Source organism: Lactuca virosa, chromosome 9 (genome assembly GCF_052849685.1).
Source record: "Lactuca virosa cultivar CGN04683 chromosome 9, Lactuca_virosa_CGN04683_v6, whole genome shotgun sequence".
In the NCBI taxonomy this organism is placed as follows: domain Eukaryota; kingdom Viridiplantae; phylum Streptophyta; class Magnoliopsida; order Asterales; family Asteraceae; genus Lactuca; species Lactuca virosa.
This window is the reverse complement of record NC_136434.1, coordinates 79,141,041-79,213,129: the sequence shown is the minus strand read 5'-3', so window position 1 is coordinate 79,213,129 and position 72,089 is coordinate 79,141,041. Positions and strand designations below refer to the sequence as shown.

Sequence of the window (72,089 nt, the reverse complement as noted above, 5' to 3'; positions counted from 1 at the left end):
TCAAGTTTGGAACTTGGTTGACAATGTACCAGGTCGTAAGACGGTCGGATGCAAATGGATATTCAAGAAGAAGACCGATATGGACGGGAAAGTACACACTTATAAGGTGCGATTGGTTGCGAAGGGCTTTACTCAAACTCCTGGAGTTGACTATGACGAGACCTTCTCACCAATGGCCAAAATCAAGTCTATAAGGGTTATTCTAGCCATAGCTGCATTTCATGATTATGAAATATGGCAAATGGATGTTAAAATCGCTTTCCTTAATGGGAAGTTGGTTGAAGATGTTTACATGAATCAGCCAGAGGGTTTTGTCGATGCCAAGTACCCTAATAGAGTGTGTAAGCTTGAGAAATCCATCTATGGATTGAAACAAGCATCTCGCAGATGGAATCTTTATTTTGATGAGAAAGTCAAAGAGTTTGGATTTTCGAGAAGCAAAGATGAGTCCTGCGTATATGTCAAAGCTAGTGGGAGTATAGTTAGCTTTCTGATATTGTATGTGGATGACATACTGCTCATAGGAAACGGCATCCCAACCTTGCAAGAGGTTAAGTCTTGGCTTGGGAAGTGTTTCGCTATGAAGGACCTTGGGGAAGCTGCTTACATTCTAGGGAGAAGGATATTGAGAAACAGGAGTAAAAGGCTAATATGACTTAGTCAAAGTACCTACTTGGATAAGGTGTTGAAACGTTTCAACATGGAGAATTCCAAGAAAGGTGAATTGCCCATCCAGAGCAATACCAAACTGAGCAAGGCTCGGAGTCCGAGAACTGATGAAAAGATAGCGGATATGAGTCAAGTGCCATATGCCTCCGCTGTTGGATCAATCATGTATGATATGACGTGTACTCGCCCTGATGTGGCTTTTGCTTTGAGCATGGTTAGTCGATATCAAGGGAACCCTAGTAGAGCTCACTGGACTGCAGTAAAGAACATTCTTACGTACCTGCGGAGGACTAAGGACTGGGTCCTTACCCTCGGTGAGAGTGATGACTTGAGAGTAACAGGGTATAGTGACGCCAGTTTTCATACCGACAGAGATAATTTTCGCTCTCAGTCGGGCTGGATATTTACCCTAAATGGAGGAGCAGTAACTTTGAAAAGTTCCAAGCAGGAGACTGTAGCTAATTCAACGTGCGAATCAGAGTACATAGCAGCAAGTGAAGCATCAAAGGAGGCGATATGGTTGAAAAACTTCATCGGAGACCTTGGAGTTGTACCATCCATAAAGGAGCCTATGGAGATTTTCTGCGATAACGAAGGAGCGGTCGCCTTAACCAAGGAACCGAGGGATCATGGAAGATCCAGACATATCGACAGAAAATACCACTTCATAAGACATCCAGTAGAAGAAGGACTCCTCGTAGTGAAGAGGGTATCGTCAGAGGAGAACCCAGCAGATCCCCTTACGAAGGGACATAGTAGGGTTATGCACTTGCAGTATGCTAGGAGTATCGGGCTGAAGGACGATATTAGTTTTAGTGATTAGATAGCTGTTTAGAAACTTGTAATAGATAAAAATGTAATTGACATTTGATGATTGAATAAAAGGAGTTTTATTTATAAGTAAAGTTACTATCTTGTGTCAATTATTTACTATTGTTTCACTTTTGCATGTTTTGACTTCCAGAATAATAAGATTATTCAAACTATCCATAGTCGATCATACTTTGGAAGTAGGTTATGAGGCCAGACTGTCATGAAATGGCTAGTAGATTGTCTAAGGTGTCTAGACATAGCAAAAGTTTGCTACAACATTCATGAGTGCTCTTGAAATAACATTTGAGTATTGGATTAAACCCACGCTCACATGAATCACCATGGAATTTATAACGAGTGATTGTGAGGCGATAATATCATATAGTCTTCAAACCTAGATATATGAGTTATTGACTACGAGTTGGCTGTGCATTGATAGTATGAAACCGCATCAATAACTTGCTGTTATAAAACGTATTGTTGTGTATGATTTAACGAGTAGTTAGTACAAGCATATAAGTCGAAGTTTATCTGTTCCTTTTATCCTAAGAGGATCAAAAGCGATATCTTGGGCCCCTCGATGATTTTGTTTTGACTTATGTGCCAGGCCCGGTCAGGACTCAATTGATGTGTTCAATTAAGTTCTATGTCAAACGAAACAGAAATCGGGAAACAAATAGCTGGACAATGAGTATGACCTTATTCCATGTCTTTGTGCACACGATATCTTGTAGAACAGAGGATTATATGATCCCTTATCTAAAGGACGCGTCACTGACTAGGTCAGAGTTTAACAACGGCTTTTAAGAGCTACGATTGCTAATTGGATTTTGAAAGTGCATTGGCAATTATAGTTATTAGACTTATCCAAGTGGGAGACCGTTGGATTAAGTGTCTAAGCTCATAACTATAATTGATATGTACTTGACCCGATAGTAACATGGTCCTTTTGGGTTGCCTTCACCAGAGCAATTTGATAGGATGGACTTTTGAGAAAGAGATTGTTTGTGATTTATTAATATATTATATGAATAATATATTAATTGAGAAATCATATTATTTAATTAGTATTGATCAAGAATTAATTTGGAATTAATTTAGTGATCAAAAGAGACTGATTAAATTTACGGGGACTTATTAAGTAAATCAGTAATACTTATAGTTTGGACTAATGATCCATGTTGATTAGGGATGGGCTAAAACTATATGATAGTCCATGAAGGTTAACCCAAAGGGCCTAAGAAATATGAAGGGTCATGGTGAATTAGGGTTTGCATGGAAGAAACCCTAGGATTTCCACACTATAAAAGTAACCCCTTAACCCCCCCAAAATCGGCTATTGCATTCTAAAGGTGAACCATAACCGATTTGGTGCTTCCTAGCCTCTTCCTCATAAGCATCCTCTTGCGTTTGGTGTTTGTAACACATTAGATGCATCACATTTGAGGTGATAAAGCTTTTAAAGGCCAAGAACTACAAGCTACACTAAGAGGTATTCATTTAACTAGTTTTTATGTTGTATATCTCCAATTGCATGCTAGCTAGGGTGTATGCTTTGGAAAAATGAAATTGCATGTATAATTAGAGAAAACTTAGATCCAAAGCATCTAGGGTTGTATGTGCACCATGGGAGTGTTATAGTGCTCAAAATTCAACTTACTTGAGCTCGACTGATTGCATGCACCACACCCTTTTTCTCTTTTAGAAATCCTTTTTATAAAAAATGTTTTTCTTTTGAAAATTTCTACCAAGTTTTAGTTTGAGTTCAGACACACCCGAGAGTGTGCCCAAATCCCTCAAACCAAGGCTCTGATACCAACTTGTAACATCCAAAAATATGGTCCCAAAAATTTCATTTTTTATTAATAGATAAAATAGTGTTTTCCAATATCATCCAAACATTCAATTAAAAACCAATGTATCAATTGCCATAAAATCAGAGTAAAACATCATATGCGGAATCCCAATTGTGTGTGCGATGCAGTCATCCTGAGCTCTTCCCTTTACAACCGGAAGTACCTGAAACATAAACTGAAAATCGTAAGCACAAAGCTTAGTGAGTTCCCTCAAACTACCACATACCATACATATCATGCAATAATGAGATACATCCCCGTCCACACTCAGATAATAGTGAGATACGGGCCCAGCCAATGAGATACGGGCCCCGCCCACACTCGGATAACGTGCCCTGCCCAATAGACATACATATATAAGCACATACAAGTATCACACAGACAACAAATATAATAACATAACCAAATGAGGGTCGGCCTTGGTGCCTTAGACCCACTCAACCCGGTGAGGAAACTCACCTCGAATATAGAACTATAGCTAAACAGGTCCCGACTCCGAATATCGGCTCTACTCAACTCCTCAACAGAAATAATTCCTTAAATACAACTCAAAATGCCCAAAGCCCCTGATAGGTTAAATTTGGTCAAATACTAAAGTCAAAACTCAAAGTCAACGGCCCGAGTTGACCTAACACGCCGAGTTGTCCTGCAACTCGCCGTGTTTCTCCATTAACTGCAAGGTCGGGAAGAAATCGATCCAACTCGCTGTGTTTATCAATAAACACGCCGAGTTCGTCATAAAGCCAACATCTTAATACATTAAGCTGACATTAACGAATCTATCAGCTTCAAAACTCAGATCTCAACTAAAATGGCATCTAGAAGGGTAAAGTTTCCAACTTTACCCTTAGGAACCACCAAAATGGGTTCAAAACCCAAACCCTAGGCTCAAAAGGGTGAGGGCTTAATCATTAAGTACTTAATCACCAAAGACATAGCCCCAAAATGCAGATATGGTCCTTTAAAGCTGAATGGCCACGTAAAGTTTCCAACTTTACGCTCATGCATGACTAGGAGAGGCTCCATTGCTCAAAAGAGGCCAAAAGAAGGACTTAATGAATGCATGAAGTCCTTAAGACCATAAAGTTGGCACCTTTATTCCAATAGAGTTCATGTAGATCTTAGATCTGAAAGAATAAACATTTGGGACGTCTTACTCCCCCATCATCCACCCAACCATGGCTAAAAGCATACAATCTAACACAAGAAGAGATCTAAGCAACTAGTAAGCAAGGTGGGAACTTGATACCTCAAAAACTTAGCAAATGAGATAGTGATTCTGGATCCAAGACTTCTTCTTCAAGCCAAGAAACTCCTCATTCCTTAACTCCTTCAAAAGGCACCAAAAATGAACAATCAAGGCTCTCTACAAGCTCACACACTCAACAATGGAAGATGATGCTTGATTTTAGGGTTTCTGGACAGATGCGGCTGGTAAGGAGGCCAACCAAGGGACTTAAGGCCTTTAAATAGGGTGCAACACCCTAAAAATTAGGGTTTCCTTCCCAGCTATCAACACGCCGAGTTGAGGCACCTCGACTCGCCGTGTTGGTTCATTAATCTCCGCAGCCAAAGTCATCATGACACGCCGTGTTGAAGCTTCCAACATGCCGAGTTCAAAAAGGAGATTAAACAATTGGAAAGATAAGTTCATACCATAAACCAGGTGTTACACATTCAATGATTTAAGCCCTGGCTGCTTGATATCATGACTAGAAAATCGGTACCACAGCTTTGTCCACATTCAATTTCGAAGAAATGATTTGGTAGAAATCGATTCCCATCTAGGCATGCATTTGCGATCCACAAGCTGAATCACTTTTTTCGATTAAGGGTGAAATATTTATGGTTGATGGAGAAGGGAGGGAGGATGGATGATCTTCGATGGAGAGAATGGTAGGCCAATGTAGTAGTGTTCTTCGACGGGGAGGCTGGAGGATCTCTCTCAATCTCTTGTCGATGCCTTCATAGGCGGAGGCACCACCATCGTGGAGACAGAATAATGACGATGAAGACGTCTTTGTGTCTGTGTGTGAACGAGAGAGAGAGAGAGAGAGAGAGAGAGAGAGAGAGAGAGAGAGAGAAAGAGAGAGATAGAGAGATAGATAGATATATATATATATATAGAGAGAGAGAGAGAAGGTAAGAATCGGTGTTGAATAAAAAAAATAGTTTCCTAAATTAATTAAAATAACTATTAGAGAATTACATTTTTCATGTCCAATATACCCTTATGATTTTATTTTTAAAGTCTAAGTTACCATTGAAGTTGTTCTTAAATAAAAATATGTCATCTATGATCTAGGTTATTAAAAATTTTGATATAACGTTCCATTTTTAGTTATTGAGTTCTCACGAAACTATGAGTTCTCAAATGATCATACCCTTCTCTCTCTCTCCCCCCTCCCCTCTCTCTCTAAACACACAGACACACACTCACACACACACACACATATATATATATATATATATATATATATATATATATATATATATATATACAGAGAGAGAGAGAGGGAGAGAGAGAGAGTAAAGTTCAAATAGGATCAAAAGTATTTTAGGATTTTTATGATCACTTTTTTAACCCTCATTTTAAAGCTTATCTTATATCGAAAAAAATATCTAAAAATATGTAAACTCATCATTTTCAACCTCTTTCCATATTGGTATTCGAAAATAATAAAAAAAAATTATTTTTTTTCAACGAATCACCTTCAATATTAACATATTAGACAATTAAGACATTTTGAAAAAAAAATAGAAAAGGTTAAAAAAAATGGCATATATGTACAAACTCAAATGTGTATGATTTTTCAACCATTGTTTTAGAGTTTATCTTATATCGAAAAAAAACTAGAAATATGTAAATTCATCATTTATGAAGCTCTTTCCATATTGATAATCGGAAAAAAAAATTTACGTAAAATATGCACCATGTGCACATATACACAAAATAAAAATATGCATATATACACATTAATGTACAGATAAAAAAACATCTTAATAAGTTAGGACACTGTTTTAGAAAATGATTTTTTGAAAAAACAGAAATTCAGAACAAACGTTTTTCTACTTACGTGCACATATGTGCATAGGGTGCACATTTTACATTATATGCAATTTTTTTGGAATATAAGTATAAGTAGAGGTTAAAAAATGATGAATTTAAATATTTTTAGATATTTTTTTCGTTAGAAATTAAGCTTTAAATTTTTTTTACAAATAATGTGCATGTGATGCACATGTTACAATTTTTTTTCGAATGTTAATATACAAAGAGGTTAAAAAATGATGAATTTACATATTTTTGTTTATTTTTTTCGATATAAGATAAGCTCTAAAATGAAAGTTGAAAAAGTGATCCTACGATCCTAAAAAAGTTAGTGATCCTTAGGTCATTAGGTATGGCGAATGTTTTGACGCGTAAAGGCTGAGTTGGAAGGGTTGTTCATGCGTGAACACCGCCCCTAGCCTGTAAATGTGATGTTGATTGGTACCGGCCACGCGTTCTTACGACCAATAGAAAAACAATCCCACAAATGGTCAAAAATTGACACGTTAACCAATTTTATAAATAAAAATTACTTTCTAACTTTAAATTAAACCATATAAATACCAAAACTTTTATACCATTTCACACCTCAAAACCACTCAAATCTCTTTCTTTTTTCTCATCATTTTCTCAAAGTATGGATCAAAATGAAAATACCCTAACCACTCCAAACACCCCAACAACCCCAAACACTCCAAATGATCAGTATCAACATCTTAACTACATGAAAATGTTAACATCCTCAATCCAACAACAACCTCTATTTACCAACATTCCATATCAGTCAAACTACTTCCAACAACAAAGACAACAACAATTCAATTAATCACAATTCCAAGCTTTTCAGCAATTTCAACCTCAATAATTACAAACACAACCATCTCAAGTCTCATTATGTCAATCCCAAACTATAAACCTCGAGAATGACGACGACGAATGGGTCCAAGAAACAAAAGCATCTATAAGAAGGCAATCAAAAGGAAAAGCTACAAAAAAAATGAGGAACGACTTGGAACGAAGATGATGTAATGCCCAAGTTGCCAGGTATTTCCTTTTGTTGCTTAATTGAGATAAAAAGATAGATAGATAGATAGAGAGAGAAGGTAAGAATTGGTGTTGAATAAAAAAATAGTTTCCTAAATTAATTAAAACAACTATTAGAGAATTATATTTTTCATGTCCAATATACCCTTATGATTTTATTTTTAAAGTCTAAGTTACCATTGAAGTTGTTCTTAAATAAAAATATGTCATCTATGATCTTGGTTATTAAAATTTTTGATATAACGTTACATCCTTAGTTATTGGGTTCTCACGAAACTATGAGTTCTCAAATGATCATACCCTTATCTCTCTCTCCCCCCTCCCCTCTCTCTCTAAACATATATATATATATATATTGAGAGAGAGAGAGAGAGAGGGAGAGAGAGAGAGAGAGAGAGTAAAATTCAAATAGGATCAAAAGTATTTTAGGATTTTTATGATCACTTTTTTAACCCTCATTTTAAAGCTTATCTTATATCGAAAAAAATATCTAAAAATATGTAAACTCATCATTTTCAATCTCTTTCCATATTGGTATTCGAAAAGAATAAAAAAAAATATTTTTTTTCAACGAATCACCTTCAATATTAACATATTAGACAATTAAGACATTTTGAAAAAAAAATAGAAAAGGTTAAAAAAAATGGCATATATGTACAAACTCAAATGTGTATGATTTTTCAACCATTGTTTTAGAGTTTATCTTATATCGAAAAAAAACTAAAAATATGTAAATTCATCATTTATGAAGCTCTTTCCATATTGATAATCGGAAAAAAAATTTACGTAAAATATGCACCATGTGCACATATACACAAAATAAAAATATGCATATATACACATTAATGTACAGAAAAAAAAACATCTTAATAAGTTAGGACACTGTTTTAGAAAATGATTTTTTGAAAAAACAGAAATTCAGAACAAACGTTTTTCTACTTACGTGCACATATGTGCATAGGGTGCACATTTTACATTAAATGCAATTTTTTTTGGAATATAAGTATAAGTAGAGGTTAAAAAATGATGAATTTAAATATTTTTAGATATTTTTTTCGTTAGAAATTAAGCTTTAAATTTTTTTTACAAATAATGTGTATGTGATGCACATGTTACAATTTTTTTTCGAATGTTAATATACAAAGAGGTTAAAAAATGATGATTTTACATATTTTTGTTTATTTTTTTCGATATAAGATAAGCTCTAAAATGAAAGTTGAAAAAGTGATCCTACGATCCTAAAAAAGTTAGTGATCCTTAGGCCATTAGGTATGGCGAATGTTTTGACGCGTAAAGGCTGAGTTGGAAGGGTTGTTCATGCGTGAACACCGCCCCTAGCCTGTAAATGTGATGTTGATTGGTACCGGCCACGCGTTCTTACGACCAATAGAAAAGCAATCCCACAAATGGTCAAAAATTGACACGTTAACCAATTTTATAAATAAAAATTACTTTCTAGCTTTAAATTAAACCATATAAATACCAAAAATTTTACACCATTTCACACCTCAAAACCACTCAAATCTCTTTCTTTTTTCTCATCCTTTTCTCAAAGTATGGATCAAAATGAAAATACCCTAACCACTCCAAACACCCCAACAACCCCAAACACTCCAAATGATCAGTATCAACATCTTAACTACATGAAAATGTTAACATCCTCAATCCAACAACAACCTCTATTTACCAACATTCCATATCAGTCAAACTACTTCCAAAAACAAAGACCACAACAATTCAATTAATCACAATTCCAAGCTTTTCAGCAATTTCAACCTCAATAATTCCAAACACAACCATCTCAAGTCTCATTATCTCAATCTCAAACTATAAACCTCGAGAATGACGACGACGAACGGGTCCAAGAAACAAAAGCATCTAGAAGAAGGCAATCAAAAGGAAAAGCTACAAAAAAATGAGGAACGACTTGGAACGAAGATGATGTAATGCCAAGTTGCTAGGTATTTCCTTTTGTTGCTTAATTGAGATAGAGAGATAGATAGATAGATAGATAGAGAGAGAGAATGTAAGAATCGGTGTTGAATAAAAAAAAATTAGTTTCCTAAATTAATTAAAACAACTATTAGAGAATTATATTTTTCATGTCCAATATACCCTTATGATTTTATTTTTAAAGTCTAAGTTACCATTGAAGTTGTTCTTAAATAAAAATATGTCATCTATGATCTAGATTATTAAAATTTTTGATATAACGTTCCATCCTTAGTTATTGGGTTCTCACGAAACTATGAGTTCTCAAATGATCATACCCTTCTCTCTCTCTCCCCCCTCCCCTCTCTCTCTAAACATATATATATATATATATATATATATATATATATATATATATATATATATTGAGAGAGAGAGAGGGAGAGAGAGAGAGAGAGAGAGTAAAATTCAAATAGGATCAAAAGTATTTTAGGATTTTTATGATCACTTTTTTAACCCTCATTTTAAAGCTTATCTTATATCGAAAAAAATATCTAAAAATATGTAAACTCATCATTTTCAATCTCTTTCCATATTGGTATTCGAAAAGAATAAAAAAAAAATATTTTTTTTCAACGAATCACCTTCAATATTAACATATTAGACAATTAAGACATTTTGAAAAAAAATAGAAAAAGTAAAAAAAAATGGCATATATGTACAAACTCAAATGTGTATGATTTTTCAACCATTGTTTTAGAGTTTATCTTATATCGAAAAAAAATAAAAAATATGTAAATTCATCATTTATGAAGCTCTTTCCATATTGATAATCGGAAAAAAAAAATTACGTAAAATATGCACCATGTGCACATATACACAAAATAAAAATATGCATATATAAACATTAATGTACAGATAAAAAAACATCTTAATAAGTTAGGACACTGTTTTAGAAAATGGTTTTTTGAAAAAACAGAAATTCAGAACAAACGTTTTTCTACTTACGTGCACATATGTGCATAGGGAGCACATTTTACGTTATATGCAATTTTTTGGAATAGAAGTATAAGTAGAGGTTAGAAAATGATGAATTTAAATATTTTTAGATATTTTTTTTCGTTAGAAATTAAGCTTTAAATTTTTTTACAAATAATGTGCATGTGATGCACATGTTACAATTTTTTTTTCGAATGTTAATATACAAATAGGTTAAAAAATGATGAATTTACATATTTTTGTTTATTTTTTTCGATATAAGATAAGCTCTAAAATGAAAGTTGAAAAAGTGATCCTACTATCCTAAAAAAGTTAGTGATCCTTAGGTCATTAGGTATGGCGATGTTTTGACGCGTAAAGGCTGAGTTGGAAGGGTTGTTCATGCGTGAACACCGCCCCTAGCCCGTAAATGTGATGTTGATTGGTACTGGCCACGCGTTCTTACGACCAATAGAAAAGCAATCCCACAAATGGTCAAAAATTGACCCGTTAACCAATTTTATAAATAAAAATTACTTTCTAACTTTAAATTAAACTATATAAATACCAAAACTTTTATACCATTTCACACCTCAAAACCACTCAAATCTCTTTCTTTTTTCTCATCCTTTTCTCAAAGTATGGAATAAAATCAAAATACCCTAACCACTCCAAACACCCCAACAACCCCAAATACTCCAAATGATCAGTATCAACATCTTAACTACATGAAAATGTTAACATCCTCAATCCAACAACAACCTCTATTTACCAATATTCCATATCAGTCAAACTACTTCCAACAACAAACACCACAACAATTCAATTAATCACAATTCCAAGCTTTTCAGCAATTTCAACCTCAATAATTCCAAACACAACCATCTCAAGTCTCATTATCTCAATCCCAAACTATAAACCTCGAGAATGACGACGACGAACGGTTCCAAGAAACAAAAGCATCTAGAAGAAGGCAATCAAAAGGAAAAGCTACAACAAAAATGAGGAACGACTTGGAACAAAGATGATGTAATGCCCAAGTTGCCAGGTATTTCCTTTTGTTGCTTAATTGAGATAGAGAGATAGATAGATAGATAGATAGATAGAGAAGGTAAGAATTGGTGTTGAATAAAAAAAATAGTTTCCTAAATTAATTAAAATAACTATTAGAGAATTATATTTTTCATGTCCAATATACCCTTATGATTTTATTTTTAAAGTCTAAGTTACCATTGAAGTTGTTCTTAAATAAAAATATGTCATCTATGATCTAGGTTATTAAAAATTTTAATATAACGTTCCATTCTTAGTTATTGGGTTCTCACGAAACTATGAGTTCTCAAATGATCATACCATTCTCTCTCTCCCCCTCCCCCTTCTCTCTAATCATATATATATATATATATATATATATATATATATATATATATATATATATATATATTGAGAGAGAGAGAGAGAGAGTAAAGTTCAAATAGCATCAAAACTATTTTAGGATTTTTATGATCACTTTTTTAACCCTCATTTTAAAGCTTATCTTATATCGAAAAAAATATCTAAAAATATGTAAACTCATCATTTTCAATATCTTTCCATATTGGTATTCGAAAAGAATAATTTTTTTTTCAAAGAATCACCTTCAATATTAACATATTAGACAATTAAGACATTTTGAAAAAAAAAAATAGAAAAAGTTAAAAAAATGGCATATATGTACAAACTCAAATGTGTATGATTTTTCAACTATTGTTTTAGAGTTTATCTTATATCGAAAAAAAACAAAAAATATGTAAATTCTTCATTTATGAAGCTCTTTCCATATTGATAATCGCAAAAAAAATAAATTACGTAAAATATGCCCCATGTGCACATATACACAAAATAAAAATATGCGTATATACACATTAATGTACAGATAAAAAAACATCTTAATAAGTTTGGACACTGTTTTAGAAAATGATTTTTTGAAAAAACAGAAATTCAGAACAAACGTTTTTTTTACTTACGTGCACATATGTGCATAGGGTGCACATTTTACGTTATATGCAATTTTTTTAGAATATAAGTATAAGTAGAGGTTAAAAAATGATGAATTTAAATATTTTTAGATATTTTGTTCGTTAGAAATTAAGCTTTAAATTTTTTTTTTTACAAATAATGTGCATGTGATGCACATGTTACAATTTTTTTTTCGAATGTTAATATACAAAGAGGTTAAAAAATGATGAATTTACATATTTTTGTTTATTTTTTTCGATATAAGATAAGCTCTAAAATGAAAGTTGAAAAAGTGATCCTACTATCCTAAAAAAGTTAGTGATCCTTAGGTCATTAGGTATGGCGATGTTTTGACGCGTAAAGGCTGAGTTGGAAGGGTTGTTCATGCGTGAACACCGCCCCTAGCCCGTAAATGTGATGTTGATTGGTACTGGCCACGCGTTCTTACGACCAATAGAAAAACAATCCCACAAATGGTCAAAAATTGACCCGTTAACCAATTTTATAAATAAAAATTACTTTCTAACTTTAAATTAAACCATATAAATACCAAAACTTATATACCATTTCACACCTCAAAACCACTCAAATCTCTTTCTTTTTTCTCATCCTTTTCTCAAAGTATGGATCAAAATGAAAATACCCTAACCACTCCAAACACCCCAACAACCCCAAACACTCCAAATGATCAGTATCAACATCTTAACTACATGAAAATGTTAACATCCTCAATCCAACAACAACCTCTATTTACCAACATTCCATATCAGTCAAACTACTTCCAACAACAAAGACCACAACAATTCAATTAATCACAATTCCAAGCTTTTCAGCAATTTCAACCTCAATAATTCCAAACACAACCATCTCAAGTCTCATTATCTCAATCCCAAACTATAAACCTCGAGAATGACGACGACGAACGGGTCAAAGAAACAAAAGCATCTAGAAGAAGGCAATCAAAAGGAAAAGCTACAAAAAAATGAGGAACGAGTTGGAACGAAGATGATGTAATGCCTAAGTTGCGAGGTATTTCCTTTTGTTGCTTAATTGAGATAGAGAGATAGATAGATAGAGAGAGAGAAGGTAAGAATCGGTGTTGAATAAAAAAAATAGTTTCCTAAATTAATTAAAATAACTATTAAAGAATTATATTTTTCATGTCCAATATACCATTATGATTTTATTTTTAAAGTCTAAGTTTTGAAGTTGTTCTTAAATAAAAATATGTCATCTATGATCTAGGTTATTAAAAATTTTGATATAACGTTCCATTTTTAGTTATTGGGTTCTCACGAAATTATGAGTTCTCAAATGATCATACCCTTCTCTATCTCTCTCTCTCTCTCCCCCCCTTCCCCTCTCTCTCTAAACATATATATATATATATATATATATATATATATATATATATATATATATATATATATATATATATATATATATAGAGAGAGAGAGAGAGAGAGGGAGAGGGAGAGAGAGAGAGAGAGTAAAGTTCAAATAAGATCAAAAGTATTTTAGGATTTTTATGATCACTTTTTTAATCCTCATTTTAAAACTTATCTTATATCGAAAAAAATATCTAAAAATATGTAAACTCATCATTTTCAACCTCTTTCCATATTGGTATTCGAAAAGAATAAAAAAAATTGGTTTTTTTCAACGAATTACCTTCAATATTAACATATTAGACAATTAAGACATTTTGAAAAAAAAATAGAAAAAGTTAAAAACAAATGGCATATATGTACAAACTCAAATGTGTATGATTTTTCAACCATTGTTCTAGAGTTTATCTTATATAAAAAAAAAACTAAAAATATGTAAATTCATCATTTATGAAGCTCTTTCCATATTGATAATCGGAAAAAAAATTTACGTAAAATATGCACCATGTGCACATATACACAAAATAAAAATACGCATATATACACATTAATGTACAGATAAAAAAACATATTAATAAGTTAGGACACTGTTTTAGAAAATGATTTTGTGAAAAAACACAAATTCAGAACAAACGTTTTTTTACTTACGTGCACACATGTGCATAGCGTGCACATTTTACGTTATATGCAATTTTTTTGGAATATAAGTATAAGTAGAGGTTAAAAAATGATGAATTTAAATATTTTGAGATATTTTTTTCTTTAGAAATTAAGCTTTAAATTTTTTTACAAATAATGTGCATGTGATGCACATGTTACAATTTTTTTTTTCCGAATGTTAATATACAAAGATGTTAAAAAATGATGAATTTACATATTTTTGTTTATTTTTTTCGATATAAGATAAGCTCTAAAATGAAAGTTGAAAAAGTGATCCTACGATCCTAAAAAAGTTAGTGATCCTTAGTTCATTAGGTATGGCGAATGTTTTGACGCGTAAAGGCTGAGTTGGAAGGGCTGTTCATGCGTGAACACCGCCCCTAGCCCGTAAATGTGATGTTGATTGGTACCGACCACGCGTTCTTACGACCAATAGAAAAGCAATCCCACAAATGGTCAAAAATTGACCCGTTAACAAATTTTATAAATAAAAATTACCTTTTAACTTTAAATTAAACCATATAAATACCAAAACTTTTATACCATTTCACACTTCAAAACCACTCAAATCTCTTTCTTTTTTCTCATCCTTTTCTCAAAGTATGGATCAAAATGAAAATACCCTAACCACTCCAAACACCCCAACAACCCCAAACACTCCAAATGATCAGTATCAACATCTTAACTACATAGAAATGTTAACATCCTCAATCCAACAACAACCTCTATTTACCAATATTCCATATCAGACAAACTACTTCAAACAACAAAGACCACAACAATTTAATTAATCACAATTCCAAGCTTTTCAGCAATTTCAACCTCAATAATTCCAAACACAACCATCTCAAGTCTCATTATCTCAATCCCAAACTATAAACCTCGAGAATGAAGACGACGAACGGGTCCAAGAAACAAAAGCATCTAGAAGAAGGCAATCAAAAGGAAAAGCTACAAAAAAAATGAGGAACGACTTGGAACGAAGATGATGTAATGCCCAAGTTGCCAGGTATTTCCTTTTGTTGCTTAACTGAGTAACAATATTATAGTTTTGGGAGGTGGGTCCTACGCTGGGCGTACATAGTGTACACACGACGTACAAAGGTGAGGCGCGAAGCGGGGAAGCTCATGCGTACGCTGGGCATAAGCTGGCCAGATGCAAACCCTAAATTTTAGGGTTTGAACCTTATATAAATACCTGAAGTTCGTCCCAACCTTCATTCCCTCATCCTCCACTGTCCCTAAAGTGTTAAACTGAACCCTAAGCCTCTTGCATGCATCTTGAGCTAATCTTGAGCATTTTTGGTGATATTTGGTGATTTTGAAGAAGAAGGAGTTTGAAGGAGTAAGAACATGAAGAGGACTTGTAGATCCATAAGTTTGGCATCATTTCTGACTCATTTGAGGTATAAAGCTTTAACCTTGACCATTTCATTCTTAGATCTAGTTTTAGGGTGTTTTATGTTGCATTTTGGCTCCATAGCTGAGGTTTCTTGAGTTTTAGAATTCCAATCCATATGAGCTGTCCTTTTAGGCTCTTGGAAGTGTTTGGAGCCATAAAAATCGGGCCTTGATGGTTTAGCCTCAACCATGCAAGTGTTAGATGGCCACAAAGTGTGTTTATGGACTTAAATCATGTCTTAATCCTCATCCATGCATGCAAAAACATAAATTTTATAACTTTATGGTTTAGGACGTCTTTAAGTGCCTGGATCTTTGTTCTAGACGTTAGGACTTAACTGATTAAGTCACAATGAAGCTTCTATGGTGGATGGCCAGTACGCTGCACGTACTAGCTCAACTTCCCGTAACTGGTCAAGGCCAACGTACGTCGGGCGTACATGCCAAGTATGAGTTTGTGGTGATGTCTTTTGGGCTCACGAATGCCCCAGCCGCATTCATGGACCTCATGAACCGCGTATGCAGACCGATGTTGGATCAGTCGGTGATAGTACTTATTGATGATATCCTGGTCTATTCTAAGACCTAGGAGCAGCATCAAGAGCATCTGCGAGAGGTGTTGGATACCCTTAGGAGGGCGACATTGTACGCGAAGTTCTCCTAGTGCGAGTTCTGGTTGCGCGAGGTTCAGTTTCTGGGGCACCTTGTCAACCACGATAATATTCTGGTCGATCCGGCCGAAGTGGAGGCCGTGAAGAGATGGGAGGTCCCGAAGTTTCCATCTGAGATTCAGAGCTTCCTTGGGCTAGCTGGATATTATCGGAGATTTATCCAGGACTTCTCCAAGATAGCAGTACCCCTGACCCGATTGACGAAGAAGACTGCTATTTTCTGCCGGGGGCCTGAGCAGCAGGCAACATTTGAGACTTTGAGGCAGAAGTTATGCGAGGCACCGATTTTGACTATGTCTAAGGGTGTCAAGGATTTCGTAGTCTCTTCTGACGCGACTATTTCGGGATTGGGTGTGGTCTTGATGCAGAGGGGGTATGTCATCGCGTACGCCTCGAGGTAGTTGAAGCCTCACGAGGCAAATTACCCGAAACATGATTTAGAGTTGGTGGCAGTGGTTTTCGCCCTCAATATTTGGAGACACTACCTTTATGGGGTCAATTGTACTATTTACACGGATCACAAGAGTCTGAGGTACCTGATGGATCAGCCAAATCTGAACATGAGGCAGCGTCGGTGGTTGGATGTGGTAAAGGACTATGATTGTGAGATACTTTACCACCCAGGGAAGGCTAATGTGATGGCCGATTCTCCTAGCCGCAAGGCAGTAGCGGCTCTGATCAGGGATATCTGTTTGAGGAAGAGAGTGGTGACTTTGCTTCTGGAGCGGATTCGGGAGTCTCAGCTGGTGGCTATGAAAGAGGAGCACCGGAAGAATGAGCGCATTGTGGGTCAGATTTCCTCCTTCGATTATGATAGCCACGGGTTATTGACACTCCATCGTAGAGTCTGGGTTCCGTACTAAGGCGGCGTGCGCCAAATCCTGATGGATGAGGCGCACAAATCTAGATTTTCCATCCATCCCAGGGCAACAAAGATGTATAGAGATCTTCATCCTGATTATTGGTGGCCCTGCATGAAGCGGGATGTAGCCTGGTACATCGAGAGGTGCTTGACCTGTAGGAAGGTCAAGGACGAGCACCAGAGACCTCATGACAAGATGCAGCCGTTGGACATCCCCGTGTGGAAGTGGGAGGAGATTACCATGGATTTCATCACTAAGTTTCCGCGGACGGCGCGAGGAGTTGATGTGATATGGGTCATCGTGGATCGGTTGACCAAGAGCGCCCACTTCATTCCGATCCAGGAGAGCATTTCTGCCGAGAAGCTGGCAGATATATATATATATATATATATATATATATATATATATATATATATATATATATATATATATATATTAGGGAGGTTGTGGCTCGGCACGGGGTGCCGGTTTTTGTGATTTCCAACAGAGACGTGCGGTTCACTTCCAGATTCTTGAAGAAATTTCATGACGAGCTGGGTACTCGTCTGCACTTCAGCACAGCCTTCCACCCGCAGACGGATGGTCAGAGCGAGCAGACCATCCAGACATTGGAGGATATGTTGCGGGCTTGTGTTCTGGATTTCGGTGGTAGCTGGGATACATATCTCCCATTGGCTGAGTTGTCTTATAAAAATAGCTACCACGCCAGCATCGACCGGCCTCCCTTTGAGATGCTTTATGGGAGGAAGTGTAGAACCCCGATATGTTGGGGTGAGGTCGGTCAGCGGGTCATGGGGAGTACCGAGGTGGTGCTCAAGACGACTGAGATGATCCAGCAAGTCCGGAGTAGACTCCAGACAGCTCAGAGTCAGCAGAAGAGCTACGCCAACAGACGTCGATCGGACCTCGAGTTTCAGGTCGGGGATATGGTCCTCTTGAAGGTGTCACCTTGGAAATGTGTCATTCACTTCAGGAAGCGGGGCAAGTTGGGCCGCAGGTATATCGGACCCTTCAGGATTATAGCCCGGGTGGGAAAGGTGGTGTACCGACTTGACCTTCCGTAGGAGCTCAGATAGACCCACAACACTTTCCATCTCTCGTAGTTGCGGAAGTGTTTGGTTGATGATTCCGCGGTGATTCCTATGGAGGAAATTCAGGTGGACAACCGTCTGAACTACATAGAGAGGCCAATAGTAATTCTCGACAGGAAGACGAAGGATCTGAGGAAAAAAAGGGTTGAGATGGTGAAGGTGCAATGGCAGCATCGTAAGGGCTCATAATGGATGTGGGAGCCAGAGGACAAGATGAGGGAGCATTACCCGGAGCTATTTCCAGCAGTAGCAGCAGACTTTGAGGACGAAGTCTAATTCAAGTGGGGGAGATTTGTAATGCCCAAGTTTCCAGGTATTTCCTTTTGTTGCTTAATTCAGTAATAATATTATAGTTTTGAGAGGAGGGTCGTACGTTGGGCATACATAGTGTACCCACGATGTACAAAGGTGAGGCGCGAAACGGGGAAGCCCATGTGTACGTTGGGCGTAAGCTGGCCAGATGCAAACCCTAAATTTTAGGGTTTGCACCTTATATATACACCTTAAGTTTGTCCCAACCTTCATTCCCTCAACCTCCACTGTCCCTAAAGTGCTAAACTCGAACCCTAAGCCTCTTGCATTCATCTTGATCTAATATTGAGCATTTTTGGTGATATTTGGTGATTTCGAAGAAGAAGGAGTTTGAAGAAGGAGTAAGAACGTGAAGAGGACTTGTAGTTCCATAAGTTTGGCATCATTTCTGACTCATTTGAGGTATAAAGCTTTAACCTTGACCATTGCATGCTTAGGTCTAGTTTTGGGTTGTTTTATGTTGCATTTTGGCTCCATAGTTGAGGTTTCTTGAGTTTTAGAGTTCCAGTCCATATGAGTTGTCCTTTTAGGCTCTTGGAAATGTTTGGAGCCATAAAATTCTGGCTTTGATGGTTTAGCCTCAACCATGCAAGTGTTATATGGCCACAAAGTGTGTTTATGGATTTAAATCATGTCTTAATCCCCATCCATGCATGCAAAAACATAAAGTTTATAACTTTATGGTTTACAACGTCTTTAAGGGTCTGGATCTTTATTCTGGACGTTAGGACTTAACTGATTAAGTCACAATGAAGCTTCTAAGGTGGCTGGCTAGTACGTTAGGCATACTCCAGGTACACTGCGCGTACTGGGTCAACTTCCCGTAATTGGTCAAGGCCAGCGTACGGTGGGCGTACATGCCAAGCACGTCGTGTGTATGCATGCAGTGGGTCAAATGCGGTTTTTGGGCCTTAGGACTTTGGGCTTGGATTTGTTGGGCCTCAAGCCCACCTGTGGATTAAGGCCTCTGGGCCTAGGCCTAGTATTTATGGTATTGGGCCTTAAATCTTAGTTGGATATTCTTGGACATTTTAATTTGAAAGTTGGGCCTTCGAAGGAAGAGGCCTATTAGGGCAAGAATTAGCGAACCTTTGCCTTATGTCATGAATCAGGGTTTGGGCCTTGGGGACAGGTTTAGATCCAATGTCTAATTAGGAGGTTTGTTGTGCTATAGGGAGAGGAGTTTCGAGTCGTCCAAGGAGTACGATTTGACATTCGCAGTTGAGGTGAGTCTCCCTTCGTGAATGTTACGAGTCGAAGGCACCAAGGTCGGCCCTTTATTTATTGTATTGTATGATGGTTGTCTGTGTGATAGTTATCATGGTTCATGTTTTGCTCGATGATTATGTGATTTATGTATGTTATTATGTGCTAGTGGTGGGTGCGAAATAGACCCCATAACCGGTTGAAATAAACCGGAGGGTAGGTCTGGCACCCAAATATACCTAGCAGGGTAGGTCGGGCACCCAGATATGCCTGACAAGGTAGGTCGAGCACCCAGATATGCTCGGAGGGTAGGTCGGGCACCCAGATATGCCTGAAAGTATGTTTGTGTTATATGTGGTATGGTGGGGGAATCTCACTAAGCTTTGTGCTTATTGTTTTAGTTTGTGTTTTAGGTACTTCCAGCTCAAAGGGGAAGGGGCCGACTTGATCGCGACACATCACAATATGATTTTTCTGCAGTAGGGATTTTAGGACTTATGCTCTGATAATGTTTTTCCACGAATTGTCTTGATTATACACTATAACTATTTGAAGGGTTTTTGTTGCATAAAAAAGAGAGTTTTTCACAAAAAACGGCAACGGAAGCTTTTAAAATTTTTATAAATTTCAAGTGAAGCAACAAAACAAACGATCAAAGATCCATTTAAAGAGGTTAGAATGATGTTACAACAACCATAGGGTGTTTAGAAAATACAACCTTTGTAGCCTTTGGACCATCTTGAATTTGGGGTGTTGAAGTAGATGGCAAGAACAAGGAGCTTGATCTTCTCTACAAGTAATCCACCAACAAGAATAAGGTACGAAAATTGCTAGATTTCTTCTTGTATAATCTTTTTGTCTTTAAGCCTTAAGAAATTAACTAATAAGTGTAAAAGGAAGACACAAAATATGAACTCTAAAAACCCAAGAACTAACTTCAAGTGAGAGAGAGGGAGAGGGAAAGAGAACCTACAGTTCTATGCATAAAACAACTAGCCTTATATAATATGATCATGTTGTGTATTACATGCAAGGTAATGAACAAACATGGGATATAATCTAAGCATGGGGGGATAATAATGTTGGAGGTTGACTTTCAACCTCCTAGCCTTGATAACCCACGGGTTTAAGGACTAAAATGGTCCATTGGATTTGCTAGTTTGTTGTTTAGTCACTTAATTAACTAGCTAGTTTTTCAATCTTTGGGGAACGTGTCCAAAACTTTGTACATGATTTATATATCATACCATATGATATATATATATATATATATATATATATATATATATATATATATATATATATATATAAGCTAGTTAGTCTTTCATTTATTATTATTTTCATAAAACAATAATTTTTCTCTAATTAAATACAAGAGTTGAATTTTTTTTATTAATTTTCAAATACTTAATAAATATTCAATAAGTACCAAATTGATTAATGTGTGACCCTATAGGATCATATGTTATTAGCAATGTCACTCAATAATGATTCTTGGGCATATAGATCCAACAATCTTCCACTTGCATAAGATTCAATTAAAGACTGGCATAGACAGTAGCTGACCTCTAGCAACAGGCTACTGCTCCTAATAACATACGAAGGGGTGCCATCAATCAACATCCAATTCCAGGAGCTCACTAGCTACAATTGAAGTATAATGTAAGTGTATCAATATCGTCTTTGTTACAGACATCATGTTGGATATGAGACATGGAACGTGATCATTCTCATTTTCCATCGAACTTTTAAGAAAGGCGCCTTACATGTCTAACTCTCAACACATAAGAGGAACAAATCTCATCTTGACTACATACACACTCTCATATAGATCATGTTGTACCCAATGAAGGCTTTTATAACTGCACAGTTACGAACAACGTTTAACCATGTCAAAGTATAACAATCACCATACTTGAGTTCTACAATATGCATTTCAAGTCGAAAGACATAAAGATATTTACCTGTGACCAAGATTCACTTATGATATCGATCCATGAAGTGACTCTTGATGCGGGTCATTTCCAATAGTTGTTCTCAAACAAGTACATATGAATTTGGATGCAACACTTTGCTATTTCACCTCTTGAAATCAACAAAGCCGATTCATATTAGTCTTCATTCACAGTTGCTCCCGCAACAGTGACTGACTATGGACAAATTTTGAATAATTACATTATTCAAGGATTGAATAACATGCTAATAAAGAAAACAATAATATTCAACACAAAAGCGTTGTCTCATATTCATAGGAGATAACATATCATTGCTACATAGTTCTGAATATCCAGATATTAGTCAAGTATAAATTTAAATCCAATCACTAGCTAATCGTAGACCGATTACTTTTGCATGATTCTCAAACTTGCTTTGAGGTAGAGCCTTTGTGAACGGATCTGCTAGATTATCATCTTTATGAATCTTTTCAATGTGTATATTTCCCAATTCTAATTCTTGAAGAATGAAATTGAATTTTCGTTGAATGTGTCTAGTCTTGTTGGTAACCATCGGGTTTCTTGCGATAGCGATGACACTAGTGTTGTCACAAAGCATCTCAATGGAATTTTTGATGCTTGGAACCACATCCAGATCACCGATGAATTTCTTCATCCAATCAACTTCTTGAGCCGCTTCGAATCCAACTATGTACTCTGATTCTGTTGTAGAGAGTGCAACCACTTCTTGCTTTGAACTCTTCCAGGCAATGGCTCCTCCATTAAGTGTGAACACATATCCCGACTGTGATCCTGAGTTATCTCGATCAATGTTGAAACCAGCGCCAATGTAACATCTTACAGTGAGCTCTTCTTCAACTCCTCCATAGACTAGAAACATATCTTTAGTTCTTTTTAAGTACTTAAGTATGTTCTTAATAGCCACCCAATGCTTTTCGCCAGGATTAGCTTGATATCTACTAGTTATACTAATAACATAAGCTACATCTGGCCTTGTACATGTCATAGCATACATAATTGAACCCACTGCTGAAGCATATGATATGCGTTTCATTCTTTTGATCTCATCTTCAGTACTAGGGATGTCAACCTAAGAAAGAATGGTACCAGGCAGTACGGGAATAATTCCTCATTTTGAGTTATCCAGTGAAAAACGTTTCAAGATTTTGTCAATGTATGTACTCTGGCTCAAACCAATGAGTCTTTGGGATCTTTCTCTATAGATCCTAATACCGAGTATGTATGCAACATCCCCTAGATCTTCATTTGAAAGGACTTGCTAAGGTAGGCCTTAGTCTCCTTCAATGTCGGGATATCTTTCCCGATCAGTAATATGTCATCAACATATAGAATTAGAAAAACAATATGGCTCCCACTCGCTTTGATTTATACACATGGTTTATCGGGACTTTATGAAAAACCAAACCTTTTGATGTTTTCATCAAAACGATGATACCAGGCCCTAGATGCTTGTTTTAATCCATAAATCAGTTTACACACCTTTTTTAGGTTATCCGGCATGACAAAACCTTCAGGTTGTTCCATATAAACATTTTCCTCAAGATATCCATTAAGGAAAACGGTTTTGACATCCATTTGCCATATCTCATAGTTAAAATATGCAGCTATGGCCAAGATAATCCTAATAGATTTAATCATAGCAACTGGCGAGAAGGTATCTTCATAGTCAACACCTTGAATTTGAGTATATCCTTTCGTCACAAGTCGTGCTTTGAAAGTTTGTACATTTCCGTCCATGTCGATCTTCTTCTTGAATATCCACTTGCTTCCAACAGCCCTGCTGTTAGGAGGTAAGTCAACCAAGTCCCATACTTGATTGTCATTCATGGATTGAATTTCAGTTCTCATGTATTCAAGCCATTTGTCAGACTCTGGGTCCGCAGTAGCATCCTTGTAGTTGATGGGCTCCAATTGATCCATCAAGAAGACTTCCTCTTTAGGAATGACAAATCCAAATCTGTCAGGTTCCTGACGAGTTCTACTGGAGCGTCGTATAGTTGGTGTGGTTTCCGGCATCTGAACGATAATTTCAGGTTCAACAGTGGTTTGTTGATTATCATACTTAACTAAAGGTTGTGTCTCTCGAATTTCTTCGAGGTCAATGGGGCTCCCACTTACTTTATACGAGATAAAGTCAGTTTCACGAAACATTGCTTTACGGGCTATGAACACCCAATTCTCATCTTTCCGAAAGAAGTAATAACCCATGGTTTCTTTGGGCATCCCACAAAGATACACTTATGAGATCTAGGGTCAAGCTTGTCAGAAGTTTCACTTTTAATATATGCTTCACACCCCATATCTTTAAGAAAGACATTGATGGAACCTTTCCATGCCATAACTCGTAGGGAGTCTTACTAACCTTTTTAGTTGGGACCATGTTTACAATTCGGCCTGCGGTTTCAAAGGCATAACCCTAAAATGAATGAGGAAGGGAAGTATGACTCGTCATTGATCGCACCATATCAAGTAGAGTACGATTTCTCCTTTCCGAGACACCATTATGCTGAGGTGTTCCAGGTGGAGTGAGTTGTGATACTATGGCACAAATCTTCAGATGTTCATCAAACTCATAGCTCAAATATTCACCACCACGATCTGATCGTATGGCTTTAATATTTTTACCAAGTTGATTATGTACTTCATTTTGGAAAACCTTGAAGACATCGAATGCTTCATATTTGTGTTTCATGAGATACACATATCCAAATCTACTGTAATCATTAGTAAATGTAATGAAGTATCTTTCACCGCTTCTAGTCATTGTTCTAAAAGGTCCACATACATCAGTATGTATGAGTCCTAATAGATCCGAAACGCTTTCACCAACACCGGTAAAAGGAGCTTTGGCCATATTACCACATAGACATGATTCACATACATCAAAAGACCCTGAGTCTGTTGACTCTAAGATCCCATCCTTTTGGAGCTTAGCAATGCGAGTTTTACTTATGTTCCCAAGTCGACAATGCCATATATAAGTTTTATTTGAGTCTAACTTTGTTTTCTTATTTAAGTTGAACATTGAATTATCCTTTGTGTATGAACCATTTAAATCGATTTCATATATTCCATTTTTGGGACTAGTCTCAAAATAGAACACATTATCTTTAAACACATAAATGTTTTCAGAATCAAAGTCAAACTTATAACGAAAACCTTATTCATACAAGCGAGAAGTAGAGATAATATTCCTAGTCATACTAGGTACATAACAACAATTGTTCAAAATAAGATTAAGGCCATTTGGAAGCAAAAGATGATATTGTCCTATGGCTTTGACAACTACCTGATTGACATTGCTAACATGAAGTTCCAAATCGCCATCTCTTAGTTCTCTAACATTCCTTAGTCCCTACAAATCATTGCAAATGTTAGTACCACTTCTAGTATCGAATACCCAAGAGTTAGTATAGAATTCATGTAATTCAATCACATATATACTTGAGGTGCCAACCTGGTTGGCTTTGATCTTCTTAAGTTCCTCTAGGTATTTGGGACAATTGCGCTTCCAGTGTCCCTTTTCATTACAGTGAAAGAAATCAGCGTCAACAGCAGGCTTGGGTTTAGGAGTTGGGTTAGTGGAAGGAGGCTTCCCTTTACCCATTCCATTGCCCTTTCCTTTCTTGGCAGCTTTGCCTTTCCCCTTACCGGTATAATTATCGGTTTTCTTCTTGGAGATTTGACCCTCACGGATCATCAACACTTGATTGTTCCTATACTTCTTGATGTTTGCCTCAACAGTTTTGAGCATGTTATGAAGCTCATTAATGCTCCTATCCCAGTCATTCATTGTGAAGTGCATCACAAATTGATTGAATGACTTAGGCAATGAGGCTAAGATCACATAGGTCGCTAGCTCATCCCCAAATGGGAATCCGAGGAGGGCAAGTTGCTCAACATAAGCTTTAATTTTGAGTACATGGGCACTCACAGAAGATCCTTCGACCATCTTGCAACCAATGAAAGCATTCAAGGTCTCAAACCTCTCTTGCTTAGCCTGAATTTGAAACATGACTCTCAGTTGTTCAATCATTTCAAACGCTTCATGAAACTCGAAAGTTTTTTGAAGTTCGGGAGTCATAGTTGCAAGCATGATGCAAGCCACTTCGGTCGAATCATCAACATGTTTCGCCCGAGCATATTTCGATGCTTTGGGAGCATTAGCGGGGAGCTCTTCTAGGATAGGTTCATCAAGGACATAGTCCTTTTTCTCAAGATTGAGGACAATTCTCAGTTGTCTGAACCAATCAAAAAAGTTGGGTCCACTTAGTTTTTATTTTTCGAGGATGAATCAGATGGTGAGTGATGAGGTGGTTACAGTTGGGGTAGTCATCTACAAAATAATAAGATTCATTTTAATATCTTTGATATGAAGTCTTTTAAAAAATAATTACCCTTCAAATTAAATTTTGAAAAGCTAAGATCCACATCACCCAAAATAACTTGAGGAGGCGACCCACTACTCAAGTGACTTTGTTGATCGGTAGGTTACGATAATCAATTACAACTCTTATGTAATTCTTAGATTTATGGGATCCAAAAACATTACTTTGTTTTTATATGGCATGTTCATCCCATCTATGCCTCAAAAGTCTTATGCTTAGGTGACCTTTATCACATAAGAAATTGATCAAACCATCCATTTAAAAAACATGTGAGTTTTATTTCACAAATGGTTAGGTGACCTTTATCCCACAAGCAAATAGAAAAACACTTTGACTGTAACACCCATAAATTTTTTTTCCAAATTTAACTTTAAAACTCATTCCAAATTCATCAAACATTACACACTGGTTTTCAAAATGTATAATATCAGAGTTTTCCCAGAAACATAAACAAAACATGAGGAGCTGTACGATCACATCTTTGCCTTGCCGCGATCCCCTGATGTATCTGAAACAATAAATTGAAACTGTAAGCTCGAGAGCTTAGTGAGTTCCCCCCAAAATACTGATACACTGCACATAACACATATATAAACAACAACATGTACTGGGTCCACAACTTTACAGACTATATTACCCCCCCTGGGCCCACAGTGTGAGTCTGGATTGCCTTACGGGCCCACAGCTCACATCTGGCTTGCCATCGAGCCCACAGTACGAGTCTCCCTCAGCTCGTAACTGGAATGCTCTCGAGCCCACAATACGAGTCTCCCTTAGCTCGCATCTGGAATGCTCCCGAGTTTGTTGGTTACCGCACGGAGCAATATCACCTCAACCCATCCCACATAACATGTCCACATATAAACATAACCACTGTGCATGCAAATAATCATATAACAACGTCGGTAACTCTACAGATCTACCAAACTGGCATAACCACTAGCATGCAATCACTAATCCACACTCAACATAATAACACTACTTGGATAACATATTCAATGGGCCGGCCTTGGTGCCTTAGACCCCTTAGTATAGTGAGGATAACTCACCTCGCAACTGTCGTCTGAAACTAGAAAGCTCAACTCCCGGATCACCACCACAAACTCCACCACCTATATCCGACACATCACAAAGTTCATAGGTTCCCAAGATACTTCCAGAAGTCCAATAGTCAACCCTTGCCCAAAGTCCAAGTTAACTTTCAAGGTCAACAGTCCATGTTGGCATCAACTCGTCGAGTACCCTTAGCTACTTGCCGAGTTCCTGGCATGACTCGCCAACTCGCCGAGTCACTCGAGTGGCTCGTCGAGTTCCTAGTGTCAGTGGTCGTAACCCCCATGGCCAACCCGCCGAGTTTTCCCTTTACAACTCGCCGAGTTCATACGTGTCCGAAGGTTGGGAAAACCCTAACCGACTCGCCGAGTCATTCTACTGACTCGCCGGGTCTACACCAATCTTCAACGAACTCGCTGAGTTGTTCATCCAACTCGTCGAGTATAGGACCATCTTCATGTGGCTCGCCGAGTTGACTATGCAACTCGCCGAGTCCCTTCAGACCTTCATCCATACATGTACTTTTTACGCCATGCAACGGCTCCATATTGCAGATCTAAGCTCCTAGGGCATGCTTATCACGTAAAGTTGCAAACTTTACGTGCATGCAAGGCCCTAGAGACTCTAAATGACAAATCTAAGCTTCCAATGGAGCTTTACACCTTAGGAGAGTCTCATTCTTGCGAAAACTGGAAACTTTATGGACTTAGAGACCCAAGAGAGTTCATATCTGAGGTTGCAACCTCAGATCTTAGCTCAACACAAGAAAGGCTTCTTAATATGCTATAAAAGCCCTAAAATTTACCCAAAAGGGATCTAGAAATGAAATAAGGTCAAGATAGTGATTTGATACCTTCCAGAAGATGCCAACTAAGAGAGATTTCAGATCCCACACATTCCTTGCTTCTGGATACTTGCTCTCCAAGCTCTTTTCTCCAAAATCCTATTCCAAAGCTTAAGAATACACAAATGGGAGCACACTCACACGAATTAGGGTTTCTGGATTATCAAGAGGCTGTAAGGGGAGGCTGAGAAGGCCAATGATCCTTTAAATAGGGTGCAATACCCCGGGATTTAGGGTTTCATCTGCAAGCTCCTACTCGTCGAGTCCCTTCTCGGACTCGGCAAGTAGGTCACTAAAACACGCGGACCAACCCGCTGCTACTCGACGAGTGGGGCAGCCAACTCGTCGAGTAGACCTTGAAACCAAGGAATTCTTACATGAACCAATACCTGAGAATCGGGGCGTTACATTGACTATTTTTGACAACTCAAATGAATAAGGTGACCCTAAAATCTACATAAATTGCACAAAAATCAAAAGTGATTTTTAAATGGATTGCATAGATTTGAAGTTTTGTAAACAATAACTTTTATCAATGTTTTATTATTCTAGCATTTTAAAACATTTTGTATCATGAATATTTCATGCATAAAATATTCCATGGTACATATAAAGTGTTCCAAAAATTATAAACTTGAATTTATTTCATATAAAATTTTATCGGTTAGAATTTATATTCAATATTAATTCGACGTTATACGGATTGGAACCGGTTTCTAACTTTGTTAATAAAACAACCTTTTATTATTGAGTTATGGAGTTTAGATTAAGTTTAAAAAATATTTTAAACCTTTTATATCTTTAAAAGTTTGGCTACTTTAGAGTTTTTTATTTAAATATTCAGAAACTCTTTTTAACAAAAAAACTCAATTTTGATATCTTATGTTGAAAATTTTATATAAAACTCTAAACCTCAAGTTTGATGTTAATTTTTGTAAAAATGTTTTAGCATGGAAAACATATTTTCAACATTTTATAAAAAAAAATAAACATCACAAGCATGCATTTTAAAATGTATAAACAAAGCCATTTTCTAGTAATATTTATTGTGAGCCATCAAAACAAATATTAAGTCATTTCCTAAAGGACTTATTAGGACACTTCAAGGTCTTCAAAAGGCTCCATGTCTTCATAAGAACTTCAAGCTCCATCTTGTTACATTTTATAAAAAAAAATATACAACTAGTCTAAAACTAATTTATAACATATAAAATGAACAAATGAAATAATACCTATTTATCTATTACATCATCATATGAATAAATAAATACCAACCACAAATGTCCTAATGGATTGTTTATACATAACAAACATATCAAACAAAACAACTCTTTGGTTTTTCTAAGACAACTTTTATATAACCAAAATGCATGAAAAATGGTTATATAAAAAATAAACACTTTTAACAACAAGTTGCCAAAGAAAACAAATATGGACATTTCTTTAGCCAAAAAGAAATCAATGCTTTTTTTCCAAAAACCAAAGATTATTATAACATACAAAACATTCTAACATTTAAAAGATGGCTCTGATACCACTGAAGGGTTTTTGTTGCATAAAAAGATAGTTTTTCACAAAAAACGGCAACAAAAGCTTTTAAAATTTTTATAAATTTCAAGTGAAGCAACAAAACAAACCATCAATGATCCTTTTAAAGAGGTTAGAATGATGTTACAACAACCATATGATGTTTAGAAAATACAACCTTTGTATCCTTTGGACCTTCTTGGATTTGGGGTGTTAAAGTAGATGGCAAGAACAAGGAGTTTGATCTTCTCTACAAGTAATCCACCAACAAGAATAAGGTACCAAAATTGCTAGATTTCTTCTTGTATAATCTTTTTGTCTTTAAGCCTTAATCACTTAACTAATAAGTCTAAAAGAAAGACACAAAATATTAACTCTAACAACCCAAGAACTAACTTCAAGTGAGATAGAGAGAGGGAGAGGGCAAGAGAACCTACAGTGCTATGCATGAAAGAGTGAATGATTTTTTCTTCAAGTCCTTTAGTGATAAAACAACCAGCCTTATATAATATGATCATGTTGTGTATTACATGCAAGGTAATGAACAAACATGGGACATAATCTAAGCATGGGGGACAAGAATGTTGGAGGTTGACTTTCAACCTCCTAGCCTTGATAACCCACAATTTTAAAGACTAAAATGGTCCATTGGATTTGCTAGTTTGTTGTTTAGTCACTTAATTAACTAGCTTGTTTGTCAATCTTTGGTGAAAGTGTCCAAAACTTTGTACATGACTTATATATCATACCATATGATATATATATATATATATATATATATATATATATATATATAGATATATATTTATAAGCTAGTTAGTCTTTCATTTATTATTATTTTCATAAAACAATAATTTTCTGTAATTAAATACAAGAGTTGAATTTTTTTTATTAATTATCAAATACTTAATAAATATTCAATAAGTACCAACTTGATTAAGGTGTGACCCTACATGATCATATGTTATTAGCAATGTCACTCAATAATAATTCTTGGGCATATAGAACCAACACTATTTTCTGTTTTTGTGATCTTGGAATCAATGAAGTTTTATGTTTGTTATATGGTAAACCTGAAAATGAAATTTTCGAGTCGTATTTTTGGGATGTTACAAATGAAGAGGGAACTTTATCTAAAGCTTGGATTTTTATATCGTGTGACTGGAGGATGGGCAACACGCAAACGGGAAACAGTTTTTGGCATTGTGTTTTAGACCACATTCACTCGCTTTTGGGAAGGCAAACAGATCGAACGTACGACGCAGTCAATGGAAAATGGCGTGAACTACGAGCCGCTTGCACCAAGTTTAACGGCATATAAAAAAATCTGAAAAATATGCATAAAGGTGGTAGCAACGATTTCAATATTTTATCAACCGCTTGCCAACAATACAAGGTAACCAATGACGGTAAAGCATTCGCCCACCAAAACGCATGGTAAATTTTTCGTAAGGGTCCAAAATGGGTCCTTAAACTAGAGACTTCACATTCGGAATCGAACACCGGCTCCAACAAAAGGCCAAGAACTTCCGAGTCGGATATGGGTTTGGTGTCGACCTCAATAACGACTTTGACGGCACCGAAGGGGAGGGTCCACCAGAAGTCCAACTTCGATGACCACCGGGAAGGGACAAAGGGAAAAAGGCGGCGTCTTCAAGCGGAAAAGCAAGTAGTAAAGACGTACTTGCGAAAAAATTTGACAAAATTCTAATTTTTTTATTAAAAAAAATGAAACAACGGAAGAAGCTCGTCGCTGGAAACTAGCACTTACCGAACTTCAAATTTTAAACACAAAGCCACAATCAGATATTGACCCGGAAAATCTAGCCGCGTTTCTGAAAATCCAACAACAAGTTCGTGACAAGTATTGAAATTAGGTTTTAAGGTTTTGAATTTTTATGTTTAATTTTCCATGATTTTTAAGTCATTTATGTTTAAATTTCTATTCGTTTATGTTTTTTTTAGTAATTTAGGTTTGAAATTTTATGTTTTTATGGTTTTTTAGTAATTTAAGTTATGTAATGTATTTTTATGTAATATGAAATATTTATTTATGTTTATTAATTATGTTTTTTATTTAATCTAATTACAAAAAAATAAAAAATAAATAAAAATATAAACAATGTGCAGTGGTAACCATTTCGAAGGACTAGTGAACATGTAGTGACTGTACCCCATAGCCTAACGGATCCAACCTCTCTCTCTCTCTCTCTATATATATATATATATATATATATATATATATATATATATATATATATATATATATATATATATATATATATATATATGTATATATATATATATATATATATATATATATATATATATATATATATATATATAGAACTAGGTTCAAATGTGGATTGACATATATTTTGCGGACGTGTGGATAGTGCTATTCTGTGAGATTGACAAATAAAATATGTTGTTTGATAATGTAAATATGTACAATCTTACATAACTATTGTTATTATCACACATTCTCACTAATTAAATCGTCTATAATGTTATTATAGACTTTTTATTATTATTTTCATTCTGTTGGAATATTGTCAGAATGTTTATTGGGTCGTATTTTGTAAGAATAAATTGAGTGAAAAACGATGAATGAGAGCAAAAATGAATAAAAATTAGTAAGAATGCATGAAAATGACGATAATTGTGTGAGGTTGAACGTATTCACATTACTAAACAACATATTCTCTTAGTAATTCTCATAGAATAGCATTGTCCACACGTCCACACAATAGTTGTCCATCCACAATATAACTTAGCCCTATATATATATATATATATATATATATATATATATTGATAGGTGCATTTTATGCACCTATTTTGCATGTTTAATTCCATCCTTTCATAGCATTTTACTTCATAATTCTTACATTTAGTCAATTATTTGGGCAACTGCATATTTCATTAAGAATGTCTGGTACTTCACTATTTTTGATTTATTTTGCAGAAATTATGGAGCGTGGAGCTTGGAGCTTGGAAGCATGGAGCATGGAGCATAGAGCTTTGGAGCATGAAAAGAAGATGGACTGGTCATGCCATGGAAGAAAACATGAATACATAACCCGAGTCATTGTTGCATTGTCATCATAGCAAAGGACTACGCATGAACACGGTTCATGTCACACCGACACGGGTCGTGTTTGTCCTTTCTCATCTTATATTTGAGCAACATGACTCGTGGTGAATCTAGACTGAAAATGGAGCCAACAATAAAGAATTATTGGACTTTTAGCAAAAAGCATGGGCATGCCAAAAACATATGGTCAAGAAAAATGGCCATGCCAAAAACACATGGTCAAAAGGCATGACCATGCTAAAAACACATGGTCTTATGGAAAGCACGTGAGCTTTATTAAAACAAGGAGGACGTCGCCATTTCACAGAGGACGGTTTCTGGAGCAACTTTAGGCAATTTTGGGAGAATTTTTGGAGCTTTTGAGAATACCAAATCATTACAAACACTTTTGATTTCATTTTAGTAAGCATTAAACATTTTCAATTCCATATTTATTCTTGTTTGATTTGTTCTTAGCCATGTGTGGCTAAAAAACCCTAATTTCTAGTTCTTGTTCAAAACATGTTAATTGCTTGACTTGAAGCATATGATTTGATGTTTGATTTGTGATTCTATTCTAGTGATTATGTTTTTGTTTAAACTAGAATCCTTGAATTTTATTTGTGTTTGATTGGCCACTTTCATGAATTGAATTTTTATGTAGTTAATTAACTTTTAGGGCACCTAATCGTTCTATTAAGTTAATAATTGGTAACAAACAATAAGTTTTCTTATTGTAAAACATATATCACATGTTTTCACACTTCCAAGCGGATGAGAAGAAATGAACATTGTTGGGAATATTGTACAAAAATTAATGCGGTTTTCAATACAATCTAAGAGCATGTTTAGGTTCGATTAGTAAAGCAAGGTCTAGTCAAAGAGAGTGTTTTGGTTAGACAATATGGCAAGCGAGAGGTATTAGAGCGTATTAATATCTTCTAGTACCAACCTAGAATAGCAATCATGAATTACATCAGGTCATAATCAAGTTGAACAACAACATTGAGAACTAGAACTAGAACCATTCAATCAAATTATTTACAATTTTATTTCATTTTGTGCATGCTTTTAAAGTAGATTTTTATTTAATTATTTTACTTTTGCAAACAAAACCCCCCTTTGTAACCAAAGTACCTTGCGCAAATAGGTATAGACTTTTATCCCGTGTCTCTGTGGTTCTCCCCTGCTTGTCTTGTACTACTTTTAGTGCATTAAAACAGTGTATTTGGAGTCTGTAGCACCCATATTATTTGTTGGGTTTGACACACTTAACAAATTGGCGTCGTTGCCGGGGACACGGTGTTACTAATTGTTTATGCCTAGATCTTTTCGTACAGGTACACCATTTCCAATTGACTCGGAGATAGAGAAGATTGCGAAGAGGTTACGGAAGCAAGCCAAGCTTCGTAAGAAGCAACCGGGTTCCGGGACTTCTTCATCATCTAACCCTCCAGTCATTAACATTTGGGAGGATATACCCGTCTCAAGTGTATCCGTATCCGAAACAAAAACCCTTTCACTCTTACCTCAACCATCCTCATCCAGAAATACCACTCCACCCCTTCACCTACTCATAACATCCTAAACTCCACACCCACATAAACCTCAATTGCTACTCATACCATGGGAGACAACCGTGGAGTGAATCAAAATCCTCCAAATCAACAACCCGAGCAAACCCTTCGCCAGTGGGCGAGGCAAGAGTTTACTCAACAACCTCTTTGCATCACATATCCGGCAGCCACAAACCTTGAACTAAAATCAAGACTCATCCACTTACTCCCAACCTTTAGAGGCCTAGAAAATGAAGATCCTCACAAGTTACTCACAGAGTTCCATGTTGTGTGTGTTGGCATGAAACCACATAATGTCACAGAGGACTATATCAAGCTTAGGTCATTCCCCTTTGCAGTGCAAGACTCCACAAAAGATTGGCTTTATGACCTTCCACCGGGGACGGTCAACACATGGGTGGACCTTGCACTCCTCTTCTTAGACAAATACTTCCCAGAAATGAAATCCTCAGCCCTAAGAAGAGAGATAATTGGGATCAAACAACATAAAACAGAAGCCTTTCATACATATTGGGAGAGGTTCAAAAAGCTTTGTGCCCGTTGCCCAAAGCATGGTATTAGTGAGTATCAAATCCTCCAATACTTCATTGAAGGCATGAATCCTTGGGAAAGAAGACTTCTTAATGCTTCAAGCGGAGGATTTTTGACTGATAAGACCCCAACTGAGATTCGGGATCTCATAAAAAACATGGCGGAGGATTCCAAGCATACTAGTCAAGATGAAGATTGGTACATGGATGCACCCCGAGGTGTAAAAGAGGTGCACACTCCCCAAATTGAAGCTCAACTATCCGAGTTGACTAAGGTGGTAATGATGATTTCTAAGGACAAAGGTGTACAATCCACACCCCATCCTTGTGGTATTTGCACTTAAGTGGGACACCGGACCGATATGTGTCCTCAATTGCAAGAAGAAGAATATGAAGAAGCAAATGCTATAGGAGGCTATTCCGGGCACAATCAAAGAACTTATGATCAGCCCCGAGGCAATCAAGGGTGGAACAACAACCAAAACATTGACTATCAACAAAGAAAACCACCCCATTACCAAGCAAGACCGCCATTTCCACAACAAAATTACCAACCGAGGCAACCGCAACCTCCTCCTCAACAAGTTGGATCCTCAAGCATGTCCGTAGAATACATAGTCAAAAGCCTTGCCACTAGCACTCAAAGTTTTCAGCAAGAAACCAAGGAAAGCATCAAGAATATTGGGCACCAAATGGCACAACTTGCTCAATCGGTGAGCAAAATGGAGAATCAAGGAAATCTACCTCCTCAAACCGAAAAGAACCCAAAGCACAATGCTTATGCAATTAGCCTGAGGAGTGGAAGGAAATATGATGGCCCGAAGAAGAAGAAGAGCAGTTGGTGATAGAAGAACCACCAAAGAAGGATGAAAAGAAAGAAAAAATGGTGGAGAAAAAGAATCCGGAAGAGAAAGAAGCAAAGATCACACCACCACCTTTTCCATCAAGATTGAACAGAAACAAAAAAGAGAGAGAAGATAGTGAAATCATGGCAATGTTCCGTAAGGTTGAAGTCAACATCCCTTTCTTAGACGCGATCAAACAGGTACCTAGATATGATAAGTTCCTTAAGGAACTTTGCACATCAAAAAAGAAGATGCGAGGTAATGAGACAGTGAAAGTAAGTGAAAATGTTTTTGTAGTTTTGCAGAAAATGATGCCCCCAAAGTGCAAGGATCTGAGTGTTTTCACCGTTCCTTGTAAATTGGGAAACCTTTATGTCCCCCGTGCTATGCTAGATTTAGGAGCTTCAATTAATGTTTTACCATATTCTGTTTATAAATCTATTGGCATAAGTACTTTAACAAAAACCGGGGTTGTTATCCAACTTGAAGATCATTCTATAATACACCTAAAAGGTGTATTAGAGGATGTTTTAGTGCAAGTTAATGAACTTGTCTTTCCTGCAGATTTTTATGTGCTTGATATGGGAGATGATGACCACCCAACCTCGAGTTCCATACTTTTAGATAGACCATTCTGAAAAACAACAAGAACAAAAATTGATGTCTACAATGGTAAATTGTCCATGGAATTCGATGGGGAGGTCATCAACTTTAAAATCCATGAAGCAATGCGGTATCCAAGTGATGTTCATTGCATAAAATTTTGTTGATATAATCCAGCCTTTGACTGAAAAGTGTTTTGAGTTGAATAATCATGATTCGTTGGAGTTAGTTTTGAGCAGGAATTTTGATAACTATTTAGTCAAAGAGATAGAAACAAACTTCAAGCTTGATGAGGAGTTGATGGAAATTGTGGAGTTCGTGGAAGAAAGGAAGAAAATGAGGTATGATAATACCAATGTGAAATTGCCCATTTCTAACACAAAACTTCTTCCTTCTATTGTGCAGGCACTTAAGCTAGAATTGAAGACTATTCGAGATCATTTGAAGTATGCATACCTTGGAGAAGAGAAGACTTTGCCTGTCATTATCTCCAACAAGCTGTCCATTGAAGAAGGAGATGAGGTGGTGACTTTGCTGAAAAGTATAAGAAAGCTATTGGGTGGACAATTGCTGACATAAAAGGGTTGAGTCCTTCCTTGTGCATGCATAATATTCTCATGGAGGAAGACTTCAAACCAACCCGAGAGGCACAAAGAAGATTGAACCCACCCATGATGGAGGTAGTAAAGAAAGAAATCATGAAGCTTTTGGATGCAGGTATGATCTACCCCATCTCCGATAGTAAATGGGTGAACCCCGTTCAGGTAGTCCCGAAAAAAGTCGGGGTCACAGTTGTCAAGAATTCCGAGGGATATTTGGTGCCAACCCGTGTGCAAAACGGGTGGAGAGTTTGTATTGACTATAGAAAGTTGAATTCCTCAACAAGAAAAGACCATTTCCCCCTGCCACTTATTGACCAAATGTTAGAGAGATTGGCAGGTAAATCTCACTACTGTTGCTTAGATGGTTTCTCCGGTTTTCATCAAATTCCGGTATCCCCAGAAGACCAAGAGAAAACCACCTTCAGTTGTCCCTTTGGCACTTTTGCTTATAGGCGTATGCCTTTTGGTCTATGCAATGCACTCGCAATATTTCAGAGATGCATGGTGAGCATTTTTTCTGAATATGTTGAAAACATCATCGAAGTCTTCATGGATGATTTCACGGTTTATGGAAACTCCTTTGATGAATGTTTAAGCAATCTAACAAAAATTTTGCAAAGGTACATTGACACAGATCTTGTGCTTAACTATGAAAAATGTCATTTCATGGTGGACAAATGATTGATTTTAGGTCATATTGTGTCCCAAAAAGGCGTGGAAGTTGAAAAAGCCAAGATAGATGTTATCAAGAGTCTTCCTTGCCTGAAAAATGTTCGGGGAGTTCATTCGTTTCTTGGTCATGCAGGTTTCTATCGGCGGTTCATCAAAGATTTCTCAAAGATTACGGTGTCGATGTGTCAACTACTCCAAAAAGATGATGAATTTGAGTTTACTCAGCCATGCAAGGATACTTTTGATCGTTTGAAGGATTTACTCACCTCCACTCTAATCATCCAACCACCTAATTGGGATCTCCCGTTTGAGATCATGTGTGACGCGAGCAACACGGCTGTTAGGGCGGTATTGGGTCAAAAGGAGGATCGAGCACATCATGTCATCTACTATGCGTCTAAGACCCTTGATAGTGCACAGAGCAACTACACCACAATAGAAAAAGAGTTGCTTGCTATTGTTTTTGCATTAGAGAAGTTCCGGCAATACCTCCTTGGAAATAAAGTGATCATATATTCGGACCATGCAGCTATAAATCACTTACTTACCAAGAAAGATTCGAAGTCGAGGTTAATACGGTGGATGTTGCTTTTGCAAGAGTTCGATATTGAGATCAAAGATAAAAGCGCGAAGGAGAACCTGGTCGTCGATCATTTGAGCCGAATAGTTCAACCCGAAGATGCGACTCCTATCCATGACACATTCCCAGAAGAGCACTTGTTTGCTATCCAAACACCACCTTGGTATGCGGATATATGCAATTTCATGGTCACAGGAAAGTTCCCACCCGATCTCACAAGGTCACAGAGAGATAAGATCAAGAAAGATGAGAAAAGGTACATTTGGGATGAACCGTACCTTTGGAAACATTGTGCAGATCAAGTAATAAGAATATGTGTTGAAGAACATGAGGTACAATCTATCCTCAACTTTTGTCAAAGTTATGCTTGTGGAGGGCATTTCAGTCCTCAAAGAACTGCCAGAAAAATTTTAGACTATGGATTTTATTGGCCTCAACTCTTTCATGACTCTTACACTTTTTTGTAAAAGTTGTGAGAGATGTCAAATGACAGGTTCTTTGAGTTCCCGAAACAAAATGCCTTTGACCCCCATCTTGGTTTGTGAAATATTTGATATATGGGGTATTGATTTTATGGGTCCTTTTCCTTCATCCTTTGGGAACTTATACATCCTTTTGGTTGTTGATTATGTTTCCAAATGGGTAGAGGCAAAGGCAACAAGAACTGATGATGCTAAAGTTGTTGTAGATTTTGTCAATGCTAACATCTTATGTAGGTTTGGAACTCCAAAAGCCTTGATCAGTGACAGAGGCACACACTTATGCAACAAAACTCTTGGATTAGTTCTCAAGAAGTATGGAGTCCAACATCGGGTGTCTACAGCCTATCACCCGCAAACTGTAACATCCGGATTCCCAGGTATCTTATTTTAAGTACTTATATTGAGTTTTAGGGAGGGACTCGGCGAGTAGGCGCTCAGACTCGCCGAGTAGGATCGTAAATTTGTGCCCGATTTAATGAAGGACTCGACGAGTCGATGCGTGGACTCGGCGAGTCCGCGCTGTAAAATGAAACCCTAATTCTCAGGGTTTGGGCCCTATTTAAAGGCCTTTATGGCCTTCATTTGCGGCCACCTTGTTCCAGAGAAACCCTAAAGAGCTGAGATAGTGAGTTTGAGGGCAAGAGGAGGCTATTTCTTCATCTTTTTGTGTGGTTTTGCTTGAAGGAAGATAGGAGCACAAATCTAGAGTGTGAAGGGGACTGGATCTGAGCTAATCATCTCGTGATATCATCTTTGGAGGTATAAACCTTTCCATTTCGTGTTATATTGAGGGACTTCTTGATTTTAGGGTTTTTACCCTCATTTTATGAAAGATCTAGTGAGTATGAGGTCCTCTTTGGGATTATGACATCAGATCTGGACCATGAGAGGTCCCTAGAGTCATTACCTTCTAGCTTTTTGGAAGCAAATAAGCAATTGGAGACTAGGTTGCCATTTCTAGTGTTATTTCTCCATTTGAGGCTTGATATGGGTTGCATGCACGTAAAGGTTGCACCTTTACGTGACTTTTGAGACAGATCGGGTTGCCCCAGGGTCTGACTCCAGTGGTGATCCGGTGAGTTGAGGGGTGACTCAGTGAGTCGAGTGAGGCTTAGAAAGGGAAGAATCTGTGGGGACGATGGGACTCGCCGAGTCGTCGTATGCACTCGGCGAGTCCGGTCAAAATGGACAGTTGACTTTTGGGTTGACTTTTAGGGTTTTGTCAACAAATGGGCCTTGGGCCTGTAGAGGGGTAGAATGGTCTTTTACCCTTCTAGGGATTTGCATGAGAGAATATTCAAATTGTGAAGAGACATTTATTTAGTGAAATTTATTATTATGACTAGGCGGAGGCTAGGGCGGTAAGTAGAGTTATGTGACAGAGTATCTTGTATGATACGTATGTGATGTGTTGCACTGCATTATTTCTATGTGATTTATGCTGTGTGTATTCCAGAGTTTACAGAGTTAGGACCGGAAGGTCCACAGAGTTAGGACCAGAGGGTCCACAGAGTTAGGGCCAGTGGGCCCACAGAGTTATAGCCCCGAGTGGCTAATATGTGTTATATGTGATATTTTGGGGAACTCACTAAGCATTTATGCTTACAGTGTTTTGTGTTATGTGTTTCAGGTACCAGTGAGGATCGCGGGAAGGCGTCGGCATGATCAATACACACTATTGGAGTTTTATACATTGTGATCCTGGGATGAGTTTTTATGGATTTGATATGTGATACATTGAGATTTAAGAATATTTATGAATGAAATTATATCTTTAAAAGTGAAAAATTGTTTTGAAATTTACGGTGTTACAAGTTGGTATCAGAGCCTTGGTTTGAGGGATTCAGATGCACCTTCGAGCGCATTTGGACTCAAACTGAGGATTTGAGGAATTTTTTGAAATAGAGCAAAATTTTTCTAAAAGAGTAAAAAGATTTTGAAAAGAGCGGAGCAGAGCAGTGTGTACGATCAGCCAACGCCCGAACGGTGATTTCCCAAAATACCCTTACATTATGTGTTATGAGATATTATGTGATATGTTATGCATGCTAGAGTAGGCTAGGTATTCATGGTTAGGACTAGAGTGGGCCTGATTTGTGATGCCTTAGCCTAGGAGTTATTGCTGCTATGAGATACTTCAAGAGTAAGTAGGTAGCAGCGAGGAGCTTACGAGTGGTCTACCGGTGAGTAGCTTGAGTTTAGTGAGATATAGAGTACTTGTGACCAGGGATCCTAGAAGGAGGACTTGGGGTGAATATCGATGCGCTGTGGAAGGTAGTATAAGGGCCCGTACTACTGGAAACACCGGATCGGTGAGCAGTCCGAGTAAGAATCCTTAGGGTACTAAAGAGCAAGTAGGGTTAGGTATCGAGTGCGAGTATACTCGAACGAGTCTCTGATTTCTTTTGTTTTGTATTTCAGAGACATCATGGTTGGGACGCGCCACCACCCAGGAGGCAGTGGTACCAGTGGTACCAGTGATGAGGAGATCTGTAGGTTGATACACAAGGGGGTGGCTGCGGCCATTCGAGCTGAGATACCAGAGATGTTCGGGTCTATCAAGACCACACTGAGAGAGACTTTTGATGAGCGGTACGCTGCTCTCACTGATACTGCTGTTGCTGCGGCCACCGCAGCCGTCGCTGCTGCGAGACCGCAGGGGGGTGACTCGTTGCTGTACCGAGAGTTCAGCAACACGAAGCCACCAGAGTTTGATGGGACGCAGGATCCGATCGCTGCGATGAGATGGATTTCTGATATTGAGGGATGATTCTATATGTGTTCATGTCCGGAGCATATGAGGGTTCGGTTCGCGCTGAACCAGCTTCGCTTGGGAGCGAAGGACTGGTGGAAGTTTGTTACAGCGCACTATTCGCCTGCTGAGCTTGCTGCGGTGACCTGGGAGAGGTTTACCGCCATGTTCTGTTACTGTGATCACCAGGATGTTCCATGAGAGGGCAATGTTCTGCCCTGAGCACGTGTCTACCGAGCAGGCACGTATGAGTCGGTATTTGAGTATTCTGAGGAGGGACATACGAGAGTTCGTGGCGAACTCGTCGTACCGGACATTTGCTGAGCTTCAGGCAAATGCTCAGAAGAGGGAGATAGAGCTGGAGACTCAGGCTAGAGAGGAGGCGGAGTCTCAGGGGAGAGATCGGCGGCCGGCTCAGTCCCAACCGGCAGCCAAGCGGGCCAAGCCCGCCGATTCGAGATCAGGGAACCAAAAGGGCCGCACTTGTGGCAAGTGCGGCAAGGGTCATGAGGGAGTTTGTAGAGCAGGGTCTTGCTACAAGTGTGGCAAGGAGGGGCACATGGCCAAGGATTTCCCCAAGGGGTTTGCAGTCTGTTTTCACTGCAACCAGACCGGACACCGGAAGGCCGAGTGTCCGCAGTTGCAGGGGTCATCCCAGGGAGCATCACAGGGATCTGCCCCTGCTGCTGTTCGAGCTGCAGAGAGTCGTCCAGTGAAGGCCGAGGCGCCAAAGGCTCGCGGGAGAGCCTTCCAGTTGACAGCGGAGGAGGGCCGCACAGCGCCAGATGTTGTGGCTGGTATGTATTCTTTCATATATTCATTTTGAGTTTGTAGTGTTATGCTTATATTATGATATGCGTAGGTACATTTCTTGTGAGTTCTGTACCTGCTTTGGTGCTATTTGACTCGGGTGCGAGTCGGTCTTTTGTGTCGTTAGCCTTTAGTCAGCACATCAGTATCTGTCGGGAGGCGTTGAGTCGACCTTTGCGAGTTTACATAGCTGACGAGAGAACGGTGTATGCCACTGATGTGATTCGAGGATGTGTACTCGAGATCTTTGGCGTTAAGTTTCCGATTGATCTGGTCCCGATTGCGATGGGTGATGTCTGTGTCATCGTGGGCATGGACTGGTTGAGCAGGTTTGGAGCGGTTATCGACTGCGAGCGACAATTGGTGACCATACGAGACCCTAGTGGGGGAGTTCTTACGGTTTATGGCGAGGGTACCCGTTCTGGGTCAGCATTTTGTTCGGCCGCTAGGGTGAGGCAGAGTCTACAGCAGGGCTGTAGTGGGTTTGTAGCTTATGTAGTGGATACGAGAGTAGATGCAGAGAAACCGAGGTCGGTTGATGAGGTTCCGATAGTGCGTGAGTACCCGGATGTTTCCCCCGAGGAGTTGCCGGGTGTGCCTCCCGAGAGGCAGGTGGAGTTCCGCATCGATTTGGTTCCGGGGGCAGCGCCTATCGCCAAGGCGCCTTATCGCCTTGTGCCGCCAGAGATGCAGGAGTTATCCTCGCAGCTTCAGGAGCTACTGGGGAGGGGGTTTATTCGACCGAGTAGCTCGCCGATCCTTTTTGTCAAGAAAAAGGATGGTTCACACCGGATGTGCATTGATTACCTGGAGTTGAACAAATTAACGGTCAAGAACCGTTATCCATTGCAGAGGATCGATCATCTGTTCGACCAGTTGCAGGGTGCGTCTTGGTTTTCCAAGATAGACTTGAGGTCAGGATATCACCAGATGAGGGTGCGTGATGAGGATATCCAGAAGACAGCATTCAGGACTCGTTATGGGCATTACGAGTTCGTGGTGATGCCTCTTGGGTTCACCAATGCACCAGCGGCGTTCATGGACCTCATGAACCGAGTGTGCAGACCGATGTTGGATCGTTCGGTGATAGTGTTCATTGATGATATATTGGTGTACTCGAGATCCAGAGAGCAGCATGAGGAGCATTTGAGAGAGATTCTCGGAGTTCTGAGGTCGGAGAGGCTTTACGCCAAATTCTCCAAATGTGATTTCTAGTTACGAGAAGTCCAGTTCCTGGGACATCTTGTTAACCAGAAGGGGATATTGGTCGATCCGGCCAAGATTGAGGCGGTGATGAGTTGGGGGTGCCGAGATCCCCCACCGAGATCAGGAGTTTTCTGGGGTTGGCCGGCTATTATAGGAGATTTATTAAAGATTTCTTCAAGATTGTTGTTCCTCTCACCAGGTTGACCCGGAAGGGCGTGGCTTTCAGTTGGGGACCGGAGCAGCAGGCCTCATTCGAGACACTTCGCCAGAGATTATGCGAAGCCCCAGTGTTAGCCCTCCCGGAGGGAATGGAGGATTTTGTGGTGTATTGTGACGCGTCGATATCAGGTGGGTGTAGTACTTATGCAGAGGGGGCATGTGATAGCATATGCATCGAGGCAGCTGAAGCCTCATGAGACGAGGTATCCTACCCACGATCTGGAGCTGGGGGCAGTGGTGTTCGCCCTCAAGATCTGGCGTCACTATCTGTATGGGGTTCGGTGTACCATTTACACGGACCGCAAGAGCTTGAAGTATTTGATGGATCAACCCAACCTGAATATGCGCCAGAGGAGATGGTTGGACGTGGTAAAGGATTACGATTGTGAGATCCTGTACCACCCGGGCAAAGCTAATGTTGTAGCTGATGCCCTAAGCCGTAGGGCGGAGAGTGCCCCGATTCGATACATTTGTATGTGACTGACAGTGATGACTTCGGTGTTGGACACCATTCGGGAGGCCCAGGTAGAGGCCATGAGACCGGAGAACCGCAAGAGAGAACAGGTGATCGGGCAAGTACCTGAGTTCATTGCTGATAGTCGAGGGCTTATGACCTTTCAGGGTCGGATTTGGGTGCCATTTGAGGGCGGGGCACGTACCATTTTGATGGAGGAGGCGCACAGATCAAGGTTTTCAATCCATCCCGGGGCCACTAAGATGTATTTGGACCTGAAGAGAGACTATTGGTGGCCGTGTATGAAAAGGGATGTAGCATGGTTTGTTGAGAGGTGCTTGACCTGTCGCAGGGTTAAGGCTGAGCACCAGAGTCCGCACGGCAAGTTGCAGCCACTTGAGATTCCCCAGTGGAAGTGGGAACATATTTCCATGGATTTTATCACCAAATTGCCGAGGACTGCGAGAGGTGTCGATGCAATTTGGGTGATCGTTGACCGGCTAACGAAGAGCGCTCATATCCTTGCTATCAGTGAGAGCTCTTCTGCTGAGAGACTGGCAGAATTGTATGTGAGAGAGGTGGTATCGCGACATGGAGTACCGATCTCGATCGTGTCGGATCGAGATGTGCGTTTCACTTCCAGGTTCTGGAAGAAATTCCATGAGGTGTTGGGTACGAGGCTGCATTTCAGTACCGCATACCACCCACAGACGGACGGTCAGAGCGAGCAGACGATTCAGACGCTCGAAGACATGCTGCGAGCATGTGTGATGGACTTCAGAGGAAGTTGGGACACGTATTTGTCGTTGGCTGAGTTTTCTTATAACAACAGCCACCATTCGAGTATCGACATGCCTCCCTTTGAGTTGTTGTACGGGAGGAGGTGTCGGACTCCCATATGCTGGGGAGAGGTCGGGCAGCGAGTGATAGGCAGCACCGAGTTAGTGCTTCAGACGAAGGAGCAGATACAGTAGGTCAGACAGAGGTTGTTGACGGCTCAGAGTCGCCAGAAGAGTTATGCGAATAGGCGACGATCCGAGCTTGAGTTCCAGGTGGGGGATTTCGTACTCCTGAAGGTATCTCCTTGGAAAGGAGTGATCCGATTCAGGAAGAGGGGCAAGCTGGGGCCCCAGTACATCGGTCCGTTCAGGGTGACTACGAGGGTAGACAGGGTAGCATATCGTCTGGAGCTACCTGCGGAGTTGAGTCAGATCCATGATACCTTCCACGTGTCTCAATTGAGGAAGTGTATAGCCGACGAGACGGCGGTGGTACCGTTGGAGGATATTCAGGTGGATGCCAACCCGAATTATGTTGAGAGGCCAGTTGCGATTGTGGATCGGAAGATCAAGGTTTTGAGGAACAAGGAGGTGCCCCTGGTGCAGGTCCAGTGGCAACATCGGAGAGGGTCCGAGCTGACTTGGGAGCCGGAGTTGGAGATGCGGGAGCAGCATCCAGAGTTTTTTGCTAAGCAAGACTTCGAGGGCGAAGTCTGATTCTAGTGGGGGAGAATTGTAACATCTGGATTCCCATGTATCTTATTTTAAGTACTTATATTGAGTTTTAGGGAGGGACTCGGCGAGTAGGCGCTCAGACTCGCCGAGTAGGATCGCGAATTTGTGCCCGATTTAATGAAGGACTCGACGAGTCGATGTGTGGACTCGGCGAGTCCGCGCTGTAAAATGAAACCCTAATTCTCGGGGTTTGGGCCCTATTTAAAGGCCTTTATGGCCTTCATTTGTGGCCACCTTGTTCCAGAGAAACCCTAGAGAGCTGAGATAGTGAGTTTGAGGGCAAGAGGAGGCTATTTCTTCATCTTTTTGTGTGGTTTTGCTTGAAGGAAGATAGGAGCACAAATCTAGAGTGTAAAGGGGACTGGATCTGAGCTAATCATCTCGTGATATCATCTTTGGAGGTGTAAACCTTTCCATTTCGTTTTATATTAAGGGACTTCTTGATTTTAGGGTTTTTACCCTCATTTTATGAAAGATCTAGTGAGTATGAGGTCCTCTTTGGGATTATGACATCAGATCTGGACCATGAGAGGTCCCTAGAGTCATTACCTTCTAGCTTTTTGGAAGCAAATAAGCAATTGGAGACTAGGTTGCCATTTCTAGTGTTATTTCTCCATTTGAGGCTTGATATGGGTTGCATGCACGTAAAGGTTGCACCTTTACGTGACTTTTGAGTGTTTAAGGGTTAGATCTATGATTTGGCTAAGCAGATCTGACCTCAGGAGGTTGTATGAGCGAATCCATGGAGGAAACTCGACGAGTCCATATGTAGACTCGACGAGTCAGATCGGGTTGCCCCGGGGTCTGACTCTAGTGGTGATCCGGTGAGTTGAGGGGTGACTCAGTGAGTCGAGTGAGGCTTAGAAAGGGAAGAATCTGTAGGGACGATGGGACTCGCCGAGTCGTCGTATACACTCGGCGAGTCCGGTCAAAATGGATAGTTGACTTTTGGGTTGACTTTTAGGGTTTTGTCAACAAATGGGCCTTGGGCTTGTAGAGGGGTAGAATGGTCTTTTACCCTTCTAGGGATTTGCATGAGAAAATATTCAAATTGTGAAGAGACATTTATTTAGTGAAATTTATTATTATGACTAGGCGGAGGCTAGGGCGGTATACTGATATCGAGATATTACCGAGATTCCCGAGGTGAGTCTTCTCACTATACTTTACCTTGAGTGGTAAGTAGAGTTATGTGACAGAGTATCTTGTATGCTACGTATGTGATGTGTTGCACTGCATTATTTCTATGTGATTTATGCTGTGTGTATTCCAGAGTTTACAGAGTTAGGACCGGAAGGTCCACAGAGTTAGGACCAGAGGGTCCACAGAGTTAGGGCCAGTGGGCCCACAGAGTTATAGCCTCGAGTGGCTAATATGTGTTATATGTGGTATTTTGGGGAACTCACTAAGCATTTATGCTTACAGTGTTTTGTGTTATGTGTTTCAGGTACCAATGAGGATCGCGGGAAGGCGCCGGCATGATCAGTACACACTATTGGAGTTTTATACATTGTGATCCTGGGATGAGTTTTTATGGATTTGATATGTGATACATTGAGATTTAAGAATATTTATGAATGAAATTATATCTTTAAAAGTGAAAAATTGTTTTGAAATTTACGGTGTTACACAAACAAATGGACAAGCTGAAGTGTCAAACAGAGAAATCAAGTCCATACTTGAGAAAACAGTGAACACAAACCGCAAAGATTGGAGTTTGAGACTAGAAGATGCTCTTTGGGCATGCCGAACTGCATATAAAACTCCCATTGGGATGTCACCGTATAGACTTGTGTTTGGAAAATCCTGTCATCTCCCTGTTGAACTGGAGCACAAAGCTTTCTGGACTGTCAAGAAGCTAAACATGAAGATGGATGAAGCGGGTGTTCACTGAAAGTTAGAGATTCAAGAGTTGGAGGAGATAAGAAATGAAGCATTCGAGAGCTCACGCATCTACAAAGACAAGACCAAAGCATTCCATGATAAATACCTCTCACGTAAGACCTTTGAGAATGGTCAAAAGGTATTACTCTATGACTCTCGACTTAAATGGTTTTCCGGTAAGTTACGGTCCCAATAGGTGGGACCGTTCATTGTTACTAATGTATTTGATCTTCGTGCAGTCGAGATAAAAAGTAACAAAACAGGAAAAGTGTTCAAGGTTAATGGTCACATGTTAAAGTTCCTTTATGAAGGTTTCCAAGAAAAAGACATGGAGGTTGATAGCTTGGAATGTCCGGACTACATTGAGTAAATCTAAATGGCAAAGTCGAGCCAAAGACTTGAAACAAGGGCGGCTAACCGAGAGGCAACTCGGGAGTATTTCTTTCCATTTTCTTTATGTTACTTTATTTCTTCCGTGTTGCATTGTTTTTGAGTCTTTTCGAGGGGTCCGTACAAACAATTTTCTTATTTAAGGGTCAAGAGAAAAAATGTTTTTGAAAAAAAAATCGTGATTATTGATGTTAACAGAAAGAAAAAGCACGGCCTCACAAAAAAACGCATGGGCTAGGCAAAAAAGGAATAGTCCAATTTTTTTGCTCGTGCACACACTTCGAGGATTTTAATAAAAAAATTAGTATGGGTAAACATGAAAACGCACGGGTAAAGCTCAAAACGCACGGCCTAAGCTTTAGACAGTGCGTGTCATCGAGGATCGCAAGGAAACAGGTAAGAAGCGCACGGTCAAGAGTAGAAACGCACGGGCTAAGTCACGAAATGCACGGCTTATGGGTCGACCGTGCGTCCAAGTCGCACTCCGCAAAACAAAACAAAAAATCGCACGGTCAAGAATTAAAAATCACATGGGTTAAGAAAAAAAGCATGGCCAATTTCATGACCGTGTGATTTCGAGTCGAAGTCAGTGTCGCATAAAAAAATTAATACGGCTGAAAATTACGGGCTCTATAGCCGTGCAGTTTGGGGATGCCTAAGCTAATCGACATCGTGCCAATTCCTTCTCGTTCTCTATCCCTCACGATCGTGCGTTTGCTCCCTTCCTCATCATTCTTGGCCGAAATCTCCTAACCCTAATCAAGTCTCAATTTTTCTTTCAATTAATCCAATAATAAGGCACAAAGGTATGTTGTTTTGGTTCCTAACTTCATCTCATACATTATCTAGGTTGAAATTCATCCATTAATGGGTAAAATTGAATTTCTCTTCATAAACCCTAGCTCTTGATTTGTAAAGGTTGAATTGATTCTTGTATTGGGTTTCAAAATTCTTGCATAGGGTTTCAAGAACAAGCTTGGGGAGGTGCTTTTGGAAGGAAGATTGGAAGCTTTCATCTCCAATTGGGCATTCCACCACTGAAGAGTTCAAGCTTTCTTGAGGTTGAAGATGAAATGAACAATTCAAGCAAAACACCACAAATTCAATCGTTTGAACGGTACATCCCTTCCATATCTCAAGTTTTATGCATTGATTTTAAGTTTGTTTGGCTAGAATTGTTGTGAATCCGTTCCTGTGCTTCATATAATTGTTCATTCGTGCTTGTCTAGTTGTGCTCTAGTCTTTGGTCACCACTTGTCTGTCATAAATTCAGTTTGTCATCATGCCAAAACACAAAAATCCAAAGCCAAAAGAACAATTGGAATCCAAATATGGTGTCACCACCATTATTCATAATTGTCTTGAACACCGTGACCGATTCCTTTACCTAAAGGACCACAAATATTCTCAGCAACGGATTGCAGATATTCCTACTCTCCAAGAACTAGAAGTTTATGATGGCATCCTTAGGTTGTTTAGCAACATCGGTTGGGAGAAACTTCTCACTTTGGCACCAATGGAATCGTATAAAAACACAACCATTGAATTCTTACAATCTTTATAATTCAATGACAATGCCAAATGTCTCTCATTCTGTCTCATGCATTTGCAATTTTTACCGAGTCTAGACGATCTTAGTGGGTTTGTTGGGATTTCTACATTCAATACTTACAGTCCCAAATTAGGCTACATGCGAGAGAAAAATACGCCTTTCAAAACCCAGACCAAAGCCTTTTGGAAGGAAATCACAGGACTTGATGTGTATGAGGCTCGATCCGCCAAAGCATCCCAAGTTATCCATCCGGTCTTAAGGTTGGCTCTCCGAATTATTGCTAACACTGTCTTGCCCCAAGAAGACGTTAGCAGAGCCGGTAAGATGGAGCTAGAAATTCTTTGGTTCATGGTCACCGGCTTGAAGAGACCACATTTTGGCGCCTTCCTTGCTTACAAACTTCTTAAGGTCTCCACTAGCGATTCCGACCCTATCCATTGTGGCGGGATTATCACTTATCTTGCCACCCGCCTTACTTGTGCCGAGCTTTTTGAGAGCAAGCGCCCGAATCTCGAGAAAATCACGCAAGGCTCCAATATCATCACATCCAATGTCCTTGTAGCCTTATCTTTCTTCCGCGGAGAAAGTGACATCAGTATCACATGGTTTGTGCAGGGTGAGCCACATTTTTGAGTTCTGCTGGGGACTTCAGTTACTTCCAGCTCCAGCAGGACATCACTCAGACTCGATGGTGCCTACCAAAGAATACTTCTGAAGATTCCATTTTGTTTGCTCCCGCACCCATCCCGAGAGCTCCTGAGCGGCTGGTCGTCGACCACGAAGACGACATCCCTATTCCTCCCACTCACTCCACTGCTCCCACTGCAGGGGTTCCACTTTTGTTGCCCTGGTAGAGACCGCACGTTATTTCTACACCCGAAGGGCGACTCAGTACCATGACACATACATGAGGCGTTTTAATCACCTTGATCGAGCTACCAATGCCTCCATTCAGCAATAGACACAAACGGTATAAGAAGTTATGCAGTTCATGCAGTGTTGGGCCCTCCGCGGTCAGTAGGTTGCCCTACCCTCTCCGAGCATCTAGGACGATGCTTAATCTTAAGCATGAGGAGGGGTCTTTGTACATTAGGTTCTAGTTTCTACATGCATTTCATAAAAAAAAAACAAAAAAAAATCCAAAAAGATTTTACTTTTCTTATTTTCATTTTTTTTCATGCATTCATTTCAAAGCATACAAAAAAATTCATTTTTTTTTTTTCTGTTTTTAGCATTTTTATCTTTTTGCATTATAAAAAATAAAATAAAATTCAATCTAAAAGAACCTAATCTTCCTAAATAAGTTGAAGTGGTAAATTAGTCGTGGCTTTAGATTAGAACTTGTTCGTTTTTCATCAAAAATCATGAAGCAATCTAATCACACACGAACACGTCTCCTGAAGCTACTCGTACAAAACAAAATTTGATAAGGTTATCAACACCGAAGCATAACGACAGGTATAGGTTAGCCCTTGGAACACATGACCGGTCTTATGAGTAGTAAGTGCTCAATCATATCCAAACTCTAAATTCAAAAGAAGCATAAAATAATTTTATAAAATTTCAGTGACTCAAATCTTCCAGCGCTCTAAAAAGTCTTTTCTACCTATTCCCTTCTAAATACCGTACTTGGGGACACTGTTTCCGACTATACTTACGGTTCTTTGCGTGTTTACATCAGTCCCCCGAAAAATGTCTTAGAAGTCTGTCACGGTAATAGACCGTGAGATGTCCCAACAATAGAAAGATTCAAGGACAAAAATATAAAGAATTAGGCCAAGCAAATAACTTAAACATGTAGATGTGTACTCTTCCCTCACAAATGTGCTCCTCTGTTTATGCCATAGTAGCGCCCTCCGTGTGAACACCATCTTGGTATGTCGCGTCAAGCCGACATTTAAGCATGAGTGCATCTTCGGATACTTTGAAAGTACGCCCTTGCGAACAGAACTTCAAAGGAGTTGTGCAGGGACAAAATATAAAAGAGTTAAGCAAAAAGAGTCGGAAAAAAAAGAGTCGGAAAAAGAAAAAAAAGAGTCAAAAAAAAGTTGCATGGATAATTACAACTAGGAATAAGTTTGGCTGTCAAAAGATCCCCTTGGACTTGAACTTGAACTTATGACATCAGGACTGACTGTGAACTACTTTGACTGGTGTAAGTGGTTTGAAACATTTAACCAATCTGGGTAAATATTAGGGAATTTTTAGAAAATATTTTTTAGAAAAAGGTTGTTGTTAGTCAACAAATAGCTGGAGTCGGCCATTGTCATGCTTTGTAAAATGAAAAAAATTGAGCATATTTTTCATCACATGTTTTCACGAGAGTAAGACCATAATTTGTTCCATGTGCTAACCCAATACCTATAAAAGTGAACAAGTGTTGTACTTCTGATTTTGTTGAGTTGTGTTTGGGAGTGGCTAAAAATCTTGCTTTAATTGTTATATATCTTTGTGGGGTTAATGCCAAGTTATCTCAAAGCACGATAGGTACACCTTCGACTGTATGACACAATGAGGTTAATTGGATTGAATCTCTTCGTTTTGTTTTGTTTAATGCCTTGATGTTTGAAATATATATATATATATATATATATATATATATATATATATATATATATATATATTTGAAGCTTTGTTAATCTTTTGTACCTATGTTATTTTCATTAGTTTTTCTTTTATTACATGCATTAACTCTTAATTCCCTTTAGGTCCTCTTTCATTCCTTCCGTTCTTTTCATCTTAGTTTCTTTTTAGTCACTTATCGTCTTCTCTAGGGTGATTCTTAATATTGTTCTTTCTTGAGGACAAGAAAGGTCTAAGCTTGGGGAGGTATGATAGGTGCATTTTATGCACCTATTGGCATGTTTAATTCCGTCCTTTCATAGCATTCTACTTCATAATTCTTGCATTTAGTTAATTATTTGGGCAACTGCATATTTCATTAAGAATGTCTGGTACTTCACTATTTTTGATTTATTTTGCAGACATTATGGAGCGTGGAACTTGGAGCTTGGAGCTTGGAAGCATGGAGCATGGAGCATGGAGCTTTGGAGCATGAAAAGAAGATGGACCGGTCATGTCATGGAAGGAAACATGAAGACATAACCCGAGTCATTGTTGCATTATCATCATAGCAAAGGACTAAGCATGAAACACGGTTCATGTCACACCAACACAAGACGTTTTTGTACTTTCTCATCTTATATTTGAGCAACATGACTCGTGGTGAAGCTAGACTGAAAATGGAGCCAACAATGAAGACTTATTGGACTTTTAGCAAAAAGCATGGGCCATGCCAAAAACACATGGTCAAGACAAATGGCCATGCCAAAAACACATGGGCAAAAGGCATGACCATGCTAAAAACGCATGGTTTTATGGCAAGCACGTGAGCTTTATTAAAACAAGGGGGACGTCGCCATTTCATAGAGGACGGTTTCTGGAGCAACTTTGGGCGATTTTGGGAGAATTCTTGGAGATTTTGAGAAGACCAAATCATTGCAAATACTTTTGATTTCATTTTAGTAACCATTAAACATTTCAATTCCATCTTTATTCTTTTTTGATTTGTTCTTAACCATGTGTGGTTAAGAAATCCTAATTTCTAGTTCTTATTCAAAACATATTGATTGCTTGACTTGAAGCATATGATTTGATGTTTGATTTGTGATTCTATTCTAGTGATTATGTTTTTGTTTAAACTAGAATCCTTGAATTTGATTTGTGTTTGATTGGCCACTTTCACGAATTGAATTTTTGTGTAGTAAATTAAATTTTAGGGCACCTAATCATTCTATTAAGTTAATAATTGGTAACAAACAATAATTTTTCTTATTGTAAAACATATACCACATGTTTTCACACTTCCGAGCGTATGAGAAGAAATGAACATTGTTTGGAAGCTTGTACAAAACTTAATGCGGTTTTTCAATACAATCTAAGAGTGTGTTTAGGTTGAATTAGTAAAGCTAGGTCTAGCCAAAGAACGTGTTTTGGTTAGACAATTTGGAAAGCGAGAGGTATTAGAGCGTATTAATATCTTTCGGTACCAACCTAGAATAGCAATAATGAATTACATCAAGTCATAATCAAGTTGAACAACCACATTGAGAACTAGAACTAGAACCATTCAATCAAATTGTTTACAATTTTATTTCATTTTGTGCATGCTTTTAAAGTAGATTGTTATTTAATTATTTTACTTTTGCAAACAATACCCCCCTTTGTAACCAAAGTACCTTGCACAAATAAGTATAGACTTGTATCCCGTGTCTCTGTGGTTCAACCCTACTTGCCTTGTACTACTTTTCAGTGCATTAAAGCGGTGTATTTTGGAGTCTGTAGTACCCCTATTATTTGTTGGGTTTGACACGCCTAACATATATATATATATATATATATATATATATATATATATATATATGTGTGTGTGTGTGTGTGTGTGTGAAAAAGTTCAATAGAGAACCATTATTAATCAAGAAACCAACAAACCAATCTAAAACATTAGAATTTAAAGCGATCAATGGCAAAAGTAAGAGTTGTAGATTATTAAAATGGATGCACATGCATCAGATTATAACAAAACTCATTTCCTTTTTTTCTCGTATAAATTTTTTTAGGACATATTTTTTATCGAAAAAAAAACTGAATATACTATTGTTCATGATTTTTCGTCATCTTTCCATGGAGATTCATATTGATATACAAAAAATGATTTTTTTTTCAAAAAAACTCACTTCATTTCTTTGTTTTTTGAAAATTTAAGGCCTATTTTTTATCGAAAAAATTTAATAAATATATCAAAGTTCATATTTTTTGGTACTCTTTAAATATAGATTCATATTGATGTAAAAAAACGAAATTTCAGTATAAATTCACATTATGAATCTGTTCAAATTCACATTGTGAATCTGCCCACATTCATATTGTGAATCTGAGCATATTCACAATGTAAGTAATAGTAAGTCAGATTATAATTGTAATACTAAAATTGAAATATTTACAGTTCAGATTCACACTGTGAATCTGAACTAATCTGTGTTTTTTTAATCGATGTTGATGTTAATTGATAGAGGACAAAAAATTGAAAATTTTGGTATAATTAGTTTTTTTGGATAAAAATAAACTTAAATATTGGAAAAACAAAAAACGAAGTGCGTTTTTTTCGAAAAAAAAAAGTTTATTTTTTATATATTAACATTTATCTCTATGGAAAGAGGACAAAAAATCGTGAACAACGGTATATTCAGTTTCTTTTTTCTGATAAAAAACGCGGTTTAAAAAACATTTGAAAAAAATAGGAGTTTTTTCGTAAGAGGTGGGTTATATTGTATAATTAGGTGTATGTGCGTTCAATATATAAGTGTACATTCATTCCCTTGGTTGTTCATCGCTTTAAATTTACACGCTCACGATGGTTTCTTGGTTCCTTGTTAATAATGGTTCCCTATTGAGCCTCACCATATATATATATATATATATATATATATATATATATTATATATATATATATATATATATATATATATATATATATATATATATATATAAGGAATGGTTCAAACGAGAATCACAAAAGATTAAGAACACTAAGAACCCTATTTCTTAACTAAATATATATTATGAATACTTATTAAATATGTTAAAAATCATGATATTTGTTTTTTTTTTGTAATTAAGAAAATGGTAAAGTCTTAACTTTTATAGTTTAATATTTTCATTTATACATTCATTAATATTTAAATACACAATTTATATAAAATACAACTTAAACAGTCCATTTACAATTTAATATATAAAATTCACAACTTAATACAATCTATTTTACACTAATGTATATATTTAGAGAAGTTAAACCAAAACACTATCACCACCACTACACGCTATCATCAACCATCTATGCCACCTTCGCAGCCACCATTCATTCAAAATTATATATGTATATAAACTCATGCATTTACAGCTTAAACACTTTATTCACAATTTAATAAATATATTAATTCACTCACTTTGGTCTTTAAATTTAATGCAAAACAATTATGTAAAAACTAATACATTCTTACATACTTATACAACACAAAAATAAATATATTCACAAGAAAATTAATATAAAAAATTATACATAATATTTTAACACAAAATTAAATAAAAAATTCACAACTTAATACAGTAAATTATCGTTTAATACATAAAATCCACAACTTAATATAACAAATTTATAATTTAATACACATAAATGTTATATATTCTTAACTTAAAACTTATATTTATAACTTCATATAAAACATTTATAGTTTAATACAGTTAATTCATAGTTTAATACACAAAAGTGACAGTTTAATACAACAAATTCACAGTTTAATACACAAAAATTATATATTCACAGTCATATTCTCAACTTAAAACTTATATTTATACGTTCATATCTGGAGACATTTATGTGTAGTAAAATGTGAATTTATTATATTAATCTTAAACACTACATTCACAGCTTAATAAACATATTAATTCACTCACTTTGAGTTTAATGCAAAACAATTATCTAAAATTTAATACATTCTTACATACGTAAACATCACAAAAATAAATATATTCATAAGAAAATTAATACAAAAATTCATACATAAATCATTAGTGTTTTAACACAAAATTATACTTAATATAGTGGATTCACAACTTAATACAATAAATTATAGTTTAATACACAAAATTAACTTAATATACCAAATTCATAATTTAATACACAGAAATGTTATATATTTTTAACATAAAATTTAAATTTATAACTTTAGATAAAACACTCACAGTTTAATACATTCAATTTACAGTTTAATACACAAAATTAGCAGTTTAATATAATAATTTTTACAGTTTAATACACAAAAATTATGTGTTCACAGCAATATTTTCAACTTAAAACTTTGATTTTTATACGTTTATATCTTAAGACATTTATGTTTATTAAAATGTGAATTTATTATATTAAGTTGTTAATAAAATTCACAAGTTAATATACAAAATCCTTAGTTTAATACACTACATTCACATATCATTTACATGTATAAAATTCTAATTTGGATAAAATAAAATAAAACTTCATAGTTTAATAAAACATTTTAGATACTAATTCAAAGCTTAATTAAATATTGCAAACATTAAATTTGACAACTTAATGACTTGAAAAATCAAAATTTATAGTATAATACACACTTCAAACAGTAATTAACAGCTTAATACAAAATTTTAAACACTTATTCATAACTTAAAAACTTACAGATCTCGTTAAAGCATTTCATCAAATACCTTGTGTGCATATTGTTTTCAGATCTGATGTGATGTACAGATTTGAGATTTTCATGTTTCTTAAAGTCTTCGGATATTCAAGATCATAGCAGATCTAACCAGATATGAGAAATCGTTATGCCTTTGACTTCAGATCTAAAATGTTAATGGCAGTTAATGAGTTTATCGGCAATATGAGGCGAGGAGGTGGTGATAGTGGAAGATAGATGAAAAAGTGATTGAACCACTGGTGGCCACCATGAAATGCTTCATACATACAAGATCTATGCCTAAAATTACACCAAACACATCAGATTTGACTAGATCTAACCAAATTTGAGAAATCAGTACATTTTTGCTTCAGATCTAAAAGGTTGATGGCAACGGTTGGTGACTTTTCCGACATCTTTGACTTTAGATCAGAAAGGTTGATGGAGGAGACACGACGTTTTCTGGTGTTGTGGAGAGATCAGAGGTCGGAAATGAAGCACAACTCATAGATTTGAAGTTATAGAAGGATGACGCCGATGATGAGGGCAGATCTGAATGCGGATGTTTTAGATCTGAAGGTAGCGGCTCCAGATCTGAAGGTTAGATATCGGTGGTTGCGAGATCGACGTCGATGGCAAGAGGTTGTGGTGAGGGGGATGGAAGCAGATCTGAAAGCAAATGTTCTAGATCTGAAGATGAATGTTCTAGATCTGACCGGATTTGGATAAATCTGGACTAGGAACATCACCGGCAATGAGAAAAAACCACCAGAATCCTTCAGATCTGTTGGAAGTCGTTGGAGAAGGACGTAAGACGGTGATAATGAGTTTATCTGACGGCAGGAGACAACAGCATGGCGACGGTAGGTGGCGGTGGTGGATAGTCGTCGGAGGTTGGTGGTGGCGGTGTTGTACAGTTGCCGGAGTTAGGTGATGGTGGATGTTATAGAAAAATGAAGTGTTTGAAAGTTGAGAATTTAAATATTTATGAGAGAGTATTTGGTAAGAATGTTTAAATTAGATGTTAAATGATAAGAAAAGATGTAAATTGACCAAAATACCCTTAATGAAGTGGTTCTTAACCTTTTGGGGTTCTCATTTGATATTTTACGTGTGTATATATATATATATATATATATATATATATATATATATATATATATATATATATATATATAACCTTGTTTAGGCTTTTGATCAAACCAAATGACAAACTATACAGACCATTTTGTAATTTAGTCTTCTAGTAAAGAATAGTCTTTTCTTATTTGTTATTTCCATGTAAATTTCCTCGACATATTCGGACCACGGAATAATATATTATTGTAACGTTGTTGTCAAATAATATACTTTTTTTTCATTCAAACATAAGAGTTTATTTTATTATATAATTCATAAAAAAAATTAACTAATAGTTCTATATTTATTTAAAATAATCTTGAAATAAATTTGGAAAGCTTATAATTTTACCCAATTACAAATTGTTCTCAATAGTTGCCGAAAAATCCAACAAATACAGTTACATAAATCTAATAAATACAATTAACAAACTAAACAGCAGGTCTATGCAGAGGGTGGAGGCCTGGACGACGACGGGTGACGACTTTTCATTGACTATTTGAATGGTCAAATACAATTCAAAGTAAATGGCTAAAATCTATTTGTCTTCAAGTATTAAATGGCTAAAATCTATTTGTCTTCAAGTATTAAATAAATCAAGAAAAATTTATAGAGGACATCAATAATTTGTTTTATTTTTAATTTAGTACAATTATTGTACTTAATTGTTATTGCAATTATTATACTTACTTAGTCAGGTAGATTTTATAATTATTTTCCAAATTATCATATCTTTTATAACGTTTTGACAGTTGGGTGGTTATGATAATGATATTTGTTACACCGGTAACCGGTTACCGAATTAAAGTAATAAGAAGTATTACCATTTATTACGTCAGCAGCACATGGGTCAGCAAAGAAAATTGATCAGCCGACTTTCCAAATTGCAACTAGATACAATGCAACTGATTATAGAAAGCTAACTGTCTTGTCGAGACCATTTCATGCATTATTTGGCCAAGAAACTCCAATTGAGTCAACATTGTAACCATTTGAATTCGTTTTACTTTCCCACGTTTTTTTCATGCTATATTATATACGGCTTCTCAACAGAAGAGAAACAACAACCAACACTAGACTGATAACGGATACCAAACTGACACCGGCAGCCTCAAGTAGTTCTTGTTTTTGGTGGAATCTTAAATGAACTTATAAAGTTGAGGGGAGTAGGACCGAGGGGTGTCAAGGCCACCAGGAGCGGACGCAAGATTTTACAGTAGGGGTTGCACGGGAAAGTTAGGGGTTGCACGATAGTATAAAAAATAAAAATTTTGAAAATTTTCGAAAACATTTCCACTGCGGCCGGAAAAGTTAGGGGTTGCCGGTGCCACCGAGGACCACCCCTAGGTCCGCCCCTTGAGGCCACCTCCCCTCCACCTCATTTTCACCCTTAGCCGAACAGTGCGAGATTCGGAGAGCTGATGCCGAATAGAGAGGATACTCCTCCACCTCCCTCCACCTCAGCCACCTCCCTCCTCCACCTCATCTTTGTCGAGGCTCAATCTTCCCCACTCCGTCAAGCCTAATAATGAGAGATGTATGAGGAGCCTACTCATACACCTACAGCCTTGAGTAAGGGGCTGTTTGGCAGATCTGAGTTTTTAAGATCTGAATTTCTAAGAGGGTCTAAAATTTTAAGAGTTGAATGTTTAACATGTTGTTTGGTTGGGATCTCTGAATTGCTGAGCTGAATTATTAAAATGACCATTTTACCCTTCTATTTTATTTTTTATTGAATTCAAGTGTTTGTTTATAAAATAACCTAATCAATTTCTTAAATAAGTTTTAAAAAAATATAAACACCCTATAAAATCCAAATTTAGCATAAATCAAAATTAAACACAAATCCAAATTGTAACACCCATAAAATTCAAGCCAAATTTAAACTTTTAAAACATTCAAAATATCAATAGTTATTACAAAAAGGTTTTCCAAAATAGTTTAATATCAGAGTTCCCAGAAATCATAGTCATAAACCGAGGAAGTGTACGGTCACGCCATCGCCTTCCCGCGGTCAGCCGCTGTACCTGAAACAATAATCGATAAATGTAAGCTCGAAGGCTTAGTGAGTTACCCCCAAAATACCAACCTCATATAACCATAATCGTATCACATCAACAATTACAGAACAGTCATGCATCTCGAGTCTATAGTGTGACTGGTCCGCCCGCACCGGGCCTTCAGTCCACCTGGTCCACTCTCTGAGTCTAGAGTCTGACTGGACCGCCCGCACCGGGCCTTCAGTCTATCTGGTCCACTCTCCGAGCCTCGGCACGTCTGGTCCGCCCTCTCGGGGCCTTCAGCCTATCCGGACCGCTCGTCGGGCCTTCGGCCTGACTATGTGCCCTCCCGGGTCTGTAGTCTATCCGGTCCTCCCTGGGTATGTTGGCCTACAGCACAAAGCAGGACCCGCCTCAACCCAACCCCCCAATCAAAACAATCATGTGCACATATAACAGATAATCACATAACAGTCTAAAGACGAACAAACCGATCTAACAGATCATATAGCATAGCAACATCCTATAACCAGGATACCGACCTAACCGGTCACTAACATAGCATCATCCTATATACCAGGATACCGACCTAAACGAGGTCACTAAACACACTATCGTCCTAACTACCAGGACGCAGATCTAACAGATCAATAATCATATCATGCAAATACCCGGATACAAATCCGATAAAGGGCCGGCCTTGGTGCCGTAGACCCTGTTGATATAGTGAGGATAACTCACCGTAAGTAGCTCGGACGGTAGTGTCAAACTCCTCCAAATGTAGCTCCAACTCCAACACCTATATTCACCAATGTCCTTGCTATAAATATCCAATTTATCAAGATACCCTCATAAGTCAACTGTCAAGGTCAACAGTCCATGTTGACCTTAACTCGTCGAGTACCCTTAGCTACTCGCCGAGTTCCTTGCCAAACTTGCCAACCCGCCGATTCACTCGTGTGACTCGTCGAGTTCCTAGTGTCAGTGGTTGTGACTCCTTGGCTAACTCGCCGAGTTTTCCCTTTACAACTCGTCGCGTTCATACGTGTCCAAAGGTTGGGAAAACCCTCGCCGACTCGCCGAGTCACTCGACTGACTCGCCGAGCCCACGACAACCTTCATCGGACTCGCCGAGTCGTTCATACAACTCGTCGAGTCTACGACAATCTTCATTGGACTCGCCGAGTCGTTCATACAACTCGCTGAGTCTCTTCAGTCCTTTATTCATACAAACGATTTTAAGCCATGTTAAGGCTCCAAATTGTAGATCCAGCTTCCCAATGCACGTTTATCACATAAAGTTGCAAACTTTACGTGCATGCAAGGCTCTAATAACTCATAATGCCAAAACTAAACTTGAAATGGAGTTTAACTCAAAGGGAAGGGTTCATGCTTGCTAAAGCTAGAGACTTTATGGCTCTAGAGTCCAAGATGAGCTCAGATCTGAAGTGGCAACTTCAGATCCTATCCCATACCCGAAAATGGTTATCACCCATGCTATAAAAGCCCTAATCTTTAACATGAAGAGATCTAGGAAGAACAAGGTCAAGGTAACAACTTGTTACCTTCAAATGATGCTAAACTGAGGTAGACTTCAGGTCCACACAAGCACCTTGCTTCTAGCTACTCGATCTTTAAGTTCCTTTCTCTAAGAATCTTCTTCCAAGGCTTGAAACACACAATGGAGCACACACACACACACGTATTAGGGTTTTGCTGAACTCTCTGGAGGCTGCAAAGGGAGGCTAAGGGCAAATGATCCTTTAAATAGGGTGCAAAACCCCGAGATTTAGGGTTTCATCCTCCAGCTCCTACTCGTCGAGTCCCTTCTTGGACTCGGCGAGTAGGTCACTTAAGTACGCGGCCTAACCCGCTGCTACTCGACGAGTCAGGCAACCAACTCGTCGAGTAGACCTTGAATTTATGAGAATTTATCACCATAAATTGATATTCGAGAATTGGGGCGTTACAATTCTCTCCCACTTGAACTAGACTTCGTCCTCGAAGTCTGCTGCGGTGAACATCCTCGGATAGTGCTCCCGCATCTCTGCCTTCGGCTCCCACGTCCCCTCGGACCCTATTTGGTGCTTCCACTGTACCTTTACCAAAGGTACCTCCTTGTTTCGCAGAGCCGTCACCCTTCTCTCCAGAAGGCCACAGGCCTCTCAACATGATTCAGGTGCTTATCGACCTGAATGTCCTCCAACGAAACCACCGCCTTCTGATCCATCATGCACTTTCATGATGCACTTTCGCAATTGCGAAACGTGGAAGGTGATGTGAATCCCAACCGAACTTTTTAAAAGGTCTATCCTTTGTGCCACTTTTCCAACTGAACAAAATCCTGATGATCCAACGTATCTGAAACCCAACTTTCCTCTACTTGAAGTGAACCCTTTGAGCTGACAGGATAATGCATCCTTCAGCTCTCAAAATATCATACGTAATCAGTCCACTAATAAATACAGACACTCATGCCTGGACCAATCAGCTTCGGGCTGGATTACCAGGCAAGCCTACGACGGTCCAATCGTCCCAAGGATGGAATACCCTCGTATCCCTCACATGTTTGGCCCAATCAACCCTCGGGTTGGAATACCAAACACATCAAGTCCAGTCAGTCGTAGGGTCCGGTCCTCCTCAGAATGGAATACCCTAGATTGGAATACCTCCATGAACATAGCTTGGGTCTACTCATACTGGAGATCCAAGGACCTACCCTTGTGTCTCATCCACCATCCTTTGGTTCGTCACAACTTAGTACAACTCCCCTAAACCTCTACAGAACATCCATTCAAACGCGCTCTGGCACCCTGAGTCCGGGAATCCCGAATTCGGCCTGACTTCCTGACAGACAACTCTACTGAACCGTTGTCACTTCCATACCACTCACGCCAAATCCTGATAATTCGAGGTTCCCACCAATACAGAACCGCAGGTTACCTGCTGCTGCGGCAATTCAGTGCCTCCACATATTACAAAAACTATCGTATACCGAGCCTTCGGCATGACTGGACCGCCCTTCAGGGCCTATAGCCTCCCCGGTTCGCTCGCCGGGCGTTTGTCCTGACTGGCCCGCCTTACCAGGCCTTCAGTCCATCCGGACCATACATGTCCGCTAACCTCCTGCCCCAAATCCCGCTATTCTACTGAACCCTTGTGCCTACGACTTACCGCCGGCCCGCACCGGTTATCTTGGCCTACTGCCTCGATCCTACCGTTCACCCTGAAACCTTTGTGCCTACGACTCACCGTCGGTCTGCACCGGGTATCTTAGCCTACTGCATAGCGCAGGACCGCCTCCATCCCATCCAAATGCCATAAACAATCAAGAAAAGATCTAACCCGGTTCCCAGAACCTGAATGACGGAACGTTCTAATCCCAAACCTTCCCAATCTAACGAATACTCATTCGGATCCACTCTCAGTCTCCAACTGGAGTATTATCTGATCCAAGAAGATGGAACCTCGGCGACACTCCGAACTAAAGAGATCACAAAGATCCTTTGAACTCCTTTCGTCTTCTAATAACAACTTCCAATCAACCAAAATACACCGGAGTCCTCAGCCGACTCCAACAGAGTGTTCAATACTTGGAACAGACCTATTGATTGCTATAGCGTAGCAGCCTACTCAATACCCGAACATAGATCTACAAACATATACAGAGTCTTCAACATGACTGGACCGCCTCACCAGGCCTTCAGCCTATCTGGACCACTCTCAGAACCTTCAGCATGTCTGGACCGCCTCTCCGCGCCTTCAGCCTGTCTGGACCGTTCTCCGATCCTTCGGCCTGGCTGGTGCGCCCTACCGGCCTTCAGTCTATCCGGACCGCTCTAAGCTGTTGAGTGAGCATCTCCCTGGGCCATCCCTCCTGGTGCTCTCTCTCCTATGCAACCTGTTCTCACCCACTTGGGGCTTCGAACTCCTGATCCATTCTGCGGACTATCACCCCGGCCTAACCCTAGGCCTCATGTCGATCGTCCATCCTCTCGGAAAACCGTGGTCTGATCCCTGACCTGCGTATCTTCCACATACATTGAAATCCCGCATACGCGTGCTGAAGTACTGTCCGACCTTGACAGCTAACCGAACCCTCAATGATCGATGCTCATTCTGAGAATTTCTAATTCTCCCCCACTTGGGACACTAACCACTACCTACTAGTGGCGAGATCATAACTCTACTTAACCGTCCAAGCCAAGAATTTCCATACTTCCCATTGAACGATGAATCCTGAAACGAAGAGTCTCCGCAGAACCACTCTCCTGGCGTGGAGCAACCGAACTTCGAAAGAACCCGAATCCCAGCTGAACACTTCTGCCTCTCCAATTCACAGTCTCTAGCCCTGGAATGGTGATCCTATATCCTAACCTCCCATTCTCAAACATCCCTGAATCCTAACCGTCTACGGCTTCTTGATACTAAACTCCTCAAACTCTCCTATGCCATATGCAGAAAGGGATGGAAAATTCGCAATAGAATTATAAACAATAAGATACAGATAGAAACATACCAGCAGCTGCATTTGGCGCTGTCCCGACCTCCTCTGCCATAAGCTGGAAGGCACGTCCCTGAGCCCTCGGGGGCTCTACTCTACCCTGCCCCCCGCCAGTAATCCTCAATGTAGCTGGCGCTGGAGCCTGCACCAGTCTAGCAACAAGTTGTGGACAGTTGGTCTTCACATGACCAACCTGATGGTCTCATGTCCTGAACTGGGGCCACCTGGCGACAATCCCTCGCATAGTTCCCCTCTTTTCCGCACTTGCGGCACGCACCCCCGGACCTACAAACTCCGGAATGACCCTTCCCACACTTCTCACAAGTGCGGCCGCTCTGTCCTCCAACCCTGGAATCAGCGGTCTTGGACCGCTTTGGCGCCGACTGCGACTGCACCGAGGTCTGCCTCTGCTCTCGCAACTGTAACTCAATCTCTAACTCACGCCGCCTAGCGGCCTCCTGTAACTCTAGCAATGTATCACACCCCTGGGTAGCAACGAACTATCTAATGTCAGTCTTGAGCATGCTCAGATAACGTGTCATCTGAGCCTGCTCGGAAGCAAACTCCAAGCAAAACATCGCCCTCTATGTGAACATACTGGTGATCTCCGTCACCGACTCTGCATCCTGTCTCAACTCCAAAAACTCCTGAGCTAGCCGCTCATGCTCGACCCGTGGAATGTAGCGGGAGCGGAACATCTCTCTAAACTGATCCCCAAGAGACTGCAACTCTCTGCTCATCCGAATAAGACCCTGTCATCAACCTCCACCAGTCCTTCGCCCCAGACCTCAACATGTTCAGGGCACACCTGACCTTTTGGTCAGTCGGGCAGGAACATGTGAAAAATCATCCTTCGATGTCCGATAGCCACCTCATGGCTATGATAGGGTCCTAAATCCCATCGAAAATCGGGGGCTTTGTGTTATCGAAGTCCCGGTACTGAAAAGCCCGACTGGCTCCTACCCCTGCCGTTGTTACAGCTGTAGTAGCTGCCGCGGCAGCCGCCTTCGCGAGGGATGCATAGCGCTCGTCAAAGTACTCGACCATGGCGGTCTTGATAGACCCAAACATCTCCGGCAACTGAGCCCGGAACATAGCCGCAACCTCATCATGCAGGATCTCCTGGATCTTGTCATCCATCTCGTCTGGCCTCATCTGGCCGATAGTCTCGGGCGCTGCCGGCGCCTCCTGTCCATCCTTTCCTGATCCTGACCTGGATCCAGCCACGAATCGTCGTGTAACCACCATATTGAAAACATACCCAAGGATATTAGATAATCCTCATAACAACCTGAGAACCAACTCCCAACCAAAAACCCTAGGGGTTGTGACTTCCTTGATACGCGTATGGGTCCTGTGCTTTCAGTAGTACGGGCCCATACTACCTTCCACACCTACCCATATTTTTCCCAAGTATCATCACAACGCCCTAACAATACACACAAATATAGCGAGCGCTCAATCCTCACTCCTAGAGGAAACACTAAATATCTCATAACTGGCCTCCCGGCCTCTCACTACCCACCCATCCATGAAACTTCCATCAACCCCTGCATCACTAGTGTATGCTATCCATACATAATGTTGGACCCTATAGACTTTTGAATTTCCAATCCTACCCTAAGCCCTAATCAATAAGAACAGAACATAAGGCCAGATCGAACATTCTCAAGCTATAAGATCTTAATTATATACGGCTGTGATGCATACACAAGTAACTACAGTAATGATGTCAATCTCATATAAGGAAAACCCTAGGCTAACAGGCATCATGTAATCAGGAAATTCTATCATGCAATTCCTGAAGATCCATAGCCTAGTACTAGCATGCTGTTCTAACATAACACAATATCAAATAACTGTATGGTATTTTGGGGTCTACTTACTGGCTCCGGCTGATCGTACACTTCGCATCCTCTCTTACTTATTTTGAAAACCATTTAGAATCATTTTGAAAATCTTTCCTTGATTTGAGACTGGATTCACAAGAGTGTTCCTCCAATTCACTCAAACCAAGGCTCTGATACCAACTTGTAACACCCATAAAATTCAAGCCAAATTTAAACTTTTAAAACATTCAAAATATCAATAGTTATTACAAAAAGATTTTCCAAAATAGTTCAATATCAGAGTTCCCAGAAATCATAGTCATAAACCGAGGAAGTGTACGGTCACGCCTTCGCCTTTCCGCGGTCAACCGTTGTACCTGAAACAATAATCGATAAATGTAAGCTCGAAGGCTTAGTGAGTTACCCCAAAAATACCAACCTCATATAACCATAATCGTATCACATCAACAATTACAGAATAGTCATGCATCTCGAGTCTATAGTGTGACTGGTCCGCCCGCACCGGGCCTTCAGTCCACCTGGTCCACTCTCTGAGTCTAGAGTCTGACTGGACCGCCCGCACCGGGCCTTCAGTCTATCTGGTCCACTCTCCGAGCCTCGGCACATCTGGTCCGCCCTCTCGGGGCCTTCAGCCTATCCGGACCGCTCGTCGGGCCTTCGGCCTGACTATGTGCCCTCCCGGGTCTGTAGTCTATCCGGTACTCCCTGGGTATGTTGGCCTACAGCACAAAGCAGGACCCGCCTCAACCCAACCCCCCAATCAAAACAATCATGTGCACATATAACAGATAATCACATAACAGTCTAAAGACGAACAAACCGATCTAACAGATCATATAGCGTAGCAACATCCTATAACCAGGATACCGACCTAACCGGTCACTAACATAGCATCATCCTATATACCAGGATACCGACCTAAACCAGGTCACTAAACACACTACCGTCCTAACTACCAGGACGCAGATCTAACAGATCAATAATCATATCATGCAAATACCCGGATACAAATCCGATAAAGGGCCGGCCTTGGTGCCGTAGACCCTGTTGATATAGTGAGGATAACTCACCTCGTAAGTAGCTCGGAAGGTAGTGTCAAACTCCTCCAAATGTAGCTCCAACTCCAACACCTATATTCACCAATGCCCTTGCTATAAATATCCAATTTATCAAGATACCCTCATAAGTCAACTGTCAAGGTCAACAATCCATGTTGACCTTAACTCGTCGAGTACCCTTAGCTACTCGCCGAGATCCTTGCCAAACTTGCCAACCCATCGAGTCACTCGTGTGGCTCGTCGAGTTCCTAGTGTCAGTGGCCGTGACTCCTTGGCCAACTCGCCGAGTTTTCCCTTTACAACTCGTCGCGTTCATACGTGTTCAAAGGTTAGGAAAACCCTCGCCGACTCGCCGAGTCACTCGACTGACTCGCCGAGCCCACGGCAACCTTCATCGGACTCGTCGAGTCGTTCATACAACTCGCCGAGTCTACGACAATCTTCATTGGACTCGCCGAGTCGTTCATACAACTCGGCGAGTCTCTTCAGTCCTTTATTCATACAGACGATTTTAAGCCATGCTAAGGCTCCAAATTGTTGATCCAGCTTCCCAATGCACGTTTATCACATAAAGTTGCAAACTTTACGTGCATCCAAGGCTCTAATGACTCATAATGCCAAAACTAAACTTGAAATGGAGTTTAACTCAAAGGGAAGGGTTCATGCTTTCTAAAGCTGGAGACTTTGTAGCTCTAGAGTCCAAGATGAGCTCAGATCTGAAGTGGCAACTTCAGATCCTATCCCATACCCGAAAATGGTTATCATCCATGCTATAAAAGCCCTAATCTTTAACATGAAGAGATCTAGGAAGAACAAGTTCAAGGTAACAACTTGTTACCTTCAAATGATGCTAAACTGAGGTAGACTTCAGGTCCACACAAGCACCTTGCTTCTAGCTACTCGATCTTCAAGTTCCTTTCTCTAAGAATCTTCTTCCAAGGCTTGAAACACACAATAGAGCACACACACGTATTAGGGTTTTGCTGAACTCTCTGGAGGCTGCAAAGGGAGGCTAAGGGCAAATGATCCTTTAAATAGGGTGCAAAACCCCGAGATTTAGGGTTTCATCCTCCAGCTCCTACTCGTCGAGTCCCTTCTTGGACTCGGCGAGTAGGTCACTTAAGTGCGCGGCCTAACCCGCTGCTACTCGACGAGTCAGGCAACCAACTCGTCGAGTAGACCTTGAATTTATGAGAATTTATCACCATAAATTGATATTCGAGAATCGGGGCGTTACAATTCTCTCCCACTTGAACTAGACTTCGTCCTCGAAGTCTGCTGCGGTGAACATCCTCGGATAGTGCTCCCGCATCTCTGCCTTCGGCTCCCACGTCCCCTCAGACCCTATTTGGTGCTTCCACTGTACCTTTACCAAAGGTACCTCCTTGTTTCGCAGAGCCTTCACCCTTCTCTCCAGAAGGCCACAGGCCTCTCAACATGATTCAAGCGCTCATCGACCTGAATGTCCTCCAACGAAACCACCGCCTTCTAATCCATGATGCACTTTCATGATGCCATCATTCTCCCCCCCCCCCTTGTGCTTGACCATTGTTCTCCTCGAACGCCATAAATAACTCATTATGAATATTGCAATTCCTTTTGAAATTATTGACTGCAAAACAAGCAACGACTATATCTCTTTGCACTGAAAAAGGAAAAGGAGTCATTTGCTTTAGGATTGAGAATCTCGCCTTCAAAACATCGTAAGCGCGTTTAATAACATTTCTGAGTTGTGCATGTGCATGATTGAATTTTTCTTCCTTAGTTAACGCACGTCGTCGTCGATAATCGATAATCATTACCTCGTGTGGCGATAAGGAGTCATAAATCCACGAGTGTTGGTGTATGCAACATTGCAAAGGTAATATTTATCTATACACCTGAGTGAAGGAAGTATTATATATAGAAATTTAAAATTGTATTTCAAAATAAATTTAAAAAGAATTACAAACCTGGAGGAGGGAACGAAAAGTCTGAAGTCGGGTTAAATGTAACTTCTAGAAACGTTTTCTCTACACCTTCAACCTTCCAAGTAATCTTATGCTTATTTTCTCCCATTTCTTTGATCAATTCAACAAACAAATGCATGTTTTAGGTACAATTTAAGCATTGCAAATGCACATTTTCAGCAACAATTTAAGCAATACAAATGCACATTTTCAGCAACTACTTCAACAAAACAAATGCACAATTCAGCAAAACTAATGCATATTTCATGATAATAGCAAGAACATATTTGATTTCAGCATAACATCAAACACAAATATGATTTCAGCACCAACATTTCAGCATACTAATCGAGCATAAAAACATTGAACATACAAAATTGAGCATAAAAAATTGAGCATAACATCAAAAATTCAACATCAACATATCCATTGTATACATTCAGATTCGAGCATAACATCAAAATAGAGCGTAATATCAAAAAATGATTTCGATTGAACAAATCAGAAACTGATTTCGATTTCAGAATTCGAGCATAACATCAAAAACTGATTTCGATTTTCGATTTTCGAGTTTGGGGGGAAAGAAGGAAGAAATTGAAAAGAGAAATAATCCATTGAACGCATTCTGATTTCGATTTTCGATTTTCATAAGAAGAGAAACGAACCTGGTTTAGGGCAAAATACGAAAAAATGTGTCGGAGACGGAGCGGCGGCGGCGTTCCACGGGTGCAACGGCGTCGAAGTTCGGGTGCGACGACGTCGTTTCAGGCGGTGTCGCCAAAGATTTGGTGGTGAAGGGAAGCAGATGCACACGGAAGAGGAGAAGAGGAGGCATGCTGTGTTCGATCGTGGTTTAGGACAAAATAGAAAACACGTCATTTTTTAAAAATTCAGACTTTGTTCAATATCTGAAAAATTAAGAGGCATTTACAACTTTAAGAGGTAAAAAATAAGATGCAAACAAACAATCTGAATCGGAAATAATACACATCCAAAAACATAATTTTTTTACATACATAATTTTTTATACATACAAATACACATATACAAAAATGATACACATCCAAAAACACATATACATACATCATACACATACAAATACACATATATGATACACATACAAATACATAAAATCATATATATATATATATATATATATATATATATATATATATATATATATATATATATATATATATATATATATATATATATATATATATATGCATCATATAAATCCAAAATATACATATACATACATCATACACATCCAAAATACAAATATACATACATACCCACATATAAATACACTTCTATTTACATAAAATCAACATATTATATATAAAAAGTAGAAAAAAGAAAACATGTGGTGTGGTGACAGTGAAGGTAGATTCCAGCAGGAACAATGGCGGTGGCGCTCAAATGTTGTGGGGATCGACAACAACACTTCTACCTTGGTGGGGATCTGAAATTTTTGGAAAAATACTCGAAATTCCTTCAATAAACAGGTAAATTCAGTGGGGAGAGGAGAAAATGAAAAGAAAAAGAGAAAAAAATGAAGTCTCACCTGTGATGTCGTCGGTGATGAGCTTTGTTGCCGGAGTGGTGGACGAGGACGTGGCTTTGAACGGAGAAAGTCGAGATTTTGCTGAGGAAGAAGGGGAAAATCGAGTGAGGAAGAAGATGCAATGAAAGGGGAAAGAACGAGGGAAGAGGGGTATTATCTGCACTGGGTATTAGCGGCGACGACACCCATTTAGCGGCGACGAATGCCCTTTTAGCGGCAACACATGTGGAGGGAATCTTTGGCGGTGTTTTTTTTGAAGTATCAGCGGCGACAATGTTGCTGGTAAACGCGTCGCCACTAAAAGTTGTGTACGATGTGGATTTCTAGTAGTTGGATTAGGCACTAAATCAATGGTTGTGATTTCACCTCATCGTTTGACACGAATCGACGTCGAGGAGGCTTTAGCCGTCGTCGCTAAAGGCGTCGCTGCTAAAGCCTATTATTCTTGTAGTGAGAAAGTCGTTTGTTCCCGTAACCTGATTCCACCAACTATTAATGACAACACAAACCTCCGAAGCGATAGAACAATCCAAAAGAAGATGGGACATGGTCTCCATAATGGTTTTGCAAAGCGGACACGAATCGTAGGGGGTTGTTAAAAATGATATTAAAGATGGGGCATGAGTCGATGTGTTCGACGGGGTTGTCGAAGCCTATAATGGGGGGTGAAGGCGGGCGGGCTAGGTGCACTTGATCCTACATCGGTTGGGAAGGAGAACTAAGCTTTCCTTATAAAGGGTGTGGATACCTTCCCTAACACAACTCGTTTTAAAGCCGTGAGGGTAGCAAATCCCATAATAACTCTGCAGTTATGTGTGCTCGGGTGGGAGCAGTATCGGGATGGGTGACCCCTCGGAAGTTTTCGTGTCGGGAGCCCAAAACGGACAATATTGTAACACATACCAGAGGGGGATGTTACAAATGGTATCAGAGCTGGGGCACGGGTCGATGTGTTTGACACGGACGTCGAACACTATAATTGGGGTGAATGTGGGTTGCACCTGATCCTACATCGGCTGGGAAGGATAACTAAGCATTCCTTAAAAGGGGTGTGGATACCTTCTCTGACACAACTCATTTTAAAGCCGTGAGGGCAGGAGATCCCATAAGAACTCTACAGTTAAGCGTGCCCAGTGGCGGACCCTCTAAGGGGCCAGGGGAGGCCATGACCCCCCAGGTTTTTTCATACTAATACCTGTATATAGTGTAACAATCTCCAAAAATCCCATAAAACCAATTTTATGCCTCTATGTAATTGGCGGTATATATAAGCAACTTCAAACAAATCATAAAACCAACCT

The 72,089-nt window shown here is 39.0% G+C and overlaps 2 protein-coding genes across 2 annotated transcripts; one reads left to right on the top strand and one right to left on the bottom strand.

The window, feature by feature from the left end:
- Nucleotides 1-24,326: 24,326 nt before the first annotated feature.
- LOC145139418 (uncharacterized) lies at nucleotides 24,327-25,994 on the bottom strand. Its single transcript, XM_079073247.1, has 3 exons — nucleotides 25,368-25,994; nucleotides 25,130-25,265; nucleotides 24,327-25,018 (listed from the first exon to the last, which is right to left on the bottom strand). The coding sequence occupies exons 1-3, from the start codon at nucleotides 25,992-25,994 to the stop codon at nucleotides 24,327-24,329; spliced, it is 1,455 nt and encodes a 484-aa protein (XP_078929373.1).
- Nucleotides 25,995-35,788: 9,794 nt separating this feature from the next.
- Nucleotides 35,789-36,388, top strand: LOC145139417 (uncharacterized). The gene has a single exon (XM_079073246.1). It carries the CDS (start codon nucleotides 35,789-35,791, stop codon nucleotides 36,386-36,388), a length of 600 nt encoding a protein of 199 aa, XP_078929372.1.
- Nucleotides 36,389-72,089: the final 35,701 nt, after the last annotated feature.

Excerpts from the sequence above, each read along its gene's own strand:
- LOC145139418 (XM_079073247.1), bottom strand. The coding sequence starts at position 25,994 with ATGACTCCCGAACTTCAAAAAACTTTCGAGTTTCATGAAGCGTTTGAA. Across the intron at positions 25,266-25,367 it reads AGAAGATCAAAGCCAACCAG|GGACTAAGGAATGTTAGAGA; the intron begins GTTGGCACCTCA and ends AATGATTTGTAG. Across the intron at positions 25,019-25,129 it reads TAATCTTATTTTGAACAATT|ATAATGTGTTCTATTTTGAG; the intron begins GTTGTTATGTAC and ends ATGTGTTTAAAG.
- LOC145139417 (XM_079073246.1), top strand. The coding sequence starts at position 35,789 with ATGGTGGAGAAAAAGAATCCGGAAGAGAAAGAAGCAAAGATCACACCA.